Source organism: Nicotiana tabacum, chromosome 7, assembly GCF_000715075.1.
Source record: "Nicotiana tabacum cultivar K326 chromosome 7, ASM71507v2, whole genome shotgun sequence".
NCBI classification, from domain to species: Eukaryota; Viridiplantae; Streptophyta; class Magnoliopsida; order Solanales; family Solanaceae; genus Nicotiana; species Nicotiana tabacum.
Genome location: NC_134086.1, coordinates 43602902 through 43674990, shown reverse-complemented (window position 1 = coordinate 43674990; position 72089 = coordinate 43602902). Strand labels below are relative to the sequence as shown.

The window sequence follows — 72089 nt, the reverse complement described above, 5'->3', positions numbered from 1 at the left end:
GCAAGTAGGGGAAACAAATAGCAGTTTATGGGCTCAAACAGGCCTCCTCACTAAAAGGAGCAAATTATTTAGCATGACTTCAAATACTGGTTATAGCCTGAATTAATTTTAAAAGCGTTAGGACAGGCTAATTTATCACATATTTCTCAGATGAGGAGTCCGAACTAGCCTTGTCTGGTTGCAGTTATCAAAACTGACACAGTTAATTAATGGCCTAATAGTTTTCCTAAGTGAGACCTATAGGCATGATATCTAACGGAGCGTACTGATTTTAAAGACAGGGTTACTAGTTCTATAAACAAAAGATCTGCAGATTTTAAACGACCCTATGACTGATTTTAGACTCATAGACGAAATAGACGAAGCTGATTCAATTGATTACTCATATAGGCAAGTTATCTAAGCATTATTGGTTTTAAATGATTACATAGATGCAAGAGTCCTATAGGCATGGTATATAAGATGAGAATGCAGAAGTGCAGGAAAACATATAGGCATGGTTTCTAAGATGAGAATGCAGAAGTGCAGAAAAACTTATAGGCGTGGTTTCTAAGATGAGAATGCAGAAATCAGAAAATCTTATAGGCATGAATTCTAATATGAGAATGCAGAAATCAAAAAAATCCTATAGGCAAGTTTTCTACCCTTTGCATACATTCACCCCCATCCCTTTTCACTATCCAACTCCAATAGTTATTACAAATTATTACAGACCCGAATGAATCAGAAAAAAAAGTAAAATTACATCAGAAATTCCAGCTACAACCAAACAGCCTAATTCAGACTCAAAGTCCAACAATATGAGATAAACCAACTTCCAGGATTAGATTTCCAAAAGCTTTTCTCATGTTTGGGATGTGTCAAAGTTCCCAAGAGTCTCAAAGGGCCCCGGGCAGTGCTTACACCCCAAACACATTGCAGAATTGAGATCATAGTGCAGTGTGGAAGGGCCAACCCTCTAATGTCCAAAGTTCAGAGGGAACTCAAGGTCCCAAATCAAGGCTCACAAGAGGGGGTAGAACATATGAGTCTAAGAATAAGTGTAAGTGCATAGGGGAATGAGGGGGAAAACCATGGTAGGCTAGTGGTCATGCTCAGCAATTGGGAATGCTGGCACACCCCCGACCAGCCTGTTAGCCAAATCTTAAGAGTTAGGATCCATTGTGGATCAGGTTATGACCTGAGCAGCAATTTGAATACTACCAGGCCATGAGCCTTAACTCAAACACATAGAAGGGAATAGGGGGTAGGGATTCACAACAGAAACAGGTGTAGGGAAAGAACATACTTAGCAAAAATCATTGAACATGAGCAGTAAAGTAAACAGGATTGCAGAAAACTGTAAATAAGTACATAGGGGTGAGGCAGAAACGTTAAATCAGAACATACCAGTTTCAGGGGAAAACAAGTAAAAACAGTAGTATGAAAAAAAGCCAAGTTGCAAACCAAGCAATTCCAAAAGATCTCAAGCAAAAGCAGAGTGTTGAAAGAGTATTGAATTCAAAGCAATATTGCAAGTGTGCAAGTATTGAATTGGAGTTAAGGACTGGTAGTGCGTAGGTCGTGTGAGCTGAAGGTGTAAGGTGTCTTAAAAGTGCAGAAGGGCAGTCCCTTTTATAGTGCAGAAAGCAAGTAAGAAAGGCAAGGAAATATCATTAAAATCAACCTCCCTTTAGTTAAAGGATTCTGATTTCAACGGGTAAAAATTAGTTAAGGAAAGAAATTTAAATTAAAACCTTTTCAAAGTAGCACAAAAGGGGTAAGTACATAGAAGTTATTTAAAGAAAACAATCAACGACATACGGTTTGTGCGAAATATGGCAAGGGAATCAATCAAACAGCCATGAAACAAAAATTACAAGTTCAATTCGAATGAACCAAGTCAAGAAAGGTAAAAGAGGTTCAATCAAAGAAAAATCAGTGACAATTCATCAGCCTTATTAAAGGGATTTCAGAATCAGTCACTTAATTGATGAAAACTTTTGAAAGAGGAATTTCTCTTATATAAAGCACACAGATCAAGCAAAAGGAATCGTCGGGTTTCTTGGAAAAAGAGTCTAACATTGAAAGTCTTAGAGCCACAAGCAAAAGGGATTCAAGTTCAGCTACAGACTCATAGTGAGTCTGAAAGCCTAGGGTCCCTAATACCACTTGCCAAAGAAACCCCCAAATCCTAGGGTTTCAAATTGAGTCAGACAATGGAGATGAGAAGGCAGGTCACTTGAGAGGGGCTCAAAAGTCTTTTCCAAAGACTTATGAGAGACAAACACACACGATAGAAGAACACTGATTTAAAGTCATGAGAACATGCTCGAGAAAACTTGGAATTTAAACAAGTTCAGAAGAAAGAGATGATACGAGTTTTAAACAAAAGTAGATGAAATATGCTTAGCAGGAACACAAACAGAACTCAGTACAGTGAACAAAATCAAAGAACTCAACCATAAACACATATAGCAAAAAATAAGGATTAACAACACGGATTAACATGAGAGCATAAGAGTGACAGCAAAATAGAAGAGTCTCGCATAATAGAAAAGAAACAAGAGAGCAAACTCATGCATAGTAGAAAAGAAAACATACGAGCCTAACATAGATAAACACACATAAAGAAAGAACGGAAAGAATTAGAAAAATATTTGAAGAAACTTTTTCAGAAACCTTAAAATCGAAATTGAACGATTTTAAAAAGGAAATTTGGGGAAAACCTTTAAAATGTCAAATAAAGCCAAGACATATCAAAGATCTAAGAAAATAGGCGGGTATAGAACCTCAGATGGCTTAGAGTTGCATAGAAAACCCTAGCAATGAGAAAGGTCTTGAAGAAAGTCAGATCCTGAGTCGGAAAGACTCATATTGCTTGAACATGCCGGAATAATGGCCGGAGAAGCCATAGATCTACAGATCTGAGAAGGATTTGAAGAAGGACATTGAAGTCGGGCTTCAAACCTTGAATAGCTTAGGTCTGATGGTTAGAAAGGATGAGTACAGACCGTCCATAGACGGAGACGCCATGGATTCTGGTGGAAACATGGTGAGATAAGGTGGGAAACGATTAGGGTTTCGGAGAGGTTCAAGAGAGTTTGAGAGACGAAGAGGGTTCAAAGACGGCGTCTCGGTGAACTGAATTAGGTTAAGGGTGGTTTGGGAATAAAAAAAGGAAAGGGGAGTTTAGGGCCGTTAATCAAAATGATCAACGGCCTGGATCAAAAGGGAGCCGGGTGGGTTTTTAAATCGGGTCAGGGGTTGGGTAATTTGGGGGATTGGGCTGGTTTAATTTGGGGAGGAATTGGGTCAAATCGAAAGGTGAAAGGGCTGTAATTGAAATAGAAATGGGCTAAGTGTTAAATAGCCTATTTTCCCTTTTTATTTTATAAAAATAGTAATAATAATTTTAAAAGTAAATTAAAAACACTGAGCCAACAAATACTCTATAAATATTAATTTAAAAATACTGGAAATAATTTTATAATTATAAAATGCTACTAATCATGAAATAGGCTATAATTGCAATTACATGCAATTTAGCTTAAAAATACCAAATAGATTTGTAAAAAATATACAAAAATCAACTTAATTATATTTTGGTGTAAATATGAGAATAAAATAAGTTATTCACCAAGATGATAATCTTGGGAATAATTATTGGATTTTGTACTGCTAAAAATAGATAATAAATATATTTTAAAATCTTAAAAATTAGGAAAAAATACCAAAACTCTTGGGCATGCTTATATATGCATGTACATGCTATTTTAAAAGTATTTTGTATATAAAAATACATAGGAAAAAATTGGGTATCAACAGCTGCCCCTCTTTACCCGGGAAGGATTAAAGAGTTGTCGGGTAAAGATATGATGGCAAATTTTGACCGAATGAAACGATTTTGAAGAGTTTTGACTGAGCTCTAATTTCTGAGCTGCTTACATATCCCTGGTATTACAGGAATCAGGCCATATGTAGTTCGGGATCCATCGGCGGAGTATGCCGATGGAGATTTTCAAAAAGCGGACGCGATGTTCAGGTTGAGAAAGGATGGTCAGAGTCTGATAAGCTGCGGGAACTGGAGCGGGATCACTCCTGCTGAGACGACCGTTGCTAGCCGGTGTACCTGCGAATGAACAATACCATCATATATATATATATATACATACACACACACACACACACATACACACACACATATACACACACACACACACACATATATATATATATATATATATATATATATATATATATATATATATATATGTGTGCATAAATTTAAACGTGATGCAAGTTCCCGTTGGACCGTGAATGCTGTCTTTGGATGGTTAGGATAATGTCCTCGGACCCTGATGTTCTGGGCCATGAAGCGTATGATAAAGGATTCGTAGGCAATGAAATGATGTTCTCGGGCTATGAGGATGATGCCTCCGAACCATGATGCCTTTGAATAATGATATGCAAAAGATAAAATGGGGTCCTCAGGCCACGGCATGGCGTTCTCGGGCTATGAAAATGGTGCCTCCGAACAATGACACCTTTGGACAATTTGGCGATCTTTCAGCCCATGAAAATGCAGAAGGTGGCGATCTTTCAGCCGATGCAAGACCTAAATAAAGGGTGGCGGTATTTCAGCCATGCAAGAGAAATAAGATGGCGGTATTTCAGTCATGCAAGAGAAATAGAGTGGCGATATTTCAGCCATGCAAGAGAAATAAGGTGGCGGTATTTCAGCCATGCAGATGGAGGTAGAGCTTAACCCCGGAAGCCAGAAAGGTAGACTTATGCAATGCAGGAGATGCAGATGGAGGTAGAGCTTAACCTCAGAAGGCAGAAAGGTAGCCTTATGCAATGTAGAAAATGCAGATGGAGACAGAGCTTAGTCTCGGAAGGCAGAAAGGTAGCCTTATACAATGCAGAAGATGCAGATGGAGACAGAGCTTAGTCTCGGAAGGCAGAAAGGTAACCTTATGTAATTTAGAAAATGCAGATGGAGACAGAGCTTAGTCTCGAAAAGCAGAAAGGTAGCCTTATGCAATGTAGAAAATGCGGATGGAGATAGAGCTTAGTTTCGGAAGGCAGAAAGGTAGCCTTATGCAATGCGGAGAAATGCAGGTGGAGGTAGAGCTTAACCTCAGAAGGCAGAAAGGTAGCCTTATGCAATGCAGAGAAATGCAGATGGAGGTAGAGTTTAACCTCGGAAGGTAGAAGGGTAGCCTTATGCAATGCAGAAAATGCAGATGGAGACAGAGCTTAGTCTCGGAAGGCAGAAAGGCAGCCTTATGCAATGTAGAGAAATGCAGATGGAGACAGAGCTTAGTCTCGGAAGGCAGAAAGGTAGCCTTATGCAATGCAGAAAATGCAGATGGAGATAGAGCTTAGTCTCGGAAGGCAGAAAGGTAGCCTTATGCAATGCAAAGAAATGCAGATGGAGGCAGAGCTTAACCTCGAAAGGCAGAAGGGTAGCCTTATGCAATGCAGAAAATGCAGATGGAGACACAGCTTAGTCTCGGAAGACAAAAAGGTAGTCTTATGCAGAAAATAAAAGGCGAATAGTAATGAAATCTCTTAGCTGATGGATGATAACTGATTGCTATATTGTGGCTGCTGTGGATGTCATGTACGGATAGCAACTGTAAATAGGTGATGATTCCGAGAGTTGTATTCCCGGGAAGTATGAGTGTATAGATATATCTGATGATTTTACGACTTAAGTGCCTACATCCAAAGAAAAATCGTGAGTTTTGTAAAAAGGGGGAAGGTTAGTTCATTTCCCCATGAGCTTCGCTTGTCCTGCTTAGCGTTGTGTATCATTGAGGTACCGTTGTTAAACAAAGCAATTTTGATACCAGACATGCCTGATTTAGAAAAAATGTAACATAAATACATAATTTAAAATAGTTTTCTTTAGATGAACCGACGAATGCCACGCGGTTTAAGACATTGCAACCTCTCTCACTCCGAAATTTTGAGGGTCCTCCTTAAAATTCTGCCCCAGTTTACTGGGCTGGTGCTTTTGATGGCTGCGTGCGATAAATGGCTGAAATCAACTTTGGAATTTTGAGGGTCCTCCTCAAAATTTTGCCCCAGTTTCCAATAGCGGGGGAAAATAATTTTTTTTTTGAATTGTGACCAAACCCATAGGGCTGCCTACGTATCCCCTCTTAAACGGGAATCAGGTCAGGTGTAGTTCAAATACATTATACAGGAAATCGTAAGAGTTACACATAGTATCGCTTCACTGCATCTGAATTGACCGGCTTCGGCCAAACTTCACCATCCATTTCTGCAAATATGAGGGCTACTCCGGTTAAAACCCGGTGAACCATGTATGGACCCTGCCAGTTGGGAGAGAACTTCCCTTTGGCTTCATCTTGATGCGGGAAAATCTTCTTTAACACCAGCTGCCCCGGTGTAAACTATCTCGGCTTGACTCTTTTGTTGAAGGCTTTGGACATTCTGTTCTGATAAAATTGACCATGGCAAACTGCATTCATTCTTTTCCCATCTATAAGAGCTAACTGCTCGTAGCGACTCCTTACCCATTCTGCATCGTCAAGTTCTGCTTCCTGTATGATTCTCAAGGAGGGAATTTCTACCTCGACGGGAATGACTGCTTTTGTACTATAAACCAACATATAGGGAGTTGCCCCGGTTGATGTGCGAACTGTGGTGCGGTATCCCAGTAAAGCAAATGATAACTTCTCAATCAATTTTGTTATCCCACCATTTATCCTTGTCCACGGCGTTGACTCGCTCAATGTGATGGTAGGTTTCTCCGCCTATATTCCTTCTTCCTCCGATTGCTGGGATGGTCTGGCGACTATATATGGGATTGCTACCGTCGCCGTGAATAATTACCTCTTGGTGGTTCCACTCGAATTTCACTGCTTGATGTAGGGTTGATGCTACAGCCCCAGCAGCATGGATCCAGGGCCGTCCCAATAGCAAGTTGTAAGATGCTGGGACATCTATTACTTGAAAATCAACGTCGAACCAAGTCGGTCCCATTTGCAAACACAAACTGATTTCCCCAATAGTGGACCTCTAGGATCCATCGAAAGCTTTGACATTGATGGCTCCATCCTTGATCTCATGCAGGCTCTTTCCTAATGTTTTGAGAGTCAACAATGGACAATATTGAGGCTGGACCCTCCGTCAATCAGGATTCTGGTGATGAAATAATCTTCGCACTACACAGTGATGTGCAATGCCTTGTTGTGGCTTAGCCCTTTAGGTGGCAGCTCATCTTTGTGGAAAGTGATTTTGTGACTCTCCAATCCTTGCCCTACCATGTTTTCCATTTCTCCTATAGTTATGTTGCTGGGCACATATGCCTCGCTCAGCACCTTCAATAAGGCATTCTTATGTGCATCATATCTTTGTAGCAGAGCCAAGATAGAGATCTAGGCTGGTGTTTTGTTCAACTGATCAATGAACGAATACTCTTTGGCTTGTATCTTCCTCTAGAGATTGTCAGGCCCAGCTTCAGTGACGGTTGGTCATCCAGAAGCCTGTTTACTAGACTCAGCTAGATGTTCTGGAGTATAAACCCTGCCGGTTCTTGTCATACCCTGTGCTACAATTGCTTCTCCAGATTTGGTTTTCCCTTTCCTTCTCGCCTCGGCGATGTAATCTCACGGTATGGCCTTTGGGTGGAATGGTGTTATGGCTGTCATGGCCACCGGAATGGGCACCCTTGCTTTGGGAGGTAATACAATAACCTCAAATGGTACAGGTGCCTTTGGGGACCCAAACTCGACCTCAATATGCCCTGGCATCTTTGCAGAAGAATGTGCTTCGAACTCAAGTGGTATGGACATGTTCACTTCGGCGTCTCCAGAAAGTTACATCTGGACCATAATCGGGTTAAGGGTGACTGTTGGTTTTTTTGGCTCATCACCTTCAGCGATCAATCCAATCGACCTTTTGGGGTCCCAATCGTCTTTTATCTCAATCATGTGAACATCTCCACCCTTGTGGTCTGGTAGAGTGTTGTTACGGACATTTGGAGTAGGCTTCTTTGCCACAATGATCTTGTTGTCAATTAAAGCTTGGATCTTATCCTTCAGAGAGCGGCACTCATCAATGGTATGCCCCTTCATGCCGGAATGGTATGCACAGGTTTTGTTTGGGTTGACCCATTAGGAGGGGTTTTCGGGGTTTATGGAAGGGATAGGGGTGACGTAACCAGCAGTTTTGAGCCTTTCATACAGCTTGTCGATAGGTTCAGAAATGGTAGTAGACTGTTTGGGGGGTCTGCGGTCGAAGTTTGGTCAGGGTCAAAGGAAATTTTGGCGAGGGAGAGGTGATTGATAGTAGGCTTGTTGGGTGTTGTAGGCTTGGTAGACAAGTGCGGGTTGAGAGTATCTGGGTGAAGTAGGCTGATATGTGGGAGGTGGAGATGATTGGTAAGTAGGCGGTGGAGCTTGGTAAGAGGGCAAGGGTGTTTGGTAATTTGGGGTAGGCTGATATGTGAGTGGAGATAATGGGTAGGTTTGGTATTTGATTGGGGACTTTATTCTCTGTGCAACCATCACGGCACTCACATCCCTTTTCTTGGACGTGCCACTAGACTGTAAAGCCTTGTTGGTGGCCTGCAATACTTCAAAGTTTGTGACCATACCACTTTTAATACCTTCCTCGATCCTTTCCCCTAGCTTAATGATGTCGGAAAATTTCTGGCCTTCAATCAACATCAACCTATCATAATATTGTGGGTCTTGAGCTCGGACGAAAAAGCTATTCATTTGATCTTCTTCTAAAGCCGACCTGACCTTAGCAGCTTCTGATCTCCAACGAGTAGCATACTCACGGAATGTCTCCGTAGGTTTCTTTTTTTAAGTTCTGGATGTAGAATACATCTGGTGTGTTCTCCGTGTTGAATCTGAATCTGTCCATGAAATCGGACACCATACTTACCCAATTCGACCACTTCTTCGAGTCTTGGCTAATGTACCAAGATAGAGCGTCCCCTTACAGGCTTCTCATAAAGAGCTTCATGCGAATCTTTTCATCCTTCCCTACTCCGACCAGCTTGTCGCAGTAGGTCCTCAAATGGACTCTGGGTTCCCCTGTGCCATCAAACATCTCGAACTTGGGAGGTTTGTACCCCTCGGGCAGTTCGACATCTGGCTGAATGTAAAGGTTTTCGTAATTCAATCCCTCGATCCCCTTGCTTCCATCAATACCCTAAACTCTGCTAGTCAGCTTCTTGAGTTCCGCAGCCAGATTCTTGATAATAGAGTCTTTGTCATCAGACTCAGGTGTGCTTGAAATAGGTTGAGTATAGTGCGGTATAGTTTCCACATAGATGGGGGTGTTGTGGAGATGATTATATTTGGAGTTTAGTAGTTCAGGGATGTGTAGTGGGGTGTTGTTTAAAGTGTGGCATGTGTTGCAGTGGTGATGGGGAGCGGGTTGGTTTTGTGGTTTCAGGATGTTTTGTGGGGGTGTGGGGTTTTAAGTGTTGGGAAAGTTGACATCTGGGGTGGTGAGGGAAAACGACAAGCTTGCCAAGTTTCGAACTTGGTCCAGTTCTTCCTGAAATTTCAACAACTTTTGCTCGATCTGGGAGGCACTTTCCTTGGAAACCTGAATACCCTGAGGAACCTCTACCCTTTCAACTGAGTTCTCCTTTTTGATGTTGCTCGAATCTTCCATTTTTCCCTTGTTCTTGTTTCTTATAGGAGGAGGAAGAGGAGGATGCAGAGGGCCCTTAGATCTTGTGGAGTATGATGACGATGCCGGAGTACACGAACTAACCTTTGGGGAGGGGAATAAAACAAACAAAAAAAATAAAAACAAAGGTAGCAAGTTAGTGCGGGTTGTAACAAAAAGAATTTGCGATATTTAAATACATAGTGCGAGAATATAATTCGTGTCCTAATTTGGGAGCCTCGTTGTGCCTGAGGTAGGCCTAGCGACAAGTTGATTTGGAGAACTTATAATGCTAAATGCCTCATTTTATTGATAAAAATAAGACGAATCCCAAAACGACACTAAAAATAGCAGAAAATAAAATGTCACTAATGGCCATTGGCCTTATTACATTTAAATGAAAAAATCCTAACTACTTGGTCCCAGAAGGACCTTCTTCAGGTTGAATGTTTTTGTTGATCAGATCCTCCAGCTCGCGCAGATTTTCTAGTAAGAATGCCCTCGCCAGGCATTCTCCTTTGCCTTCCTCAGCGTTTTGACAGTCGGTGACTCCTTTCCTCACTTTCTCTTCCAACTCCAGCAGATTGTATTCCAGATATTCCAGCTTCTCACTAGCCCTGGTGACTCTCTCTTTCCATTCGCTCATTTGGTTACTTGATGGGAGGTTCCTCCACCAGGTCAGCAAGAGTGAGGGTATGTTGACCATACCAAAGTCGGGAACTTTGTCATTCATTTTTGCAAAACAAAAGGGTGAGGTCATACTTCTGCCAGATTCGGCTATCAATAATTAGCATGAGCAGTATTTAGTTCTCCAAATAAATGTACAGACGTGGTAGCATCCGTTTGGGTTTCAAGGGAACCCAGTGGACTTTGGACAAGGCTATCTTAAAGAGTCATTATGCGGACAACATAACTGACTCGACTCGGTTTGACAGTGATGCATGCACAATTGAACAGAGTAAGGTTTCTATGGGTATTAGACCGGTACCCTTGAGCGGACAACTCAAGAGGAAAAGGCACGGAACCGTCGACTGCACCGCTGATCGACTGGTTTTACCGTAAATACGCCTTTACCAAATTTAGGGGGTGATAATATTGGAAGGGCGCAACCACTCATTACCGTAAATTGCTATGGTATTTTGTTTGGCACAAGTGAAATATGATGTTGAGGATGCAATTACAAGAATGAAACAAGTTGTCATGTATTTGCATGTTCATAAAGTAATGATTACAATAATTACTCATAATTACAACAGTATTGAAGGAAAGCAGTAAAAGAAAGCATTAAAGAAAAGAAAAAAAGAGCAAAGTCAGTTTCATAGCAGAAAAGAGGTAAAGACATTAAATAAAGGTAATAAAGAAGCAATAAAGTCACAAGTAACATGAGATGGTAAAAGCCAAAAGAAGTCCCAAGCAGAGTCGTCATGCTATCGCACCCCCTTTTTCTAAAGGCGAAATCGGGTTCATGACATTTGGGAGGACAACTCGTTCCCTCTTGGGAATTGGGTTTTTTTGGGTTGAAGAGTCGTCACCTAATGATTAAAGTGCATTATGACACTAAAGAAGAGTTCGAGTTGGAAAACCAGAGTTCGGGTAAGGGCTAAAAATTATCTCGAGGGGAAGGTGTTAGGCACCCCCCAAGATCCAATAGTGTGGTTCCCAGCCATGTTACAATTGTGACTTTAACTAACAAGTATGCAAATAAAGGTCTCAAATAGAAGGGGGTTTACACATAATGTTGCTAGTGAATTGAAAGTTTGAAGAAAGATAAAGAAAACAGAAATCTTAAGCAAATAGTTTGGACAGTTAAAAAAAAGGGATAACAAGTAAAGGGGAAGGGGTCATAGGTTTACAAATAATATGGATCACATCAATGCAATACCCGGTAATCACTCCTTAGAAGAGGGGTTACACGTGGTATTAGCACATCGGTCATCATATCCATATCTACCATTTTCCACCCCGTTAAGGTATTAAGCGCGAAATAGTATTGTTACTTATTGCATGCTAGTACCCGCCCCAATCCTATCAGTCCTGGAGGCATTTGGGACTATTAGTCCTAAAGGGAAGGGAGATTTGGCTTTTCAGAGTTTTAAAAGGATAAAATTCTAATGCGACAAACAAAACACATAAGCAAGTAGGGGAAACAAATAGCAGTTTAAGGGCTCAAACAGGCCTCCTCACTTAAAGGAGCAAATTATTTAGCATGACTTCAAATACTGGTTATAGCCTGAATTAATTTTAAAAGCGTTAGGACAGGCTGATTTATCACATATTTCTCAGATGAGGAGTACGAACTAGCCTTGTCTAGTAGCAGTTATCGAAAGTGACACAGTTAATTAAGGACCTAATGGTTTGCCTAAGTGAGACCTATAGGCATGATATCTAACGAAGCGTACTGATTTTAAAGAGAGGGTTACTGGTTCTATAAACAAAAGATCTGCAGATTTTAAACGACCTTATGACTGATTTTAGACTCATAGACAAAATAGACGATGTTGATTCAATTGATTACTCCTATAGGCAAGTTATCTAAGCGTTATTGGTTTTAAACGATTACATAGATGCAAGAGTCCTATAGGCATGGTATCTAAGATGAGAATGCAGAAATGCAGGAAAACTTATAGGCATGGTTTCTAAGATGAGAATGCAGAAGTACAGAAAAACTTATAGGTATGGTTTCTAAGATGAGAATGCAGAAATCAGAAAATCTTATAGGCATGAGTTCTAAGATGAGAATGCAGAAATAAAAAAAATCCTATAGGCAAGTTTTCTACCCTTTGCATACATTCACCCCATCCCTTTTCACTAGACAACCCCAATAGTTGTTACAAATTATTGCAAACCCGAATGAATAAAAAAAAGTAAAATTACATCAGAAATTCCAGCTACAACCAAACAGTCTAATTCAGACTAAAAGTCCAACAATATGAGATAAACCAACTTCCAGGATCAGATTTCCAAAAGCCTTTCTCATGTTTGGGATGTGTCAAAGTTCCCAAGAGTCTCAAAGGGCCCCGGGCATTGCTTACACCCCAAACATATTGCAGAATTGAGATCATAGTGCAGTGTGGAAGGGCCAACCCTCTGATGTCCAAAGTTCAGAGGGAACTCAAGGTCCCAAATCAAGGCTCATAATAGGGGGTAGAACTTAAGAGTCTAAGAATTAGTGTAAGTGCATAGGGGAATAAGGGGGAAAGCCATAGTATGCTAGTGGTCATGCTCAGCAATTGGGAATGCTGGCACACCCCCGACCAACCTTTTAGCCAAATCTTAAGAGTTAGGATCCATTGTGGATCAGGTTATGACATGAGCAGCAATTTGAATACTGCCAGGCCATAAGCCTTAACTCAAACACATAGAAGGGAATAGGGGATAGGGATTCACAACAGAAACAGGTGCAGGGAAAGAACATACTTAGCAAAAATCATTGAACATGAGCAGTAAAGTAAACAGGATTGCAGAAAACTGTAAATAAGCACATAGGGGTGAGGCAGAAACGTTAAATCAGAACATACCAGTTTCAGAGGAAAACAAGTAAAAACAGTAGTATGAAAAAAAGCCAAGTTGCAAACCAAGCAATTCCAAAAGATCTCAAGCAAAAGCAGAGTGTTGAAAGAGTATTGAATTCAAAGCAATATTGCAAGTCTGCAAGTATTGAATTGGAGTTAAGGACTGGTAGTGCGTAGGTCGTGTGAGCTGAAGGTGTAAGGTGTCTTAAAAGTGCAGAAGGGCAGTCCCTTTTATAGTGCAGAAAGCAAGTAAGAAAGGCAAGGAAATATCATTGAAATCAAACTCCCTTTGGTTAAGGGATTCTGATTTCAACGGGTAAAAATTAGTTAAGGAAAGAAGTTTTAATTAAAACCTTTTCAAAGTAGCACAAAAGGGGTAAGTACATAGAAGTTATTTAAGGAAAACAATCAACGACATACGGTTTGTGCGAAATATGGCAAGAGAATCAATCAAACAGCCATGAAACAAAAATTACAAGTTCAATTCGAATGAACCAAGTCAAGAAAGGTAAAAGAGGTTCAATCGAAGAAAAATCAGTGACAATTCATCAGCCTTATTAAAGGGATTTCAAAATCAATCACTTAATTGGTGAAAACTTTTGAAAGAGGAATTTCTCATATATAAAGCACACAGATCAAGCAAAAGGAATCATCAGGTTTCTTAGAAAAAGAGTCTAACATTGAAAGTCTTAGAGCCACAAGCAAAAGGGATTCGAGTTCAGTTACAGACTCATAGTGAGTCTGAAAGCCTAGGGTCCCTAATACCACTTGTCAAAGAAACCCCCAAATCCTAGGGTTTCAAATTGAGTCAGACAATGGAGATGAGAAGGCAGGTCACTTGAGAGGGGCTCAGAAGTCTTTTCCAAAGACTTATGAGAGACAAACACACACGATAGAAAGAACACTGATTCAAAGTCATGAGAACATGCTCGAGAAAACTTGGAGTTTAAACAAGTTCAGAAGAAAGAGATGATACAAGTTTTAAACAAAAGTAGATGAAATAAGCTTAGCAGGAACACAAACAGAACTCAGTACAGTGAATAAAATCAAAGAACTCAACCATAAACACATATATCAAAGAATAAGGATTAACAACACGGATTAACATGAGAGCATAAGAGTGACAGCAAAATAGAAGAGTCTCGCATAATAGAAAAGAAACAAGAGAGCAAACTCATGCGTAGTAGAAAAGAATACATACGATCCTAACATAGATAAACACACATAAAGAAAGAACGGAAATAATCAGAAAGATATTTGAAGAAACTTTTTCAGAAACCTCAAAATCGAAATTGAACGATTTTAAAAAGGAAATTTGGGAAAAACCTTTAAAATGTCAAATAAAGCCAAGACATATCATAGATATGAGAAAATAGTCGGGTACAGAACCTCAGACGGCTTAGAGTTGCAGAGAAAACCCTAGCAATGAGAAAGGTCTTGAGGAAAGTCAGATCCTGAGTCGAAAAGACTCATATTGCTTGAACATGCCGGAATAATGGCCGGAGAAGCCATAGATCTACAGATCTGAGAAGGATCTGAAGAAGGCCATTGAAGTCGGGCTTCAAACCTTGAATAGCTTAGGTCTGATGGTGAGAAAGGATGAGTACAGACCGTCCATGGCCGGAGACACCATGGATTCCAGTGGAAACATGGTGAGATAAGGTGGGAAACGATTAGGGTTTCGAAGAGGTTCGAGAGAGTTTGAGAGATGAAGAGCGTTCAAAGGCGGCGTCTCGGTGAAATGAATTAGGTTAAGGGTGGTTTGGGAATTAAAAAAGGAAAGGGGAGTTTATGGCCGTTGATCATAACGATCAACGGCCTGGATCAAAAGGGAGCCGGGTGGGTTTTAAAATCGGGTCAGGGGTCAGGTAATTTGGGGGATTGTCTGGTTTAATATGGGGGCGGAAGTGGGTCAAATTGAGGGCCAAAGTTGAAAGGTGAACGGGCTGTAATTGAAATAGAAATGGGCTAAGTGTTAAATAGCCTATTTTCCCTTTTAATTTATAAAAATAGTAATAATAATTTTAAAAGTAAATTAAAATATTGAGCCAACGAATACTATATAAATATTAATTTGAAAATACTGAAAATAATTTTATAATTATAAAATGCTATTAATCATAAAATAGGCTATAATTGTAATTACATGCAATTTAGCTTTAAAATACCAAATAGATTTGTAAAAAAATATACAAAAATCACCTTAAGTATATTTTGGTGTAAATATGAGAATAAAATAAGTTATTCACCAAGATGATAATCTTGGGAATAATTATTGGATTTTGTACTGCTAAAAATAGATAATAAATATATTTTAAAATCTTAAAAATTAGGAAAAAATACCAAAACTCTTGGGCATGCTTATATATGTATGTACATGCTATTTTGAAAGTATGTATACAAAAATACATAGGAAAAAATTGGGTATCAACAACTACTCGGAATGACACCAAATTTTGCGTGCAAGTCTTAAATGATATTACGGAACTATTTCCGATCTCAGAAATTCATTTGGACCTCGATATCACCCAAAATCTACTCCAAACCAAATTAAAAGAACTTCAAAAACCTTCAAGAATCAACTTTCACTATTAGGCACCGAAACACTCTCAGATCACCCAAAACCCGATCTGAACATGCTCCCAAGTCCGAAATCATCATACAAACCTACTGGAACTGTCAAATCTTGATTCCGAGGTCGTTTACTCAAAATGTTGACCGAAGTCAAACTTGGTCTTTTAAGCCAACCTTAAGGAACCAAGTATTCCGATTTCAACCCAAACTCTTCCAAATCCCGAACCAACCATCCTTGCAAGTCATAAATTAGTAAAAGCAAGTACGGAAAGTCTTATTTAGGGGAATAGGGTTCTAGAAAGCAGAATGACCGATCGGTCGTTACATATGAAAACAGATTCCGCAATATAAGCTCCTTTTTTTATGGTCCAAAGTTACTATTTGGAAATTTCATTAATTAGATTTAATTTATCAATTCAATATCTTTATATAGATTCTCATTAAATTTTTCCCATTTTTTAATCCTAAACTTCCAAGTGGCTTTTTCTTAGTATGCCACTTGGCTTACTTCATAGTTATATATAGTCTTTTTAATTATTTATTCGAATTTAAATTTGTCAACTAAAAAATATAAATCTGGTTGTTCAAAACTAAAATAAGAGTTAAAATCTATTATAATATTGTCCAAAAAAATTATTAGGAGAGATCGATTATAAAACATTATTAATAATTTTGTATCTCAAAATGTTAGGAAAATAGAATCCAAATACGCTTAAATTCACTACTGAAAAATTGGTCCACGATAACAGCTGAAAAACCGTTTCCACAGACTGCCAAACCATTGCCATAGGGATATTGGAACGGTTTAAAGCCCGTCACATCAGCCGGCGTACCCATAGGTCTACTGGAACGGTTCTTGCAACGGTTTGCATCGCCGTGATAGTAGATACGTCTATCGCAACAGTTTTCCCTTTCTCTATCGAAACGGTTATATTCTTCAATTGGAACGGTTTTAAACCGTTACTATATTGTTTATACAACGGTTTTTAACCATTACCATATTATTTAAAGCAACACCTATGTAAGCTATTGCTACGGTTATGTTGGATATAGCCATGATTTTTTTTAGCCTATCGTAACGATTATATTTGTATTTGGAACGGTTTGTATATCATTTTGGAATAGTTTATGGGACCTATTGCAACGGTTTATATTGTCTACTGGAACGTCATTTGTGTCCTATTGCAACGGTTCTGGTAGGCTATTGTATTAGTTCAGTTAAAACCAAAATATAGCACCTGTTATAAATAAATATTTATACATAAAATAAATTATAATAACACTAAAATTTAAATACATCATAAAATAAAACTATTAATAATACAAAATTATCCATCAAACAAATAATATCCATAAAGCAAATGTTCTACCACATGAGTGCATAAGTTTAGTACATTTCAAGAGAGTAAATAAGTTCAAAAATGTTGGTAACAAAAGATTCCTAATCATCTATAACAATTCAAAATTCATTTCAAGTAAGGTCTAGTTCTTCATCGTCTTCATCATCCATTTCTTGATCTACTCCACCTACAAAAGAAGATAAATAAAGTTATTACCCTTCAAGAGAATCCGGTCTAAGAATACTCAAGCATTTAACTGTTTTCGTTCTTCTTTTATTAATCCAACTTATTCATCTCAACAAACTATACACAACATTATCATTCAGTTTCTCTGGCAAAGCCCTTCTCAACAAACTATACACAACTATTAATACATATTCATGTGTCACGCACTGCTAAGTGCTAAGAGCCTAAGCATTAAGCAAAAGGCAGCAGCACTAAATAATCAAATCTGCCAATTCCATGCCTAACAAACAAAGTCCTCTACAAAGGCATCCAATTCCCAACTGAAACTTAGCACTGAGGGTAAAGCTTTCAGGGCTTCAACATAAGGTTTACTGCTCTTTAGTAGATCTACAGGGATGAAACAAATGCAATCAGGCATATCCTCATCCGAATCCTCTGCCAAACAAAGTGAAGAGATACAACATACTGCTTCTTTTATTATAGCTATGACATAATCCCAGAAATTGTTGATGTCATCGTTGGACTCACGAATAGAGTTGTCTAGTATGAAGGAAACAAAACCTTAGAACCTAAGTCTTATTTTGCAGCAGTATTTGACAAAAGAAATGTAAGAACCTGTCAAACAACCAAGAGAATTGCTTTTGCAGTTATCTGCCAAAATAAATTTGGTAAGGAAAACAAATGCTATACAATAAATTACTAAGTAACAAAGTATTTGCTAAAGGTTAGAAAGGAAGAAGATGCAATTAAAAGTGAAAAGAAGATAATTTAACTAAAACGGTAACGTACTTGGCCTGTGAAGATAAAGAGAAAAACTACAAAAGATAGAAAACTTAGAACGTACTTAAATTCCATTTTTAGTATCTTGCAAGATCAAACATATAAACATACAATTAAAGGCCAAATTCAAGAATATGACCGATACGATTAATTGGTCTATGCGCCTCTCTAATTACTTTTTTGTATCCCCCTGTTTTTCGGATACAATTCGATCCTTCTACGGCCAAATCTCAATTTGTGGAAAGCCTTCGATGGCTTCCTTATGAAAACATAAATTTTTATTTGGGTATAGACGGTATCTCTTTATTCTTCGTGACATTGACCACATTTCTGATCCCTATTTGCATTTTAGTGGGTTGGTCTGGTATGAGAAGTATTAAATATTTTCCTGCAACCCCAACTCTATTATGATCTACCTGTAGGATTGAGGAGTGGTTTTTCAACCTATTCTTTCTTTCCAAGTCCCTTCTCCATTGTTGTTTAGTCAAAGTAATCAACTAACCACGAAGACTAATAAAAGAGCATGAAGGTTTTGTATATAAAGAAAGGAAAATTGATCTATTAGTAATCTATTCCAATTTTAAATTCTCAAAGTTCAACTATCATAGAACTGCCAATATTACTCAGGTATTATTACTATACATAGGAGACCACTTGGCACTTAAGAAATCATATGCTCCTACTAAATAGAAAAAAGGATATTACCATATCCACTCTGCTATTGAACCAAAGCAAAATTCCAAGCAAGGAAGCAGGAGAAAAAGAAATAGAAGAAGATGTATAACATTTGGTACGTACTGACCTTGATTGTTACTACCAGCAGATGATCGATTGTTTAGTTCAATAGCAGATTGTTGTGCAGAGGAAGCATCTATAGGTGAACGTGCACTGAACCTTAACATGTCAGGATCAAGTCGCAAATCTGGGTTCAGACGCTGAAGTCGTGCAATGACGTTCATTGTAATATTTTGTTCCATAGTATCCTTTTGTTCGTTCAACTTTTCATGCATTCTTTGTTGCATCCTCTCTTCCATTTCCTCTATTTTCGGGTGCATCCTCTCATCAGCATCTAAAGAAGATCCAAGATTCCCTTTTTGCCCTTTTAATAAAGTCTTGGTAACCCCTCATCCATACAATCTCACGCGACCTGGATGTTCAGGTCCCATGACTGAAGCAAAAGCATCAACTGAATGACTGCTATCTTCATTTTCCTGAGTTGATTGTATTCTCTCCATTTCAGCCTTGTCACGACCCCAACCCCGGTCGTGATGGCGCCCAACACATTGCTAGGCAAGCCTGACCAACAAACAACCCTTTCTGTTTTCTTATAAAAATCATTATCAGCTAACACAGTTAAATTGCTAAATTACTCCAATAAGAGTTTAAGACAACGAGTTAAATATGCGAAAATTCAGATGATAATACCACTACATAGCCCATACAGATCTGGTGTCACAAGTCTCGAGCCTCTAGTACAAGTTTAACAACCTAATACATGTCTATCTAGGGAATACTAATTAATAACAAGGATAAAAGGGAGAGATCAGGGCTGCGGACGCCATGCAGCTACCTCGATGCTCCCGGATATACGCTGCTCAACTGAAATAATCCTCACTCAGCCTCAGATGCACCTGGATCTGCACGCAAGGTGCAGGGAGTAATGTGAGTACTCTGACCCAGTGAGTAATAAGCATAAATAATGACTGAGAATAAGAAATCACGGAAAACACAGAGTAATCTATACTGTGGCAATTTAAAAATAAGTAATATGAGAGTAATAAACCAATGGAAGCGAAATGTAGAAATACTACAATAAATAAGCAGTTAAGTGATAGACATATAAAGAAAAATCAACACATAGAACGGTACCCTATAGTACCCACTGCGGCGTGCAGCCTGCTCCATTTATTTATCGTCGACGACGCTCACTGGGGGTGTGCAGGCTCCGGGAGGGGCCCCTTGCGGCCCAAGCACAATATCAAGCCATCTCGTGGCATCAAATCTAGGCCCTTAGCCTCATATCAATATCAGTATAACAATGCTGCGGCGCGCAGCCCGATCCCATAGTATCCTCACATCTGTCCCTTGGTCGTACCCAGTCCAGAAATCATATAAGCCCCTCGGGCAATAGTAAAATAGTAGTTCTCAGCCCCAAACATCATTTAATATATCTTTTCGTTTCAAAAATCGAGTAAAAGTGGCTGATTTGTAAGACAGTAGAAAACGGTACGACTGAGTTCAAGTAGTAAGTCAAACACTGAGGAAATAGTAAATAAACTCCCCGGAGGGTTCAAAGAAATGGCAAGAAGACCAAATATGACAATCAGTCCAAATAATGATGATAACAAATAAGCTTTAATCAAATACGCAGTAGAAGCATCACTCGGGACGGACCAAGTCACAATCCCCAATAGTAAACGACCCGCGCTCATCATCAAGTACGTGTCTCACCTCAATATAGAACTACGATGTGCAAATCCGGGGTTTCAAACCCTCAGGACATCATTTACATTCATTACTCACCTCAAACCGGCGAAATCTCTAGCTAGCGACGCCTTTGCCCCTCAAATCGGCTTCCACGTGCATCGAATCTATCCAAAATCAGAACGAATACGTCACAATATGCTAAGGAAACAAAGCTCAAGCGAAAACAATCAACAAAGGGCACTATTCCCGAAATTACCAAAACCCGAGCCCTGGGCCCACGTCTCGAAATTTGACCAAATTCACGAAACTAGAATCCTTATACTCTCACGAGTCTAACCATACCAAAATTATCCAATTCCGATATCATTTGGTCCCTCAAATCATCGTTTTACATTTTTGAAAGGTTTCACAATTTTCCTCTCAAATTCCATCTCAAATCACGAATTAAATGATGAATTCAGTGATAGATTCATGTACTCTAGCCAAATCTGAGTTAAAATCAATTACCCCGATGAATTTCTTGAAAAACCTTTGAAAAATCGCCAAAATCCGAGTTCTCTAGGTCAAAATATTAAATAAAACCCAAAACCTCGTATTTATAGGTACCCCCTCAGATTTCAGCTACCGCGGGCCGCGCAAGCAAGTGCGGTCCGCGCAAACACAACCGCGGCCGCACAGGCCTTCCTCTGCAGTGACAGGCTGTAGTATTTTGGCCATAACTTTTTCTATATATGTCCAAATTGCAATATCTTTACCTTTCTGGAAACTAGACACAAAGGGATATAACTTTCGTTTTTAAATCACCCCAAAATTTCTTGTATATCAAATGATATGAGCTTCCGAAGTAGGACCAGCAAAATGTTTCTTCACCGCGGCCGCGCCCACTTTTGTGCGGTCCGTGCTACGCCTACCGCGGTCGTGCCCGCTTTTGTGCGGTCCACACTGCACTCATCGCGGGCGCACTTATTTTTGTGCGGACCGCGTGGGTGAGTTCCGGGGCCTGCAACCCTCCTGGACCTGCTGCAACTATGATTTTTGGCCTAAAACATCCCGGAACCTACCCGAGACCCCCGAAACTTCAAACTAATTGTACCAACACATCCCATGACATCGTTCAAACTTGTTCAACATTTCAGAACGCTTCCAACAACATCAAATCACCAATTTAACATAGGATTCAAGCCTAAAAACTCCAAGAACTCTTAAAATATGCTTTCGATCAAAAGGTCTATCAAATCTTGTCCGAATGACCTGAAATTTTGCACACACATCCCAAATGACACAACGAATTTACTGCAACTCTCGGAATTCCATTCCGACCCCTATATCAAAATCTCGCCTATCAACCGGAATTTGCCAAAATATCAATTTCGCCAATTCAAGCCTAAATCTTCTCTACAACTCCAAAACCCATTCTGATCGCGCTCCTAAGTAACAAATCACCTCCCGAAGCTAACCGAACCATCAGAACTCACATCCGAGCCCTTTAACATATAAGTCAACATCCGGTTGACTTTTCCAACTTAAGCCTTCTTAAAAGAGACTAAGTGTCTCATTTCTTACCAAAATCCTCTCTGAACTCAAACTGATCAACCCGATTACATAAAACACGGATACGAAGAGTAAAGAAGCTGAAATAGGGGAAAATGGAGCGGTAACTCATGAGATGACTGGCCGGGTCGTCACATCCTCCCCAACTTAAACAAATGTTCGTCATCGAACGAGTCAAGAAACATACCTGAAGCCTCAAATAGATGAGGATATCTGCTCCGTATCTCCCGCTCAGTCTCCCAGGTAGCCTCCTCCACGGGCCGACCTCTCCACTGCACTTTCACTGAAGCTATATCTTTTGACCTCAACTTTCGAACCTGAGGACCCAAAATAGCCACTGGCTCCACATCATAGGTCAAATCATCGTCCAACTGAACCGTGCTGAAGTCCAAAACATGAGACAGATCCCCAATATACTTCCGGAGCATAGAAATATGAAATACCGAATGCACGCTAGACAAGCTGGGTGGCAAAGAAAGCTCATAAGCCACCTCACCAATCCTCCGAAGCACCTCAAATGGCCCAATAAATCGCGGACTCAACTTTCCTTTCTTCCCAAATCTCATAACACCCTTCATGGGCGAAACCTTCAGCAAGACCTTCTCACCAATCATGTAGGATACATCTCGAACCTTCCGGTCTGCATAGCTCTTCTGACGCGACTGTGCTGTATGAAGCCTCTCCTGAATCACCTTCACCTTCTCTAAGGCGTCCTGAACCAAATCTGTCCCCAATAGCCTAGCCTCGTCGGGCTCGAACCAACCAACGGGAGATCTACACCACCTCCCATACAAAGCCTCACACGGAGCCATCTGAATACTCGACTGGTAGTTGTTGTTGTAAGCAAACTTTGCAAGTGGCAAAAACTCATCCCATGAACCTCCAAAATCAATAACACAAGAACACAACATGTCCTCCAATATTTGAATAGTACGCTCGGACTGTCCGTCCGTCTGAGGATGAAATGTTTTTCTCAACTCCACCTGAGTACCCAACTCCCTCTGCACGGCTCTGCAAAACTGCGAAGTAAACTGAGTACCTCTATCTGAGATGATGGAAACCGGAATACCATGCAACCGAACAATCTCCCGGATATAAATCCCTGCCAACCGCTCTGAAGAATAGGTAGTACATATAGGAATGAAGTGCGCAGACTTGGTCAGCCGATCCACAATCACCCAAATAGCATCAAACCTCTTCAAACTCCGTGGAAGTCCAACAACAAAGTCCATAGTAATCTTCTCCCACTTCCACTCGGGAATAACCATCTGTTGAAGCAAGCCACCCGGTCTCTGATGCTCATATTTCACCTGCTGACAATTGAGACACCGAGATACAAATCCCACGATATCTTTCTTCGTTCTTCTCCACCAATAGTGCTGCCTCAAATCCTGATACATCTTCGCGGTACCTGGATGAATGGAATATCGCGATCTAGGGGCCTCCTCCAGAATCAACTCTCTAAGCCCATCCACATTGGGCACACAAATCCGGCCCTGCATCCTCAACACACCATCATCACTGATGGTCACATCTTTGGCATCATCATGCTGAACTCTGTCCTTAAGGACAAGCAAATGTGGATCATCATACTGGCGCTCTCTGATGCGATCATATAAGGAAGACCGAGAAATCACACAAGCCAACACCCGACTAGGCTCCGAAATATCTAGTCTCACAAACCAATTGGCCAAGGCCTGAACATCAACTACAAGGGGTCTCTCCCCAACTGGAATATATGCCAAACTCCCCATACTCACTGCCTTTCGGCTCAAAGCATCGGCCACTACATTGGCCTTCTCCGGGTGATACAATATGGTAATATCATAATCCTTAAGCAACTCTAACCATATTCACTGCCTCAAATTAAGATCCTTTTGCTTGAACAAATGCTGAAGACTACGGTGATCAGTGAATACCTCACAAGATACTCCATACAAGTAATGCCTCCAAATCTTCAATGCATGAACTATGGCAGCCAACTCCAAATCATGAACGGGGTACTTCTTCTCATGGGGCTTCAACTGACGAGAAGCATAAGCAATAACTCTACCCTCCTGCATCAACACACAACCAATCCCAACTCTCGAAGCATCACAATACACAGTATATGAACCTGAAGCTGATGGAAAAACCAACACTAGAGCTGTGGTCTGTCTTGAGCTTCTGAAAGCTCTCCTCACACTCTTCTGACCATACAAATGGAGCACCCTTCTAAGTTAACTTGGTCAAGGGCGATGCAATGGATGAAAATCCTTGAACAAACTGGCGATAATAGCCTGCTAACCCAAGAAAGCTACGAATCTCTGTGGCTGAGGATGGTCTAGGCCAACTCTGAACTGCCTCTATCTTCTTTAGATCAACCTGAATACCCTCGCTGGACACCACGTTCCCCAAGAAAGCCACTAAATTGAGCCAAAACTTACACTTAGAGAATTTTGCATAAAGCTTCTCCTCTCTCAATCTCTGTAACACAACTCTCAAATGCTCTGCGTGCTCCTCCTGACTACGTGAATACACCAGAATATCGTCAATGAAGACTATGACGAATGAATCGAGATAAGGCCGGAACACGCTGTTCATCAAATGCATGAATGTTGCTGGGGCATTGATTAGCTCGAAAGACATAACAAGATACTCATAATGACCATATCTGGTCCTAAAAGCAGTCTTAAGAATATCCGAATCCCTGATCTTCAACTGGTGATAGCCCGAACAGAGATCAATCTTGGAGAACACTCTCGCTCCCTGAAGCTGATCAAATAAATCATCAATGCGAGGCAAAGGATACTTGTTCTTAATTGTTACTTTGTTCAATTGCCTATAATCGGTGCACATTCTCATTGTGCCATCCTTCTTCTTCACAAATAAAACCGGTGCACCCCAAAGGGACACACTAGGCCGAATGAACCCCTTATCTAGGAGTTTCTGAAGCTGTTCTTTCAATTCCTTCAACTCTACTAGTGCCATACAATACGGCGGAATAGAAATGGGCTGAGTGCCCGGCACCAGGTCAATACCAAAATCAATATCCCTGTCCGGTGGCATTCCCGGCAGGTCTGCAGGAAAAACATCGGGAAAATCCCTCACAACTGGAACAGAATCAATACTAGGAGTCTCAGCTCCAACATCCCTCACAAAAGCTAGATATGAAAGGCAACCCTTCCCAACCATACGTTGGGCTTTCAAGAAGGATATCACTCTACTAGGAACATAATCAGTCACACCACGCCACTCGATCTGCGGTACACCCGGCATAGCCAAAGTGACTGTCTTAGCATGACAGTCTAGAATAGCACGACACGGGGATAGCCAATCCATGCCAAAAATGACATCAAAATCCACCATGCTCAATAATAATAGATCTACTCGGGTCTCCAGACCCCCAATAGTCACCACACATGACCGGTACACACGGTCTACAACAACAGTATCGCCCACCGGGGTAGATACATGAATAGGTAAAGCAAAAAACTCATGGGGCGTACCCAAATAATGAGCAAAGTATGATGACACATAAGAAAAGGTGGAACTGGGATCAAATAATGCAAAGGCATCTCTGTGGTAGACTGAAACAATACCTGTAATGATAGCATCCAAAGCAATGGCGTCGGGTCTGCCTGGGAGTACATAGAAACGGGCCTGACCGCCCCCTGATCGGCCTCCCCCTCTAGGGCGACCCTTGGCTTCCTGACCTCCACCCCTAGCTGGCTGGGCGGGTGGTGAAATAACTGGAGCAGAAGTCGAGAGTTGACCCCTTTGCTGATACTGACCACCGCAAAGTCGAGGACAATGCCTCCTCATATGCCCAAACCCTCCGCACTCGTAACAACTACCCGGTGCTGGAGATGGGTATTGAAGGGAACCCTTGGCAACAGAATGGCCAGAAGAAGGACCTGCCACGGAAGAACCCTGGATTAATAGGGCACGAGATGAACTCTGAGCTGGAAGGGCGTTGAGTGATGACTGGCCCTGCTGCGACCCATGATAACCATGACTTGAGGATGCCCCACGATACTCTGGACGGGCCGAATGAGCAGGCCTGAAAGAATGACCTCTACCATGCTAGAACTGGCCTCTCGAAGGATCACCAGTATAACTTCCCGATCCTCGAGGCCTCTTGGCCTCCCTCTCCTCTCGCTCCCGACGGCAAACCGTCTCAATCTCACGAGCGATATCAACCACCTCCTCGAACGTAGCACCCAATACTCTCTCTCTCTAGTCATCAAAATACGGAGATGGTAGTTAAGGCCATCCATAAATCTCCTAATCCTCTCATGATCTGTCGGAATCATCCAAATGGCATGACGAGCCAACTCCGAAAACCTCATCTCATCCTGGGTCACGGTCATACCCCCCTGTGTCAACCACTCAAACTGCCTACGCAGCTCCTCTCTGGAGGACTACGGTATACTTCTCTAAGAAGAGAGCGGAGAACTGCTGCCATGAAAGGGGTGCTGCACCAACCGGCCTACGCCTCTCAAAATCCTCCCACCAAGTAAAGATAGCCCCCGAGAACTGAAAGGTGGTAAATGCCACACCACTAGACTCAAGAATCCCTGCTATACGGAGCATCCGCTGGCATTTGTCAAGAAAACCCTAGGCATCCTCGCCCTCAGCACCACTAAATGATGGACGCTGGAGCCTACCAAACCTCTCAAGATGACGCTGCTCATCGTCCGGCATAGCTGGTACTACGAACTCCTGAACTGGTACAACCGGCTGAGCTGGAGGTGCCCCCGGCATCTGTAGTCCCTGTACTACCTGCTCAGGTATGCGAGTAACAGGGGTCTGATTGCCTCCCCCGTCCTGTGAAGTAGCTGCTGCTTAGTGGCTGAAACTGCTTGAGCCAGGCCAGTGCAAACTGATAAGATCTGTGCCAAGGCCTCCTGAAGACCTAGAACCACAATAGGCATAGCTGGTGCCTGAACTGGTGCTGCTGGAGCATCCATAGCTGGAGCCTGATCCGGAGTCGGGGCAGCTGGTGGGTCAACAGGTGCTGCCCTCGCTGCTCTGCCTCTACCATGTCCACAACCACGTCCACGGCCTATGGTGGCCTCAGTGGGTGGCACTGGTGGTCGTCCACCTCGTTCGGTAGCGCGAGTCCTTGCCATCTACGAGAGAATCGAATAACAAAAGTTTAGCATTCGGATCAACAAGTTTGCACGACAGGAGTTTCAAGAATATGAAGTTTTTCCTAAAGGTTCTGCAGCCTCTCGAGGATAAATACAGACGTCTCTGTACCGATCCACGAGACTCTGCTAAACCGGCTCATGACTCGCGAGACCAAGTAACCTAGGCTCTAATACCAACTTGTCACGACCCCAACCCCGGTCGTGATGGCGCCCAACACACTGCTAGGCAAGCCTGACCAACTAGCAACCCTTCCTGTTTTCTTATAAAAATAATTATCAGCTAACAAAGTTAAATTGCTAAATTACTCCAATAAGAGTTTAAGACAACGAGTTAAATATGTGAAAATTCAGATGATAATACCACTACATAACCCATACAGATCTGGTGTCACAAGTCTCGAGCCTCTAGTACAAGTTTAACAACCTAATACATGTTCATCTAGGGAATACTAATTAATAACAAGGATAAAAGGGAGAGATCAGGGCTGCAGACACCATGCAGCTACCTCGATGCTCCCGGATATGCGCTGCTCAACTGATATAATCCTCACTCAGCCTCTGGAACACCTAGATCTGCACGCAAGGTGCAGGGAGTAATGTGAGTACTCCAACCCAGTGAGTAATAAGCATAAATAATGACTGAGAATAAGAAATCACGGAAACATAGAGTAATCTATATTGCGGCAGTTTAAAAACAAGTAATATGAGAGTAATAAACCAATGGAAGCGAAATGTAGAAATACTACAACAAATAAGCACTTAAGTGACAAACATATAAAGAGAAATCAACACATAGAACGGTACCCTATAGTACCCGCTGCGGCGTGCAGCCCGCTCCATTTATTTATCGTCGACGGCACTCACTGGGGGTGTGCAGACTCCGGGAGGGGCCCCTTGCGGCCCAAGCTCAATATCAAGCCATCTCGTGGCATCAAATCTAGGCCCTCAGCCTCATATCAATATTGGTATAATACTGCTGCGGCGCGCAGCCCGATCCCATAGTATCCTCACATCTGGCCCTTGGCCGTACTCAGTCCAGAAATCATATAAGCCCCTCGGGCAATAGTAAAATAGTAGTTCTCAGCCCCAAACATCATTTAATATATCTTTTAATTTCAAAAATCGAGTAAAAGTGGCTGAGTTGTAAGACAGTAGAAAACGGTACAACTGAGTTCAAGTAGTAAGTCAAACAGTGAGGAAATAGTAAATAAACTCCCCGGAGGGTTCAAAGAAATGGCAAGAAGCCCAAATATGAAAATCAGTCCAAATAATGATGATAACAAATAAGCTTTAATCAAATACGCAGTAGAAGCATCACTCGGGACGGACCAAGTCACAATCCCCAATTGTAAACAACCCGCGCTCATCATCAAGTGCGTGTCTCACCTCAATATAGCACTACGATGTGCAAATTCGGGGTTTCAAACCCCCAGGACATCATTTACAATCATTACTCACCTCGAACCGGCGAAATCTCTAGCTAGCGACGCCTTTGCCCCTCAAATCGGCCTCTACGTGTGTCGAATCTATTCAAAATTAGAACGAATACGTCACAATATGCTAAGGGAACAAGGCCCAAGCGAAAACAATCAACAAAGGGCACTATTCCCGAAATTACCATCTCAAAATTTGACCAAATTCACGAAACTAGAATCCTTATACTCTCACGGGTCTAACCATACCAAAATTATCCAATTCCGATACCATTTGGTCCCTCAAATCATTGTTTTACATTTTTGAAAGGTTTCACAATTTTCCTCCCAAATTCCATCCCAAATCACGAATTAAATGATGAATTCAGTGATAGATTCATGTACTCTAGCCAAATCTGAGTTAAAATCACTTACCCCGATGAATTTTTTGAAAACCCTTCGAAAAATCGCCAAAATCCAAGCTCTCTAGGTCAAAATATTAAATAAAACCCAAAATCTCGTATTTATAAGTACCCCCTCAGATTTCAGCTACCGCGGGCCGCACAAAAATGACCGCGGTCCGTGCAAACACAACCGCGGCAGCACATGCCTTCCTTTGCAGTGACAGACTTTAGTATTTTGGCCATAACTTTTGCTACAGATGTCCAAATAGCAATATCTTTATCTTTCTGGAAACTGGACACAAAGGGCTACAATTTTTGTTTTTAAATCATCTCAAAATTCCTTGTATATCAAAAGATATGAGCTTCCGCAGTAGGACCAGTGGAACGTTTCTTCACCGCGGCCGCGCCCACCTTTGTGCGGTCCGCACTGCACTCACCACAGGCGCACTTATTTTTATGCGGACTGCGTGGGTGAGTTTTGGGGCCTGCAACCCTCCTGGACCTGCTGCAACTATGATTTTTGGCCTAAAACATCCCGGAACCTACCCGGGACCCCCGAAACTTTAAACTAATTGTACCAACACATCCCATGACATCGTTCAAACTTGTTCAACATTTCGGAACGCTTCCAACAACATCAAATCACCAATTTAACATAGGATTCAAGCCTAAAAACTCCAAGAACTCTTAAATTATGCTTTCGATCAAAAGGACTATCAAATCTTGTCTGAATGACCTGAAATTTTGCACACACATCCCAAATGACACAACGAAGCTACTGCAACTCTCGAAATTCCATTCCGACCCCTATATCAAAATCTCGCCTATCAACCAGAATTTGCCAAAATATCAATTTCGCCAATTCAAGCCTAAATCTTCTCTACAACTCCAAAACCCATTCTGATCGCGCTCCTAAGTCACAAATCACCTCCTGAAGCTAACCGAACCATCGGAACTCACATCTGAGCCCTCTAACACATAAGTCAACATCCGGTTGACTTTTTCAACTTAAGCCTTCTTAAAAGAGACTAAGTGTCTCACTTCTTACCAAAATCCTCTCCGAACTCAAACTAATCAACCCGATCACATAAAATACGGATACGAAGCATAAAGAAGCTGAAATGGGGGAAAACGGAGCGGTAACTCATGAGACGACTTGCCGGGTCGTCACAAGCCTACAAACCAAATACGAGAGAAAAGAGTTTTAAGTAACTAAAATTGAATCAATAATTAAGAACAAATAAATAATCATGACAAACTTTAAATTAGAAATTTCGTACAATTTTACTAATCCCATTGTTATATGAGCTTTTGTATACTCAGCCAAGTTTTCTTTTTCTTTTAGCCACAAAGATGTCATTAATTGATAGAGTATCTGAAGTATCAGAGATTTCCTTTGTTTTTTTCTAGTTACTTAAAAACAGGTATAAGAATTTTTTCATATAAAGTTAGCAAGTTCATAATTTAAAAAAAAAGAAAGATAAAACATCAAACCTCGCGAATTAGAGCAAAAGGTGTTCTACCAGCAGTGTGCGGACACTTCAACTTATTTCGATTCTCTATATTGGTTTTGGATATTTTCTGCAAATAAATGAGTTAACCAATAGCAACCAACAGTTATGCCTATTACCCACATCAAGACCCAAGACTACACTCATACTATTAAAGCTTGCTTGATTAAGTACTATCACAACAACTATCAGATTTCAAACCAAAGAACTGGATAGTTTTCTTCAGGTTCTAAAAGAAACACCACCTTAAATCCCTTTAAGCAGATGCTACCTTTAGTCTATACTTAATTGACAATCTTTAAGGGAATTATATTTCTTAACGGGTGTGCTAAAATCTATAGTCCATAAGCAGCATAATTGACTCATCGTTTTTTCAAATGCGTTGGCCATTTCTGAAGAACTATTCCAGCTTTAGCACCCCAACAACCCTTTCTAATAGAAAATGTTAATTGCATCTTTGAATGTACCAAAATTTAACTAGGAAAATGGAAACAAACTGTCATATTCATGCAGTTTTCTGTTTCTTTTTAAAACTGAAACGGAGGGTGGTGGAATGGAAAGTCCATAAAAAATAAGAATAAATAAGTTTGAGTGATGTCAAGCTCCATTTAGGAACAAGTCTTCTGTGATATGAGATCATGTCATGGATCATCTTTTATTCTTGACTTTGAGCTTGTATACAACTAGTTGGATTTTATATTTCAAAATACTTTAGGGTTTACACAAGCTGATTAGTAGTAGTACTAATTTACTATAGAAACATTTCAAACATAACATGGCAGGGCAGAAGATTGGGGAAAAGCAAATGGTCAGAATTGCTACAATAAAACAGAACCAATTTCATGTACTCCCTGTGATGCAGGAGTGATGGAATCCATATTTCCTTGTTGCACTTGTTCATGTACTCCTTGTGTTGCTGAAGAGGTACAATTCCGTGGCACTTGCTGTACTTGTTCTTGCAACTGAGATCCACCTTCGGATTATCGTCCTTCATTTGCATTTGACCTTAGAGCTTTCAAGGTTGTTTTTGTTGTCAACGACGAAACCTTTTGGTTTTGCAAATATGAAGGTAATCCACCTTCTGATTGTCATTCTTCATTTGCATTTGACCTTGTAGCTTGGAAGGTTCATTTTGTTGTCAACGACAAAACCCTTTGATTTCGCAAAGATGCAAGTGATCTAGCTGGAATGCGGTTGGATATTTTCTTATTTTTGCTTGAGCACCCTTCTTGATTCATGACTATTCAAATATTTTTTAGATTCTGAAAAGCAAACACAATATAGGTTAGCAAAAACAGCAAACATAGTATATCATTTCTAAAATATACTGGTCCATTAGAACATGTAACTTGGAGCACTTGAACTAAAAAAGAAAAACTTCTAATTTTGTAGGTTTCACTATCAATTCAAGAAACATTATTCTCAAGAATTTCAGGAGAGCAAAGTTGCAAGTACAGTTCTCATTGGATAGCTTGAATGAATAACTCCATATGAATTATCTTGAGATTTAAGCAAAATATTCTAATATAATGACAAGATTTAAAAACTTAAAAGGGGATCACACCTATACAAGTCTAGTTCTTGACCATGTTTACTGATTTTCTTGCTCAACTAAACTATTTCTCAAGACATTTATCAAGAGAGTTGTTGTTCCAAAAAGTTCTTCACAACCCCTTGCAAGCTGTCCCATCCAACTAAAATCTGCCCGAAGAATGTATATTTCAGGTGAATCAAACAGATAGATCTAATCATACGACCTTAACTTCAAGCACAAAGATTTAACAGTACTGTAAGCCTCAATTACAACTTTCCATTCAAGAATTGCCCAGAAATTTGAGCTGCCAAAAGATGAGGCTAAAATTTCGTATGTATTTCTAACAGTTAAACTTGCAAAGCAGAAGTTTACTGTCCAATCTTGGGGTTTGGCTGACACATCTTTGGAGGATGTCTTCATTAAGGCGACAACTGAGGCACAATAATTTTCTACTTATATTGCTTTGTACAAGAAAATTGTGATACTATAGGTCATAGTGTCCTACATTTTGCTGATGTTACATGTAATTTTCAAGTATTCCTGTGAAGTCATCAAAATAGAAAAACCTCAGTTTAATGTATTAAGATTATCGGGCTTATTTTGTTTAGAAACCAAAGGTAGTGTGTTTTCTGATACCAATTACTCTATTTTATTTTCGAGTTTAGGCAACATATTATTTGATTTTGTAAAACATAACTAAATCCAGAATATGGGGCTTTTCTTTAGATAAATGGCAATGTTGCTCTCCCTTCATCCATTTTGTTTAAATCTGCCCTAATATTTATTCATCATCATTTTTTATAAACCAAATTTTCCAAAACTAAATCCGAGTACTTGGTTTTAAAAAAATAAAAGAACCAAAAACTAGTAGTTAATCATCTCAAAATTAGTCCTAAATCAACACTGAATTTCAATCCAAAGATAAAGGTTGTCAATAGTATTACATATAAGGTTTTCTTTGTTAAAGCAACCTAGTCATTGGTGTGCCTTCTGTATCTATAACAAGAAGATATAGACATTTAAATACTTCCTACAATCATTATCAGTAACCGCCATCACTAAGTGTCTGACTAATAAACCCTTCCATTTGTTGCCTAACAGATTCTTTAAATATCAATCTGTTGCCTAACAGATTTGCTATATAGAGCCAAAATGCAATTCTTTTTGTCATCCATTTTTCAGGTATTTTCCTACTCTAACCCTGATCCCCGCAAAACACCTCCAACAAGAGATAAGAAAAGTGCTTAATTCAACATATTGTATAGGCATCTGATGCTATATATCAAGTGAAAACGACAAAATAAATAATTCAACAAAAATTAAGTTTGAGCGTAAACAAACAACCCAAACAAGGTAAAATTACATAGATTGCCTTGAACAAAATCCTAATTTAATCCAACTCTGTGGATCTCAAATCAGCATACCCATATGTGGCAAGTGGCAGGTAGCAAGGATAAACAAAAGGAAGGCATCAATAATCCTAATTCTAACCATTTAGTATTCCGGACTGCATTATATAAGTTGGAGCACTATAAGGTTGTCAATAGTATTACATATAAGGTTTTCTTTGTCTATGCATGTTAACTCCTTCTCTCAGGTTTACAAACACAAGCAGATATACAAACAGTACATGGACAAGGAAAGCAAATTCCCATGTGAGTTACGTTGAAGAAGACAAAGTAAGGAACAACAGAAACAGAGTACAACTCAGATATCTCGGGCTGTTCTTCAGCTTCAACCTGAAATACAAAGACAATCAATCAGAGATGAGTTGACACTTCAGAAGAATAATGACCCTATTCCAGTAGTACTGGAACATAATCCATTAAGTAGTTAGGGTTCCAATGACATCAACTACTATAGACGAAAAGTCCAGCTCCAAGTTCACTATGCCAGAATAAAACAGCTATTTCAGTATATGCAGGGTCTCCAATTTCTATTTGAAAAGAATTTGAAGCACCAAATCAAGGAAAGACTGCAGTAAACCAAGAGAGCAATAACCCCCAAATGGATCATAAAATGGAATATCTAAGTATGAAGATTAAAACAAACCTTGTGGCCAGAGGATGTAAGCTCTAAGAAGACATACAACTTCTGAAGATCTGGAGAATTCCAACTTCTCACCAAATCAGTGACTTACTACAGATTGAAATCTAAATGATAGGGAGCAGATAAATGGATGCCAGTTGAATGAATAATGTGAATGAACTAAGCCATTCCGCGTGAGAGTGACGACCAAATATCATATTAGGCTATAATATTGCTATAATTTCATGGAGGATAGAAATTACCAACTAAACCAAAGAGGACGTGGGAGAAGGGACGGGCCTCAACAACCGAACAAAAGTATCCGAAATCTCTCTCAAATCCTGCAAAAATTGAAGCATGTCAGAATAATTTTTATAAAGGAAATAAACAAAAATAATCATAAAATTTCATATAATACCAATAGTGATTCATGCACTTTTTGCAAGGGCATAATATTTCATTTCCTTGGGCGGCTCGTTCAAATGCCTTATCAAGAAAATCATTCACTCCACGGATATACACATCCGTCTATCTCAGAAGATTCATCCAACTTTTATCACCATTATCCATAGATATCCTATACGATAAAAGTAAATCAACAATAAACCAAATAGCATGAATGGTTATCAATTGAAAATGAACAGTGAATAAACCATTTAAAGTTGTTAAATAAGATATGTGGAATCTCCTCTCATACTAAGTTAAAGCTGGAAATATTAATGAACTTGACAAATGGAATTGTTTTAATATACTGGATTATTTTCCTTTGAACAGTGAAATTCTAAAAAAGAATTGGTGTGACTTCAACTATTTTGTTTTGGGAGAGATCAAGAGATATAGATATTTGAGTATTAGATTCCAAGGGGAGATATTTCCATATAATATTAACCATTTGCACTTTCTTATCAACATGTATGACATAGGTTTGGCACACTTTAATGGCTAAAATTTCCCCCATCTTTGACAGTATTGAATCTTATTTACTGTCAAATGGATGGTTTCTTACACGAGGACCACAAGAAACTTACTAACTCTGTTTTTTTTTTTTTTATAATTAGTGATATCTCAAAAGGTATTGTTCATCTTGGTTTGAAAAATATTTTCTCTTTGAAATGTTATTTACATTTACTTATTAGTTAGTAAATTATTTTACATTATAGAGTCAAACTAGCCGTTATCTAGCTGTTGGAGCAACGCCTATATAAACGTGGTCTTTGGAGAGCTAAAGATACACTTTCTAATATGTATGTTGGGTTTCTTTTTTGAGTTTTCTGCTAGTTCTGTTCCGAGTTTAATAACTAAAAGAACTTGTCAAATCTATAAGAACAAGAGAGACACTAGTAGCTGATATCTTTATTGAATCAAAGCCCTTTAAATACAAGAGTGACAAACCAATTCCATAAACTAACTCCTCTGGAAGAGGAGGACTAAACTACTTGCTAAACAAACTCCTTGAATAAGGAGATTTATTTGAGAAGATAAAGGAATAACAAAATCCTAACTACTAGCTAAAGACTTGGTCAAAGCAGTAAAGTAGTTGATGGTTAACTTATGCTCTAATACGCCCCCCTCAAGTTAGGCAGTGTGTAACTACGCCTAGCTTGAATAAGTGTCTGTCAAAGGCTGGCTTTGGTAGCGCTTTGGTGAAGGTATCCACGAGCTGATCTACAGTATGAATATGAACAATGCGAACTTGATTCTGTTGGACTTGCTTGCGAACAAAGTGAAAGTCCACCGCAATATGTTTCATGCGGCTATGGAAGACTGGATTTTCGCATAAATAAGTTGCACCAGCATTGTCACAGTAAATGGTTGGTGCTTGTGGAACTGAAACATGTAGTTCATTTAGCAGATTCATCACCCAATTTATTTCAGCAAGTGCACTTGCAACTGCTCGATACTCTGCTTCGGTTGATGAGCGAGCAACTGTTCTTTGTTTCCTGGATGAGCAGCTCACAGGATTTTGGCCAAAAAACAGTATGTAACTAGTAGGAGGCTTGATTACTTGCATCTCCAACCCAATCCGCATCCGAATACATGCGTAGCTTGAAATCGTTATCTCTTTGAATGCGAAGACCAAACAGAATTGTTACTTGAAGATACCTGAGTACTCGTTTGAGTGCTTTCTAGTGTAGTTTAGATGGGGAGTGCATAAATTGAGACAATTTGTTCACTGAGAAACTTATGCCCGGACGAGTGAAAGACAAGTACTATAGTTTTCCAAGAACTCACCTGTAGCGAGTGGCATCAGTTGGTTCCACTCCATCATTTTGTTGAAGCACTTCACTGGAACTCATTGGACTTTTTGCGGAATTGCAGTCTTTCATATTTTCTTCATAGAGGATTTCACTGATGTAATTGGATTGTGATAGAGTAATTCCATCTGCAACACAAAGCACCTCAACTCCGAGAAAAAAGTTAAGGTTTCCGAGATCTTTAATGGAAAAACTGTGACAACCCAAAGGGGCATCACCGTAGTTCTTCCTTGTTGTGCGCTTTCGAGGCCTTTAAAATCTTGCTTTTAGTTGCCTCGATTGGCGTGCACAGTTCGGGCGCGTAGCTGGAAAGTTTTTATGTTAGAATATGTGAATTATGTGAAATATTTGATGAATTTCGATATTAATATGCATAATATTGACTTCGGTCAATATTTTGGGTAAACGGACCCGGACCTGTGATTCTATGGTCTCGGAGGGTCCGTAGAAAAATATGGGACTTGGGCGTGTGCCCGGAATCAAATTCTGAGGTCCCAAGCCCGAGAAATGAATTTTTGAAAGAAATTGTTTTTCTGAAATTTGATATGAAAATTTGAAATGAAAAGGAGTTAGAAAATATAGGTATCGGGCTCGTATTTTGGTTCCGACGCCCGGTACAAGTCTTAAATATGTGTTAAGCACTATCTGTAAAGTTTGGCTAAAAACGGACGTCATATGACATGTTTCGGACTAAAAATGGAGAATTTGAGTTATGAAAGTTGAAGAAAAGAAAATCATGTGTTTGAGGCTTGATCCTATGTATATGATGTTATTTTGGCAATTTGATCGCACGAGTAAGTCCGTAAGATATTTTTAAGGTTGTGTGCATGTTTGGTTTGGAGCCCCGAGGGCTTGGGTGAGTTTTGAATGGGGCCCGGGAGGTCTTGGACTTAAGAAAATGCAGGTTCAGGTGTTGCAGACACCAGCGCGGCCACGGTCATTTCCGCGCGGTCTGCGCTGGAGCCGCGCGGCCGCGATGCCTTTCTGTGCGGTCCGTGTGGCTGAGTCTGAGGGCTAGGGTTTCAGGTTAACCAGCGCGGCCGCGCACCAAAACAGTGCGGTCCGCGCTGGAAGGGTTCAGAGAAACCCCAATTTTTCTCCCACTCGGCGCGGCCGCAACACATTTTTGTGCGGTCCGCGCCAGGTCCTCAGAAAGGTATACAAGTTCGGAAAATCTCAGTCATTTTTCACTTTTCAAAAACCCAAAACCTAAGAGGCGATTTTCCAAACAACTTTTCTTCTCCAAAACGATTGGTAAGTGATTTCTAACTTAATTTCTTTATTTCTTAACATCTTGTAACATGATTTCAACTTCAAAACAAAGATTTTCATGGAGGAAATTGGGTGTTTTGGGTAGAACCTAGGTTTTCTACAAATTGAGGAGTTGGACCTCAATTTAGGGTCCGATTTAAAAACAAATCATATATTTGGATTTATGAGGGAATGGGTAACTGGGTTTGGTCCGAACCTCGAGTTTCGACCACGTGGGTCCGGGGCGTTTTTGACCATTTTGGGAAAAACCTTGTAAAATTTATTTTTCATGCATGGGGAGTGATTCATTTAGTAATTATTAATGTGATTAAGTAACTTATGACTAGATTCGAGCGGATTGGTGGTGGAATCAAGAGGTAAAGCTATACTAGAAGCTGAGTTGAGTTTGGAGCATTCGAGGTAAGTGTTTGTTCTAACTTTGGCTTGAGGGAATAGGATTAGGATGATAATTGCTACTTGCTAATGTGGAGTACGGTGTATAGGCATGGTGACGGTTATCTATGCACCGGAGTCTAGCATGACCGTAAGTCTTGATTGCTTTCAATTCGAATAATGTGACACAAGCTCCTTGTTTATTTGATAAGTTTCATATAATGTGAACGGTTGAGGAAGAATGATTTAAAAGGAGAATGTGTTGTGAATACTATATTGCCGGGATGCTGGGATGTGTAGACTTATATATATATAGGAGAATGTCTTATGAATACTCCCTCGCCAGGATGTGTAGACTGATATATATATATTCTCCCTTGTCGGGATATTTTGGGCTGTTAGTTGTACCCTTGTCGGGTTAAAGGTATTGAGTTGTTATTCTCCCATGAAGGGGTCTACTATATGAAGTTAGATATTATGAACTATATTATGGGATCGTGTGGCATGCCGTCCACTTATATATGATATTATGGGATTGTGTGGCACGCCGTCCACTTATATATGATATGAATTGGGATCGTGTGGCACGCCGTCCACTTGGTTATTGGCCTCCGTTGCCGGTGACATATTGTGCACTGTGATAAAGATGAAATGGGAACGGGTGGTACGCCTACCACGTGGTATATGGAAATAGGGATCGTGTGGCACGCCGTCCACCTATATATTGTTAAAAGGGATCGTGTGGCACGCCGTCCACCTATATATTATTAAAAGGGATCGTGTGGCACGCCGTCCACTTATATATGATATGAATTGGGATCGTGTGGCATGCCGTCCACTTGCACTTATATACTATATTATGGGATTGTGTGGCACGCCGTCCACTTATATACTATATTATGGGATCGTGTGGCACGCCGTCCACTTATATATGATATTATGGGATCGTGTGGCACGCCGTCCACATATATATATATACATATATATCATGGAAACCGGAGTTTCTTTTATATATATAAATATATATATTATGGAAACCGGAGTTCCTTCTGTTTATTTCCGATATTTCATTTTTATCTGTTACTCCCCGATAGCATGTCCCCTCCCAGTTTTATTTTGTATTATCTTGTTATTGTTTTCTTGCACTTGTTGTACATATATCTGTACAGGTTAATTGTGGTAGGTACTGTCTAGCCTCGTCACTACTTCGCCGGGGTTAGGCCAGGCACTTACCAGCACATGGGGTCGGTTGTGCTGATGCTACGCTCTGTGCATTTTTGTGCACATATCAGGGAGTAGCTTACGGACCGCAGCAGTAGGACTTCTGGGAGCTATCTTCAGTCCAGGTACTCTCGAGGTAGCCTAGCTGGCGTTCGCAGGCCGAAGTCCCTTTCCATGTTTTTCGTTTGTTTATCTTGTATCAGACAAACATGATGTATTTTCCTTTTAGACATTGATTGTAGTATTCTGTAGTAGTCCGTGAGCTAGTGACACCAGACTCTGGGTAGCATTTTGGTTCAAACTTCCGCACTTTTGGTTCTCAGTTGCTTTGGATTTAAAGTCTTCCGTTTAAATTTTGTCTCATTTATTATATTGTTTGGAAGAAAGCAGGATAAAAATGTTTTATATATTTGGCTTGCCTAGCTCCGATAGTAGGCGCCATCACGACACCCGATGGTGGGAAATCCGGGTCGTGACAATTTGGTATCAGAGCATTAGGTTACTTAGGTCTCACAACTCACGGACAAGCTCAGTAGAGTCTGAGGGATCGGTACGGAGACGTCTGTATTTATCCCGCAGAGGCTGCTGAGTTAGGAAACTTCACCTTGTTCATTCTTGTCATGCGATTCTGTTTCTCAAGTACTGATTGTCTTTCCACTTTGTTCTTTCGCAGATGGTGAGAACACGTGCTTCCTCTTCTACCGCGTAGCAGCCCGAGCCCCCAGCTCCTATCAGGGGCAGAGGGCGAGGCTGTGCCAGAGGCTGAGGCCGAGGCAGAGCTCAGCCCCCAGTAGCAGTCCCAGAGGTGGAGCCTCGTACTGACTATGACGAGGAGGTTCCAGCTCCAGTAGCTCTAGTGGGCCCAGCTCAGGTCCCAGAAGGTTTCATAGCCATTCCAGTGCTTCAGGACGCTTTGGTCCGACTGGTAGGCTTTATGGAGGGCATTTCTAGAGTGGGTTTGCTTCCCGTAGCTCCAGCCACATCTCAAGCTGGGGGAGGAGTTTAGACTCCCGATACTTGTACTCTAGAGCCGGTAGCTCCTCAGGCTCAGGTTCTCGCAATTCAGCCGATCCGTGTTCAGATGGCCATGGGTGCCGGTAGCGAGATTTCATTTCAGGAGGCGGCAGATGGTGCCCGCCGGATAGAGATGGCACTTGCTCAGGGAGGTGGTCATAGGTCTGATAAGAGGCCCCGTCATTCTGGTAGATTCAGTGGTACCTCGTCTGGAGGTAGGGATTCTTATGGTAGAGGCCATCCTTCGAGGCCCTTTCAATCAGCTCTCCAGGCTTCTCATGCTACACCAGGTGGTCGTGGTTCTCAACCACAGTATTCTGACCAGCGGCTCTTCAGTTCACCATCAGCACCTATTAGTGCACCACCACTTCGTTATTCTCAGCAGCCGAGGGCTTGTTATACTTGCGGCGATGTGAGTCACATTGCCAGATATTGCCCTCGAGCTTCCAGCAGCTCGCAGCAGCAGGGTCTTCGCCCGATAATCTAGGCACCAGTTGCTCCACAGCCTGCCCAGCCAGCTAGAGGCGGGGGTAAAGGACATAGAGGTGGAGGTAAAGGTCTTAGAGGTGGATCTCAGACCGCTAAAGGTAGGGGTCAGCCAGCAGCAGATCATCCTAGGGATATGATTCATGGAGGTGGGGCCCAGCCCCGTTGTTATGCCTTGCCAGCCAGGCCAGAGGCTGAGTCATCAGATGATGTGATTACAGGTACTATTCTGGTCTGTGATAGGGATGCTTCTGTGCTATTTGATCTCGGATCTACGTATTCATATGTGTCATCCTATTTTGCACCCTATTTGGTTATGCCTAGTGACTCGTTGAGTATTCCTGTTTATGTGTCAACACCGGTGGGTGATTCTCTTGTGGTCGACCAAGTTCATCGTTCTTGTATCATAGTGTTTGGGGGTCTTGAGACCCGTGTTGATTTGTTGCTTTTGGACATGGTCGACTTCGATATTATATTGGGGATGGATTGGTTATCCCCGTACCATGCTATCTTGGATTGCTATGCCAAAACCGTGACCTTAGCCTTACCGGAATTACCCCGTTTAGAGTGGAGAGGGACTTCTGGTCATTGTACCCGCAGTGTTATCTCGTATGTGAAAGCTCGGCATATGGTCGAGAAGGGATATTTGGACTACTTGGCGTATGTTCGCGATTCTAGAGTGGAGGCCCCTTCTATTGATTCTGTGCCCGTTGTTCGGGAGTTTCCTGAGGTTTTCCCTTCAGACTTGCCGGGTATGCCGCCCGACAGGGATATCGACTTTTGTATTGATTTGGCTCCGGGAACTCAACCCATTTCTATCCCGCCATATCGTATGGCCCTGCTGGAGTTGAAAGAGTTAAAGGAACAGCTGCAGGATTTGCTTGAGAAAGGTTTTATTAGACCTAGTGTTTCGCCTTGGGGTACGCCGGTGTTGTTTGTTAAGAAAAAGGATGGTTCGATGAGAATGTGCATCGATTACCGGCAATTGAACAAGGTTACAATTAAGAATAAGTATCCACTACCGAGGATTGATGATTTATTCGACCAGCTTCAGGGTACGAGGGTGTTCTCGAAGATAGATTTGAGATCTGGTTATCATCAGCTGAAGATTAGGGCGTCTGATGTCCCTAAGACAGCATTTCGTACTCGGTATGGGCATTATGAGTTTTTGGTCATGTCATTTGGGTTGACCAATGCCCCAGTAGCATTTATGGAATTGATGAACCGAGTGTTCAGGCCCTATCTGGATTGGTTCGTGATTGTTTTCATTGACGATATTCTGATATACTCCCGCAGTCAGGAAGAGCATGAACAGCACCTCAGAGTGGTTTTTCAGACCTTGAAGGGTAGTCAATTGTATGCTAAGTTCTCAAAGTGCGAGTTTTGGTTGAGCTCGGTCGCATTCCTGGGTCATGTCGTATCAGCAGCAGGTATTCAGGTAGACCTGAAGAAGATAGAGGCAGTCAAGAACTGGCCTCGACCAGCTTCAGCTGCGGAGATTCGGAGTTTCCTAGGGTTAGCAGGCTACTATCGTCGGTTCGTGGAGGAGTTTTCATCCATTGTAGCCCCTATGACCAGATTGACCCAGAAGGGTGCCCAGTTCAGGTGGTCGGACGAGTGTGAGGTGAGCTTTCAGAAGCTCAAGACGGCTCTGACTACGGCACTGGTATTGGTTTTGCCCACAGGTTCAGGGCCATATACGGTCTATTGTGATGCGTCTCGTATTGGGCTTGGTGCAGTGTTGATGCAGGAAGGCAAAGTCATTGCTTATGCTTCGAGGCAATTGAAGATCCACGAGAAGAATTATCCGGTTCATGATCTTGAGTTGGCAGCCATTGTTCATGCCCTGAAGATCTGGAGGCATTACTTATATGGCGTGACGTGTGAGGTTTACACTGATCACAAGAGTCTTCAGTATCTGTTCAAGCAGAAAGAGTTGAATTTGAGGCAGAGGAGGTGGTTAGAGTTGCTAAAGGATTATGATGTTACTATCTTATACCACCCAGGGAAAGCCAATGTGGTGGCCGATGCATTGAGCAGGAAGTCCGCCAGCATGGGTAGTCTTGCTTATATTCCAGTCAGCCAGAGATCGCTTGCCTTGGATGTTCAGGCCTTGGCCAATCGTCTTGTGAGGTTGGATATTTCTGAGCCTAGCAGAGTGTTAGCTTGCACGGTTGCTCGTTTCTCACTATTAGAGCATATCCGCGAGCGGCAGTTTGAGGATCCCCATTTGTGTGTCTTGAGAGACACGGTGCAGCGTGGAGGTGCCAAGAAAGTAACCTTAGATGATGATGGTGTATTGAGATTGCATGGGCGAGTTTGTGTGCCCAATGTTGATGGGATTCGAGAGTTGATCTTAGTGGAGGCCCACAGTTCTCGGTATTGTATTCACCCGGGCGCCGCGAAGATGTATCAGGATCTGAGGAAGCACTATTGGTAGCGTAAGATGAAGAAAGACATCGTTGTGCATGTGGTTCGGTGTTTGAATTGTTAGCAGGTTAAGTACGAGCATCAAAGACCTGGTGGTCTATTTCAGAGGATTGCACTTCCCGAGTGGAAGTGGGAGAGGATTACGATGGATTTCATTACTAGACTTCCGATGACTCGGAAAAAGTTTGATGCAGTTTGGGTCATTGTTGATAGGCTGACCAAGTCAGCGCATTTTGTTCTTGTTGCAGCCACCTATTCGTCCGAAAGGTTAGCCGAGATTTATATCAGGGAGATTGTTCGCCTTCATGGGGTGCCGCTATCTATCATTTCGGATCAGGGTACGCAGTTTACCTCGCATTTCTGGAGAGCGGTTCAGCAAGAGTTGGACACCCAGGTTGAGTTGAGTACAACATTTCATCCCCAGACGGATGGTCAGTCCGAGAGGACTATTCAGATTCTTGAGGACATGCTCTGAGCCTGTGTCATTGATTTTGGAGGCTCGTAGGACCAGTTTTTGCCGTTAGCAGAGTTTGCCTACAACAACAGCTACCAGTCCAGCATTCAGATGGTTCCGTATGAGGTATTGTATGGTAGGCAATATCGGTCTCCAGTTGGATGGTTTGAGCCGGGAGAGGCTCGATTATTGGGTACGGATCTGGTTCAGGAGGCCTTGGACAAGGTCAGGATTATTCAGGATAGACTTCGTACAGCTCAGTCCAGACAAAAGAGTTATGCAGACCGCAAGGTCAGAGATGTTGCTTTCATGGTTGGGGAACGGGTATTGCTCCATGTATCGCCTATGAAGGGCGTGATGAGATTTGGGAAAAAGGGAAAGCTCAGCCCTAGGTTCATCGGTCCATTTGAGATTCTTGATCGTGTGGGAGAGGTGACTTATAGACTTGCCTTGCCACCTAGCTTGTCAGCTATGCATCCCGTGTTTCATGTATCTATGCTCCGGAAGTATCGCGGAGATCCATCGCACGTGTTAGATTTCAGCACTGTCCAATTAGACAAGGATCTGTCATATGAGGAGGAGCCGGTGGCTATTCTAGACCGGCAGGTTCGACAGTTGAGGTCGAAGAGTTTTCCTTCGGTGCGTGTTCAGTGGAGAGGTCAGCCTCCTGAGGCATCGACCTGGGAGTTCGAGTCCGATATGCGGAGCCGTTATCCTCATTTATTTCCCGACTCAGGTACTTCTTTCTTTTGTTCGTTCGAGGATGAACGGTTGTTTTAGAGGTGGAGAATGTGACAACCCAAAGGGGCATCACCGTAGTTCTTCCTTGTTCCGCGCTTTAGAGGCCTTGAAAACCTCGCTTTTAGTTGCCTCGATTGGCGTGCATAGTTCGGGCGCGTAGCCGGAAAGTTTTTATGTTAGAATATGTGAATTATGTTAAAAATTTGATGAATTTTGATATTAATATGCATAATATTGACTTCGGTCAACATTTTGGGTAAACGGACCTGGACCTGTGATTCGACGGTCACGGAGGGTCCGTAGAAAAATATGGGACTTGGGCATGTGCCCGGAATCAAATTCTGAGGTCCCAAGCTCGAGAAATGAATTTTTGAAAGAAATTGTTTTTCTGAAATTTGATATGAAAATTTGAAATGTAAAGGAGATAGAAAATATAGGTATCGGGCTCGTATTTTGGTTCCGACGCCTGGTACAAGTCTTAAATATGTGTTAAGCACTATCTGTAAAGTTTGGCTAAAAACGGACGTCATATGACGTGTTTCGGACTAAAAATGGAGAATTTGAGTATGAAAGTTGAAGAAAGAAAATCATGTGTTTGAGGCTTGATCCTATGTATATGATGTTATTTTGGCGATTTGATCGCACGAGGAAGTCCGTAAGATGTTTTTAAGGTTGTGTGCATGTTTGGTTTGGAGCCCCGAGGGCTCGGGTGAGTTTTGAATGGGGCCCGGGAGGTCTTGGACTTAAGAAAATGCAGGTTCAGGTGTTGCAAACACCAACGCGGCCGCGGTCATTTCCGCGCGGTCCGCGCTGGAGCAGCGCGGCCGCGGTCATTTCCGCGCGATCCGCGCTGGAGCAGCGCGGCCGCGGTCATTTCCGCGCGGTCCGCACTGGAGCCGTGCGGCCGCGATGCCTTTCTGTGCGGTCCGCGTGGCTGAGTCTGAGGGCTAGGGTTTCAGGTTAACCAGCGCGGCCGCGCACCAAAACAGTGTGGTCCGCGCTGGAAGGGTTCAGAGAAGCCCCAATTTTTCTCCCACTCGGTGCGGCCGCAACACATTTTTGTGCAGTCCGCGCCAGGTCCTCAGAAAGGTATACAAGTTCGGAAAATCTCAGTCATTTTTTACTTTTCAAAAACCCAAAACCTAAGAGGCGATTTTCCAAACAACTTTTCTTCTCCAAAACGATTGGTAAGTGATTTCTAACTTAATTTCTTTATTTCTTAACATCTTTTAACATGATTTCAACTTCAAAACAAAGATTTTCATGGGGGAAATTGGGTGTTTTGGGTAGAACCTAGGTTTTCTACAAATTGAGGAGTTGGACCTCAATTTAGGGTCGGATTTAAAAACAAATCATATATTTGGATTTATGAGGGAATGGGTAACCGGGTTTGGTCCGAACCTCGAGTTTCGACCACATGGGTCCGGGGGTGTTTTTGACCATTTTGGGAAAAACCTTGTAAAATTTATTTTTCATGCATGGGGAGTAATTCATTTAGTAATTATTAATGTGATTAAGTAACTTATGACTAGATTCGAGCGGATTGGTGGTGGAATCAAGAGGTAAAGCTATACTAGAAGCGTGAGTTGAGTTTGGAGCATTCGAGGTCAGTGTTTGTTCTAACTTTGGCTTGAGGGAATAGGATTAGGATGATAATTGCTACTTGCTAATGTGGAGTAAGGTGTATAGGCATGATGACGGTTATCTATGCACCGAAGTCTAGCATGACCATGAGTCTTGATTGCTTTCAATTCGAATAATGTGACACAAGCTCCTTGTTTATTTGATAAGTTTCATATAATGTGAACGGTTGAGGAAGAATGATTTAAAAGGAGAATGTATTGTGAATACTCCCTTGTCGGGATGTGTAGACTGATATATATATATTCTCCCTCGTCGGGATATTTTGGGCTGTTAGCTGTACCCTTACCGGGTTAAGGGTATTGAGTCGTTATTCTCCCCTCAAGGGGTCTACTATATGAAGTCAGATATTATGAACTATATTATGGGATCGTGTGGCACGCTGTCCACTTATATATGATATTATGGGATCGTGTGGCACGTCGTCCACTTATATATGATATGAATTGGGATCGTTGGCACGCCGTCCACTTGGTTATTGGCCTCCGTTGCCGGTGACATTTTGTGCACTGTGATAAAGATGAAATGGGAACGGGTGGTACGCCTACCACGTGGTATATGGAAATAGGGATTTTGTGGCACGCCGTCCACCTATATATTGTTAAAAGGGATCGTGTGGCACTCCGTCCACCTATATATTGTTAAAAGGGATCGTGTGGTACGCCGTCCACTTATATACTATATTATGGGATCATGTGACACGCCGTCCACTTATATACTATATTATGGGATCGTGTGGCACGTCGTCCACTTATATATGATATTATGGGATCGTGTGACACGCCGTCCACTTATATATGATATTATGGGATCGTGTGGCACGCCGTCCACTATATATATATATATATATCATGGAAACCGGAGTTCCTTCTGTTTATTTCCGATGTTTCATTTTTATCTGTTACTCCCCGATAGCATGTCCCCTCCCAGTTTTATTTTGTATTATCTTGTTATTGTTTTCTTGCACTTGTTGTACATATATCTGTACAGGTTAATTGTGGTAGGTACTGTCTAGCCTCGTCACTACTTCGCCGGGGTTAGGCCAGGCACTTACCAGCACATGGGGTCAGTTGTGCTGATGCTACACTCTGTGCATTTTTGTGCACGGATCGGGGAGCTGCTTACGGACCGCAGCAGTAGGACTTCTAGGAGCTATCTTCAGTCCAGAGACTCTCGAGGTAGCCTAGCTGGCGTTCGCAGGCCGAAGTCCGTTTCCATGTTTTTCGTTTGTTTATCTTGTACCAGACAAACATGATGTATTTTCCTTTCAGACATTGATTGTAGTATTCTATAGTAGTCCGTGAGCTAGTGACACCAGACTCTGGCTAGCATTTTGGTTCAAACTTCCGCACTTTTGGTTCTCAGTTGCTTTGGATTTAAAGTCTTCCGTTTAAATTTTGTCTCATTTATTATATTGTTTGGAAGAAAGCAAGAAAAAATGTTTTATATATTTGGCTTGTCTAGCTTCGATAGTAGGCGCCATCACGACACCCGATGGTGGAAAATCCGGGTCGTGACAAAAACGGCCAGCAATGCAATAGATAGCCTGATTTACATATGAGCTATGGCTCCCTGTGATGCTGATATCATCGACGTAGACCAGCACATACAACACGTTGTTCGACACTTTGCGAATGAAAAGTGATGCATCAGATTTGGACTTGACAAATCCCAAATAAAGAAGGAACGTCTTAAGTTCATTGTACCAGGCCCGATGAGCTTGTTTGAGTCCGTATATAGCTTTCTTTAGGTAACATATATGTGAGGGAAATTGCTCGTCTTCAAAACCCGGAGGTTGGACCATGTAGACTTCTTCTTCTAGGTGACCCTGTAAGAATGCGTTGTTAACATCAAGCTGACGTATGAGCCAATTCTGCTGGTCAGCAATTGAAAGCACCAATCGCATAGTAGTCGGTTTGACAACCGGACTAAATGTAGCGTGAAAGTCAATTCTAGTGCATTGTGTAAACCCCTTTGCAATAAGACGAGCCTTGTAGCGATCGATTATCCCATCAGCTTTTCTCTTTAACCTGTATAGCCACTTGCAAGAAATAATATTTTTTGTGGGGTCATGTGGGACCAATTCCCATGTCTAACTATTCAATAATGCATCAAATTCACTTTTCATTGCTCTCTGCCACTTTGGGTGTTTGATAGATTGTTTAAAACTGCTAGGGATGATGGTAGGGGATAAATGAGCCATGAAGTTAAAGATTGTTTTCGGTTTATGAATGTTGTTTTGTGAACTAGTCACAACACGATTTGGAGGAAGGAGAGAAGGCTGTTGTGGTTCTGTGACTGGAAGTGGTTCGAGGGAAGGTTGTGAGGGTTGCAGAATTGAGGCAGTGGTACGAGCAATAGTGGTTTGGCAGTAGATATCATTTTGGTCATTCTGCAACTGTATACAATTGTTAAAGATGGTGATTGAGGCTACGGGACTGAGGTGAATGGTTGTTGAGAATATATATATGTTGAGTAAGGGGGTAGTGATAATGTACGTAGTGATTGTGGAGGAGAGGAGACATTTTAATTTCTTGGGATAACTGTTGGGGATGGCAATGGGGGATAAGATTGGTATCATTAAGATCAGGAAGAACAACAGAATTTGTAGGAGGAGAAGTACAAGACGTACCTGTAGTTGCAGACTCTGTTGGAGCACAGGCAGAGGATACTGTGTTCTTTTAAGCGCTGGTTTCTGTATTTGGGATAAGTATAGGATTGGGTAATTCACTTATTATGGGAGGAGAAAAAATAGGAGATTTTGTTGGGTTAGTTTCAGTTAGGTTTTCTCACGCAAGAGTTTTAAAATTTAAAAAAATATTTGAAAAGATATTCTGAAAAGGAAAATTATGTTAAAATTTTTTTACATCTCTAGATAAAAATATTTTGGAAGATTTTGGATCAAAACATTGGTGACAATGATAATAAAAATAACCTAAATAAACACAAGGTGTTGACCGTGGCTCTAATTTATTTTTTGAATAGGGTTTGAGTCAGGGATAACAGAGACACCCGAAAATTTTTAAAGAATTATAATCTGGATCGTTACCAAACAATATTTGAAAAGGTGATTTATTTTGTAAAAGTGATATTGGCAAGCGATTTATGAGATAAACCGTATGTTGACAAGCAAATGACCAAAGATTTGGTGGAAGCGAAGCTTCATGAAGTAAAGTTCTTGTCATTTCAATAATATGTTTGTGACGTCGTTCGGCAAGAGCGACTCTTTGGGGGGTGTATGGAGAAGATAAAAGATGTTCAATACCCTGAGAATTTAGGTATGGATCAAGACTTTTATATTCTCCACCACCATCAGCATAGATAGAAAGAATTTTTGTATTGAAACGACGTTCCATTAATGCTTGATAATTTTTGAAAAGGTCTTTAACTTCACTTTTATTTTTTAATGTATATAGCCAAGTATATTTGATGTATTGATCAACAAAAATGCAATAATATAATTTTTTGTCAATCGATAAAACCGGAGAAGGACCCCATAAATCAGTAAATATTGTTTGAAACAGTTTGGTACTTGATAAAGTAAGATTCTGAAAAGAATGGCGATGAGCCCTATTCGATGAACAAGAATTACAAACTAAAAATTTGTCTGGCGAGCAAGGTAGCGAGAATTTATTCAAAACAAAATTTAAAACTTTTGCATACGGATGAGCCAATCAACGATGCCAGGTGAAGATGGATGTGTTGGTGGAGGCTAAATGCGCTTTAGGGGAAGATATGGAATGTGAGGTTGGTCACTCATAGAGACCGTCTCTACTCCGACCGTGCACCAACAGATTCCGCGTTTCCAGGTCCTTCACAGAAAAATCAAACGGAAAGAATTCAATAGAGGTTAGGTTATCTTGACAAAATTTAGAGACAGAGAGTAAGTTGCATTTAATGCTAGGAGCACAGAGAGTATTAGAGAGTTTAAAAGTATTAATTGATGCATGTAATTGAGTTAAACCAGTGTGAGTTATTGGTACTTTGTTACCATCACCCATAGAGACCTGCTCCATGCCATTGTATTCCTGTAAGTTGTGAGGATTATCAATTATGTGGTGAGATGCTCCAGAGTCGAGAATCCAGGGATTTGCTGATGCGTGCATTCCCGAAACATAGTTGTCCTTAGCCTCAAAATGATTGTGAGATATGGATCTGCATACACTTGCAACATGACCTAGTTTGTTGCACAACTGGCAGCGAACACCATCATAAGAGTTGTTGGTGTTCGAAGATCGCCCCTGATTTTGTGAATTAAAACGATTGTTGTATCGCCATTGTTGGTTGTTGCCATTGTTATTGTTGGAGCGACGATTGTTGCGATTGTTGGAGTTTCCAGATTTGTTAAATGGAGCAGCAGCAGCAGCAGCAGTAATTTGGCTAGGAGCTTTCTTTGACTCTTCATGTCTAAGGAAAAGCTCATGATCAAGAAGTTTCTCATAGAGTTCTTTATACGTAATAGTGGAGTCACAAGCACGAATTGCAGCAGAAATCTCACGAAACTCTGATAGAATATTTTGCAAATATTCAGTAACTGGTTGGGAGTCTTTTGTGAGTCGCACAAGTCGATTGGAAAGGCTGAAATTTCTGGTTTGGGACTTGTTAGCATATGCAGTGTGCAATGCATCCCAGGCTTTTTTTGCTGAGTCAGCAGCTGCAATAGTAGTGGCAATTGTTGGATCAACAGATTCCATAAATGCATTTTGAATGAGTTGGTCTTGACGAAACCAAAGAGAAAATGCAGGATTGGCACTAAGGACTGTGCCATTTGTGATAGTGCGAGATGGGACAGGAGTAGACCCATCTAGATGACCATAAAGATCATGACCATGCATAAAGTGGAAAATTGCGCCTTCTAAGTTGCAAAGTTGTGGCTGCCTTGTAATTTTATTAGCAATTGTGACGCAGGATTATATTAGACGACTATCACACCACTATTGTTATCAGCATTAACAACTCCAGTAGTGTTGGCCATTTGTGGAGGGTGGGTGGGAGAGAAAAAAGATAAGATCTTACTCGTTAGAGTTTGTTGAGGCTCTTGATACCGTATAAGAACAAGAGAGACACTAGAAGCTGATATGTTTATTGAATCAAACCAATCTTTAAATACAAGAGTGACAAACCAATTCCCTAAACTAACTCCTTTGGAAGAGGAGGACTAAACTACTTGCTAAACAAACTCCTTGAATAAGGAGATTTATTTGAGAAGATAAAGGAATAACAAAATCCTAACTACTAGCTAAAGACTTGGTCAAAGCAGTAAAGTAGTTGATGGTTAACTTATGCTCTAATACGCCCCCCTCAAGTTACGCCTAATTTTACTTATCACTGTGTGAGCGAAATATCCTTAAGGACAGTATATTTGATACACCTCAAGCTAATTCTTATTCTCCATAACTAATTTTTTACAACAATTTTCTCAGTATGTAACAATTTAACTGGTCCGCTTCTTGATCCTGCGGCTGTGTTCCCACCATTGATAGAACTGTATCTTAATGAATAATGGCAATCAATTAAATTGGAAAATAACCAAAAACATTAGGTGCTTTCCAAAGCATTATATTTTCCATCTTAGCTTGAAGCTAATGCAGAGGAAAAATAAATCAAAATCAGCTCATCTCAACTACAAACAGTTACTTCTTTTGTTTCAATTTATGTGAACCTATTTGACTGAGCACGGAGTTTAAGAAAAAATGAAGATTTTTAGAATTTATGGTCCTAAACAAGTCAAAAAGGGGTCCAAAGTATTTGTGTGGTTATAAAAGCTTCTCATTAAGGATAGAATTGTAAGTTTAAGCTAAATTGTTGCCAAATTTAGAAAGGGGTCATTCTTTTTGGAACAGACCAAAAAGGAAATAGGTTCTCATAAATTGAAACAGAGCAAGTACCAATTTAGCTCCAAAGCATATTAGTAGTAAATGATTGGTTAGCATGTGATGTTAGTTACTACTTTTTTAAAAGCCAAAAACATTAAGGTTCCCAGTTGCATGACCCTGATGGAAATATCATAGAATGCAGCAAAATACAAGGAGAAGGACATATTAGTATTTCACATAAAACTATGGGTGTCCAACGGAACCGGGAGGCCCGGCCTAGTCCCTGCCCGGTCCGTCAGAAATAAGTGGGATGGTTTTTGGGGAAGGAACGTGGGATGAAACGGGATTGCCGTTTCCTCCCGGTTAAAGCCCGGTCCCTGCCCGCCAGCTTGCCATTATTTTCTTTTTTTGTAAAAAAAGTTAGTCGTTGACTGGTTTTAAAAACTAGTTGTTACAAACTTTAAAAAAATAGACGTTGCTAACTTTAAAAAATAGCCGTTGTCAACTTAAATTAATAAAAGGGGAAAAACATAATTATGTAATATTTAAAGAAAATTTGCAAAACTATAGCAACATTAGTTAATTATCATCCACGACACCTAAATATTAACATATCATGATAGCTTTCAAATAAATTTTCCTAAAATTCAGCCAGACAAGAATCATTCCAATGGGTCAATTGGTTTTTGGCTCTTTACAAACTTATTTTTAATTTTATGACCCTATCTTTTTTTTACACATGAGAGATTTACTTTTACACATGAGAGATCTTTTTTACGCATAAGAGATATGAAAAGCTCATTTTCTTAATTTTAAAATTGTAAAGGGACATGATGTACAAATAGCACAATTTTTCCAATAGGAAACTGTTCCTACTATTTTGCTCAGATTTATCTAACATAACTTATACAATCCTTCTATTCTTTTTGTCTTCCCTTTTCTATGCCTTTCTTCTATTTTCTTTTTGTATATGCAAAATTCTTCTTTTCGTTTCCTTCTTTGGAGTTAAAATTTGGAAAATAAAATATTATTTTAACATGTTACAACTTCGACCGACGATTCATCTATATTTTCTATTTCAATGGTATATGTGATAAATTATATAATAGTGGTATATATAAAGTATAATGCACAACTAAAGAATATGTGGTATATTTTGTTTATTTACATGTATTATGATGTATATCTGTAATTTATATAAACTTGTATCCTATATCGAATAGTAAATAATTTAAAATATCACACAAATATTAGTATAAAAATAAATATTTGAGTTACAAAATAAGAATTTAAAAAAATATAAAGGAAGAAACCTTCCTCCACAAAAGTGCATATGTTTTATTGCTTGAACTTTCATTAAGGATAAATTTAGATTATTGATGATATGCTATAATTACGTATTTTAGTCGCTTATTACACTCTAAATTATTGCACTTTAATTGAGTTTGACCTTTAATCGCTAGTGATTTGCACTAATTGTGTATTTTATGCCTTGTAGGAGTGATTCTGAGCTATGTAGATATTATGGAATGAATTCAAGTGATTTGGAGCTTTGAAGTATGAGTAAAAGCCCAAAGAGTTAAGCCGGGATCGTGTTCGGAGATCAACGGATGATAGTTAAGAACGAATCGAAGAATCGAGCGGGCATACGGTGCATTATCTACTAAAATTTACATAACTTTTCGGTCAGAACTCCGTTTGAGCTCCACAATATATAGTTTGAAAGCTATTTAAAAGAGCTATAACTTTCATGTTTTACGTTTTCCAGAATTCCCAATACCGCAGCGCATGGAGCGGCACGGAGGCGTCGCGCCTGTGGAAATTTCCTACAGCCTGTTAGATTCAGCTCTCTGAAGTTCCCCCCAAGCACACAGCGTGGCACGTCGCCCCATGCGGCGCACCTGTGCAAATTTTACAGAGCCAGAGTCCTATTTCGCGCAGGAAAAGGTGTTTCATCTAGGCCCGATCCTATTTGATATAAATACATGTAAAAATGTTATTTTGAGGACTGGGACAGACTTTTGACACACTTTGGCCCTAGGGAGAGCACGGAGCCGCCATGGATACTGGAGATTGGACCTAAGGAAGCAAGAACAAATTAGGAGCAAGGCGGAGAATTCTTCTACGAGTTTTTTACTTCCTTCTTCCTATTTCCATTATTGATTATGAATTCTAGTATTGTAGTTATGCATACTATCATGAATAGCTAATTTGTTATCTAGGGTTTTGATGGAACCTATTAGAGGATGATTTTCCTATTACGTTAATATAGATTTGGCGTAGTATTTTCTCTATTTGTTCAACTACGTTATTATTGTGGTTTGTTGAAGAGCTCTCAATCGACTGTGCCTATTTAGTGTGTATTACTCGGGAGAGAGTGCATATTTAGGTAGTTGTTGAATAACATCACTCCTACTGTATATGAGGGATCAATACAGAGGGTTTAAAGGTGGGATTAGGGATAACGAAACTTTGGTGCGATTCGAGTGAGCCGCACTTAATGCCAACTAGCGTAATTCGGGAGAATATATCTAGTAAATTGTGGTAGTTACTCAGGAGAGAATTACGACACTCAGAGCACTCATGATCGATAGAGAAGACTTAGGCAAATTTATAGAAAACATAGCAAAAAGGATTTTGACAATAAGGGAAATCATAACGCTAGACCTTCTTAATCTTGACTCCAATCCTTATCCTTGTTAATTGATAGTTTTACTGCTTTTTAGTATTTATTAGTTAATTAGATAAAAATAAATATTATAATCTTTATAAGTAGGAAATTGTTAGGACTTGTGTTTCTTAGCGATATTGAACAACTGTAGATAAGCCTTAGTTCTCTGTAGGATTCGACTCCGGACTTGTAAATTAGATTATATTTGCAATGACCGCTTAGTCCTTTTTATAAGGCATAGTTGGGCGGGATCAAATTTTGGCGCCGTTGCCAGGGAACTAACGATGTAGCTTTAGTTGTACATATTGCTAGGTTTCAAGTTTGAACTTTTATTTTATTTTTTTAAGTATTTGATTATTTTTTTAATTTTTTTTATTTTTGACTTGAGAGACGTGGCATCTTGGAATTATGAGAGTTTTGATGTTGCTAATTCTACTTTTGATCCTCCTTATGCATATAGTGGAGGAAATCACCCATGGCAAAATTATCAAAATATTTTCGAGACCGAGTTATGTGCACCAACTCAATCTTATTTGTGAAATGTGTGTGATATGTGTGGTGGTCAAGATGGTCACTTTCATGGTTGTGCTTATATTTCTTATCTTCCCCCAACCCCTTACTATGATGGTTTTACTATTTTTGGTGAAGTTAATAGGAACAAAGAACCCAGGGAAGCTGACCTAAAGGAGATCAAAGCTATGTTAAAGCTGACCAAGGATATGTTAAAGTGCCTTGTGGAACAAAATAGTAAAAGACAGTTGCAGATAGAAAGGCAATAGGAAACTATTCACAACTTGAAAGTTCAAGCAAGTCAACTGGTTGAAGATTTTAATGCTCAACAAGCCAATATTATGAATAGTATCCAAGAAGAGCGTGAATTAGATGCAGAAATTGAGGTACCAATAGAGGGGTCCATAGTAGAACACCAACAATCAATCAAACTAAAATTTGAGGATGCCGATGTTGTAGAAGAGATACTAGGGTCAACCAAGGATATCGAGGATATATATTTAGTTGGCTCTAGTATCATTAGTGTTGAGGATGTTGACAGTCCCAATATTCATGCAGTTGAGCGCATTGGTCCACACTCCAACCATTTTTCCCCATTGTGTTTGGATGATGATATAGAAATAGAGTCATCCGAGACACTTGAGGAGTCAAGGAATGAGGAACAAGGTGCCTACATTCTGAAATTCTTCTTGCCAGAAAGTCAGGATTACACACCTCATCCAAAGGCCAAGAAGTGCAGAATACTACATTATTTTATTGGGGTCAGTCAAATTCGTTCCACCACCCCAGGAGTATAATCATAAGCTTGAATTACAACTTGGGGTTCAATTCATAAGTTCGAATTGGAGGTAGAAAGTGATTCACGTCGTACCGCGACGTTAAATCAAATGTTTGTTGGGAGGCAACCCAGCTTTACTACTTTTTTTATTTTTTTTATTTTTTTAACTATATTTTGTTTGTAGTGTCCATTTTTGATTTTCTAGGAGCATGGAAAGCAAAGATATTGGAAGGATGCAACAGCAAACCAGATGGTTGGAACTAAGTGTGAGGTATCCGTACGAAGGATCAGGCCTGGGAAAAGTCTGAGTAGCCCATGAGCTGCTAGTGCTTCAGCCTTTAGCCTACCATAGAGTTTCTTTTACCCTCTTATTAGTTATGATGTACATTGGGGACAATGTACAATTTTAAGTGTAGGGTGAGGAGATTGTCTGGGTGACTTTCTATGCTACTTTAGCTATGTTAGTTTAATTGAATAATATTTTTTTTTAAAAGAATGGACTCTTCCTGACGATGGATCTATTAGACAATTTTCTTGAGGGATTTAAGTCTAAAGAAAAATGACAAAAAGATTTTCTTTATCGGTAGTGTAGCAACCCCCGTTGGTTTTTCTTTATGTCGCGGTTCTTTTCCAAGGGTTTTGTTTGAATCAGGTGTAGCTAGTTTTAATTTTTTAGGAATAGGAGCCATTGTGCTGTGTTTTGAATTGAAGCAATATCTCTTGACTTTATTATGCCTTGAGAATAGTGAGTACTTTGGCTGTGACGCTTAGGCTCAGTTTTTGACTCTTGTAGAAGTACCTTAAATTGTATGATCTTAACTTTGCTTAACTGTTTTGACTAGAGTGTCTTGATGAATCCAATCTTGAGTGAGTTATGTGCCATGTGTGTGTAAATTTTGTGTTATTCTGTGTGTTGCATTTGATGTCTAGAACTTGCCTCTTATGTTTGCAAAACGAAATAGTTGTTTTGTTCAGTCTTGAAGGTGATATAGGTGTTTCTTTGTTGAGCCATATATATATTTTACCCGCCTAATTGTTATGTATCGTAGTTAACTCCTTTGATCTTGTAATCCTGTTTCTTTGCAACCACATTACAAGCCTTACTCATTTGTTTGAAATTTGAACCTTTTCACCTCTCATGAGCACTTGAATTGTTATAAACTTTGTAAAAGTTAAAGTGTGGGGTAGTTGGTTCGGCTTTTGAGTGGAACTAATGAAATAAAGAGAAAGGTGCACTAATTTGAAAGAGCAAGCCACTTGAATTAAAAAAGAAAAGAAAAGAAAAAATAGTTGTATTGTGTGCAGATATTCATTGACAAGTGGTAACTCTTGATGTAATTGTGCTTAAATAATTTGGGAGTTGATGTATATTGATGTGAAGGTGGAGTCATGGTTTGACATAAGCATAGGCTTGCATGTTAAAGTATATGTATTAAAGTGCTTAGGGAGGTGTAGTCACTCTTATATACAAATATATCCTACCCGTCCCGCAGCCTACATTACAACCAAATAAAGTCGTACTTGATCTTAGACTGAATGAGCTCGATTAGTAGAGCAGTACACTACGGGCAAGCCTATGGTGTATCTTTTGTGGCATATGAATGTTATTTATGAGAGTGAGGGAATTCTTTCTATCTTGAGTTCCTAATTGTTCTTAACTTTTATGGTGTGTGGAACTAGTCTCTTGTTGTGTGAGGGTACTTGATTCATGAAGGAAAGACAATATTGTGGACCTCTATGCTAGAGTAAGTGAGTAAGTTGTGAATAATGCGTGGTACTTGTGAGTCAATTCTTGAGGTAAAGATGTTACACTTTTGTAATGACCCGACTGGTTGTTTTGCTTTTTAGAACCACGTCCCCCTAAATAAAACTTCCCGTGCTTGCTTTAACTAATTTACGATCTACGGGGATGGTTGGTTCGGGATTTGGAAAGGTTTGGGTTGAAATAGGCTCAATTGATTCCTTAAGATTTTCTTAAAAGTCTAAGTTTGACTTTGGTCAATATTTTTAGCAAACGGGCCCGGATTTATATTTTGACGGTCCCGAAGGGTCCGTAACAAAATATGGGACCTGGGCGTATGCTCGGAATCGAATTCCAAGGTCCCTAGCCCGGGTAATGAATTTTTATTAAAAATTATTAAACTGAAATTCTAAGGATTTAAAGAAAATAACTAATGATTGATCATGTTGGTATCGGACCCGTATGTTGGTTTTGGAGCCCGTTAGAGGTCCAATATAACATTTAAGACTTGCCCGCAAAATTTGGTGTCAATCTGAGTAGTTTAAGTGCGTTTCGGCTCCTTAGAGGAGAATTAAGAACTTGAAGTTCATAAGTTTGATTCAATTGGTTTTAGGGGGTCATTCTTATATTTAGCGTTGTTTCGGGCGTCAAGGTTCGAGGGGTCCGTTTCATAATTTCATACTTGTCGATATGTTTGGGCGGGGCTCGGGGGCCCCGAGCGTCAATCGGGCGAGGCTCGAGTGAAGTTGGAAATTTTGGGAAGGAGCTGAAGCTCCAGCTATCTGTCATAACCGCACCAGCGGTTGGTCAGCCGCAGATGCGAGATCGCAGAAGCGGTCAACCTCACGCAGATGCGGCCCAGTAGCCCAGTTGAGATTCCGCAAAAGCGGGCTCCTTTCCGCAGATGCGATGGGCGCAGGTGCGGCCCAGGACCGCAGATGCGGAAATCACTGAAGCAGTGAGCTTCATTTAATACGGGCTCCGACCATTTTTGCACACGTGTATTGGGCGATTTTAGAGCTCTTGAGAGAAGATTTCCTCCTAGCATCTTGAGGTAAGTTCATCCCTCTTATTTCTAAGTTTAATACTTGAGTTTTGAGTGGATTAACACATAAAGATTAGGAAAAATCAAGGGATTAGAGCAAAACCTAGGGTTTTGATAAGAGTTGAATTTAACCACGAAATTTGTTATGAAATGAATAACAAATCATATATTATTGACCCTTAGGTTACAAAGAACAACTTTCTTCGAAAAATTTCGGAATCCGGGCATGTAGGCCGAGGGTCGGATTTTAGGAAACTTGTGTTTAAGGTTGGAAAATTGCTTTAATAGTTAGAATGCGATCTTGTGAGCTTGTATTGACTAGTTCCTACCCCATTTAACTAGTTTTGGATCGTTCGACTCCAAATTGAGAGTTCGGGCTCATTCTTGGTATTGGAAGTACACTTTGGAGCGAGGTAAGTCTCCTTTCTAACCTTGTAAGAGGGAATTGTCCCCATAAGTGTAATAATTGAATAAATTGCCACTAAATGTGGGGGATACATATGCACTAGATGATGAGAGTCCATGCGTAGCTACTATTATATTAATTGTCCGGGTTGTTTAGGACCCGTATCATGCTATATTTGCGAATGTTTATATATTTTCTTGCTAATGTGATCACTTAGGATATGCTAGAGAATTGGCTATGAACATAAGTGAACGTATGTAGTTGTTGAACAATTGTATGAATTTTATTTGAATATAAATGCACATTCATGTGGTTTCCTGATGACAATTGATATTTGTGGATCGGGCCGATCGCCTTGGTAGAAATAGATGCATCTATGGTTCGTGCCATTCGACCCTCTGGCAGTGCACAGTTTCTTTTCTGTTGGATCGGGCTGTCGACCTCAGCATAATGTGCGCATGGTATCTATGTGAAATCTTATTCATGACTTGCTTTGTTCAGTGTTTTGAAATGTAAATGGCTACCTTGATATTGTTAAGGACATGACTTATTACTTCTTGCTACAAATTGTAAATTAATTGTGACTTCCATGCTTAATATCACACTTTATTGTATTATTTGACCCTAGTAAGTATCAAGTCGACCTCTCGTCTCTACTTCTTCGAGATTAGATGGTATACTTACTGGGTACATATTGTTTATGTACTCATACTACGCTTTTGTACTTAATTGTACAGGATCTGAGGCAGGTACATCTAGATATCAGTCTAGTGCGCATCCCTGATCAAAGTCCGAGACTTCCACGGTGAGCTGCTCCCTTCCTATGCCGTTCAACAGCTTGATAGAGTCTCTCTTTATTTTTGTTGTCTATTATATTTCAGACAGTAGGATAGATTTATTCTTTTGTATATTCTACTAGTTGCCCACAACTTGTGATACCAGGTCTTGGCACACACATTAGTAGACAATTTTTCTGGGAATTGTATACCTATTTTGGGATGCATTACAGATTATCACTGGTTTTAACTTTTTTATTAGAAATCTTAGTAATTGTTTGGTATAGTAAAGTGAAAACTTAATTATACTTCCGCGTTGGCTTGCCTGATAATGGTGTTAAACGTCATCATGACATGTAATGGAAATGGGTTGTTACAACATGGTATCAGAGCACTAGGTTCACGTAGGTCTCACAAGTCATGGGCAAACCTAATAGAGTCTTGCGGATCGGTACAGAGACGTTTCTATTTATCTTCGAGAGGCTATAGGGTGTTAAGAAAACTACTCTTTATTCATTTCCTATCGTGCAGTGGTTGGTATACTAAGTTTCCATCTTCTATTCTCTCACAGATGGTGAGGACACGCACAGCTGATGTTCCAGACCCAGGAGGAGCTGCTCCCCCCATTGTTAGAGGCCGAGGCAGAGGCCGGGGGAGGGCACTGGCCCGAGGTAGGGGACGAGGGCATCCCAGAGCTATCCCAGTAGCGCCACCAGCAGATCCTTCGGGAGATCCTATCATTGAGGAGCAGGGCGAGGTGCCCGTAGCTGAGCCTACCCCAACGGACTTTATGATAGCATCGGGTTTCCAGGAGGTCATGGGTCGTGTACTACAGTTCATGGACACCATGACTCAAGCTTGTTTATTTCCAGCAGATCCAGCTACCTCACAGGTAGGAGGGGGAGCACATACCCCTACTGCTCAGGCTCCTAGTCATGCAGCTGTAGTGTATCAGACTCCGAGTGCACTACCCGCAGATGGGGCTCATCCAGTTGCTGCAGTGGTGCCCGCGCCCAGACCAGCTGCGGATGGTAACCCACAAAAATTACTGGATAGATAGACTAGACTTCACCCTCCTGTCTTCGCGGGTGAACGTCATGAGGATGCCCAGGAATTCATCGGTAGGTGCAGGGACAGACTGCACAACATGAGGATATTGGAGTCGCATGGAGTTGACTTCACTACTTTTCAGCTAGAGGGCAGGGCCTGTAGATGGTGGTATTCCTATGTTCTTGATAGGCCAGCAGGTTCTCCTCCCATCACTTGGGGTCAGTTCACACAGTTATTCTTGGACAGGTATATCCCATCCTCTGAGAGGGAAGAGCTGCGATATCAGTTTGAGCAGTTTCAGCAAGGTCAGATGTCTGTGACCGACTTTTAGGTGAGGTTTTATGCGTTATCTCGCCATGCATTGATGATACTTCCTACTGACGCAGAGAGGGTGCGGAGGTTCAATGTAGGGTTGAATTCTGGCATCAGGGCCAACATGGCCCGAGAGGTGGAGATGGGGACTCCTTATCAGCTAGTAGTGGAGATTGCTCGAAGGATTGAGGGCTACCGTCTGAGGGGTAGAGAGCAGATGCAGCAGGATAAGAGGGCTAGATTCTTCGGAGAGTTCAGAGGTGCCCTGGCTAGGGGTAGAGGTCAGTTTGAGAGGGGTCAGCCCAGCAAACCCCCATATTCAGCACCACCACCTACTCGGGGTGCTCCAGCGTGCCCCTATTTCAGTGCCATGCCAGAGAGTTCTTATCGCCCGCTAGCTATTAAGGGTTCCTCCAGTGGGTATTCCGGGTCCCCATGGTTCTTTTGGTTCCTATTTCAGTGCTATGCCGGAAAGTTCATACCGTCCACCGGCTATCCAGGCTTCTTCCAGTGGGTCTACGGGCCATCAGGGCAACAGGTCACTGCATCCCGGGGTTGTTTTGAGTGCGGAGACCTTGGTCATATGAGGAGATACTGCCCCAGGCTTCGGGGCAAGGCATTACAGTAGGGTCAGCAGCCTATGATTTCAGCACCGGTTGCCCAGCCATCTAGAGGTGGGGGGCAGACTGGTAGAGGTCGTCCTAGAGGTGGACGCTAGACAGGGAGAGGTCAGCCAGCTACTGCTCAGTCAGGTAGGGGCCAGCCAGCTAGTGCTCCAGCTAGATTCTATGCCCTTCCGGCTAGGCTAGATGCATTGGCCTCAGATGCCGTCATCACATGTATTATTTCCGTCTGCAGTAGAGGTGCTTCGATATTATTTGATCTAGGGTCTACCTATTCATATGTATCATCTCTGTTTTCTCGTTTCCTGGTTACTTCTCCTAAGCCTTTGGGCACTCTTGTTCATGTGTCCACTCTTGTGGGTGATTCTGTGGTTGTGGATCGGATCTACCATTCCTGTATGGTCACATTCTGTGGTTTTGAGACTAGAACGGATCTCCTGTTGCTTGATATGATCAACTTTGAGATCATCCTGGGCATGGATTGGTTATCTCCATATCACGCCGTCCTAGATTGCCATGCCAAGATTATTACATTAGCGATGCCAGGGTTGCCAAGGTTGGAGTGGAAGGGTTCCACAATTGATACATCTAGTCGGGTTATCTCTTTCCTGAAGGCTCGGTATATGTTCAAGAAGGGGTGTTTGGATTATCTACCTTATGTTCGGGACACCACCACATAGTCTCCGATGATTGATTCAGTTCCAGTAGTCCGGGAGTTCGCCGATGTGTTTCCTTCTGATCTTCATGGCATGCCACCGTATTGTGATATTGATTTCTGTATTGATTTGGCTCTAGGCACCCAGCCTATATCTATCCCACCATACCGTATGGCTCCGAAAGAGTTGAAAGAGTTGAAGGAGCAGCTTGAGGAGTTGTTAGCAAAGGGGTTTGTTAGACCCAGTATATCACCTTGGGGTGCGCCAGTGTTATTCATGAAGAAAAAGGATGGGCCTGTGCGTATGTGCATTGATTACCGCCAATTGAACAAAGTCATCATCAAGAACAAGTATATGTTGCCTCATATCGATGATTTGTTTGACTAGTTGCAGGGTGTTCTCTAAGATCGACTTGAGGTCAGGGTATCATCAGCTAAAGATTCGGGACTCGGATGTACCGAAGACTGCATTCCGGACTAGGTATGGCCATTTTGAGTTTTTGGTAATGTCCTTTGGCTTGACTAATACCCCAGCAGCATTCATGGACTTGATGAATAGGGTGTTCAGGCCTTATATCGATTCCTTTGTCATCGTCTTCATTGATGACATCTTGATATACTCACGTAGCCTGGGGGAGAACGATCAGCATTTGAGAGTAGTGCTTCTGACCTTGAGAGAGCAAAAGCTATATGCTAAGTTCTCCAAGTGTGAGTTTTGGCTAGAGTCAGTGGCATTCTTGGGGCATGTTGTGTCAGTAGAGGGTATTAAGGTGGGTCCCAAGAAGATTGAGGCAGTTCAGAGTTGGCCACGTCCTACTTCAGTGACTGAGATCAAGAGTTTCCTGGGGTTAGCAGGCTATTACAGGCGATTTGTGCAAGGTTTTTCATCTGTTGCATCACCCCTGACTAGATTGACCCAGAAGGGTGCTCCTTTCCGTTGGTCCAATGATTGTGAGGCGAGCTTTCAGAAGCTCAAGACAGCCTTGACTACAGCAGTAGTTCTTGTGTTGCCTTCTGGTTTAGGGATATATATGGTATATTGCGACGCTTCGCGCATTGGATTGGGATGTGTATTGATGCATGATGGGTGAGTTATTGCATATGCGTCGTGTCAGTTGAAGATTCATGAGAAGAATTATCGTGTGCACGATTTGGAGTTGGCCGCGATTGTTCATGCTCTTAAGATATGGAGGCATTATCTGTATGGGGTGTCATGTGAGGTTTATACTGATCATCGTAGCTTACAACATTTGTTCAAGCAGAGGGATCTCAATTTGAGGCAGTGTAGATGGCTTGAGTTACTGAAGGATTATGACATCACCATTCTTTATCATCCGGGAAAGGCAAATGTGGTCGTGGATACCTTAAGCAAGAAAGCAGAGAGTGTGGGTAGCTTAGCATTCATTACAACAGAGGAGAGACCACTAGCTTTGGACATTCAGTCCTTGGCTAACATACTTATGAGGTTGGATATTTTAGAGCCCAGCCGAGTTCTTATGTGTGTTGTTGTTCAGTTTTCATTAGTGAGGCAGATCAAGGCCCGACAGTTCGATGATCTACATTTGGCAGTTCTTAAAGAGACATTGCTTCAGGGTAGTGCCAAGGAGGTTTCCATTGGCGAGGATGGTGTTTTACGACTCCAAGGTTGCCTATGTGTTCCTAATGTTGATGGACTAAGGGAGAGGATACTAGAGGAGGCACACAGTTCGTGGTATTCCATTTATCCGGGTGCGACGAAGATGTATCGTGACTTGAGACAGCATTATTGGTGGCGGAGGATGAAGAAGGACATAGTGGAGTATCTGGCTAGGTGTTTGAATTTCCAGCAGGTTAAGTATGAGCACCAGAGGCCGGGTGGCCTACTTCAGCAGATGCCTATTCCAGAGTGGAAGTGGGAGCAGATTACTATGGACTTCGTAGTTGGGTTGCCCCGGACTTTGCAGAAGTTTGATGCAGTATGGGTCATAGTTGACAGGTTGACCAAGTCGGCACACTTTATTCCGGTTGTGACTACTTACACTTCAGAGAGATTGGCTCTGATTTACATTCGGGAGATAGTCCAGTTGCACGGTGTGCCTGTGTCCATCATATCAGATAGAGGCCCTCAGTTCACTTACCATTTCTGGAGAGTCGTTTAGAGTGAGTTGGGGACCCGGGTAGAGCTTAGCACAACATTCCATTCGCAGACCGACGGGCAGTTAGAGCGGACAGTTCAGATTTCGGAGGACATGCTTAGAGCGTGTGTGCTTGACTTTGGAGAATAGTGGGATCATTTCTTGCCCTTGGCAGAGTTTGCTTACAACAACAGCTATCAGTCCAGCATAGAGATGGCTCCATTCGAGGCTTTGTATGGTCGGCAGTGTCGTTCTCCTATCGGGTAGTTTGAGCCTGGTAAGGCTAAGTTATACGGTACAGACTTGGTGCAAGATGCCTTGGACAAGGTAAAGTTGATTCAGGAGAGGCTTCGCACAGCTCAGTCCAGACAGAAGAGTTACGTGGATCAAAAGGAGCGTGATGTATCATTCATAATTGGCGAGAAGGTCCTCTTGAAAGTATCGCCAATGAAGGGTGTTATGAGGTTCGGGAAGAAGGGCAAGCTGAGCCCAAGGTTTATTGGCCCATTTGAGGTGTTGAGGCGAGTTGGGGAGGTTGCTTACGAGCTTGCCTTACCCCCCAGTTTATCGGGAGTTCATCCAGTTTTTCATGTGTCTATGCTTCGGAGGTATCATGCCGACTTGTCCAATGTGTTGGACTTCAGTACTATTTAGCTGGATGAGAGTTTAGGTTATGAAGAGGATCCAGTTGCCATTGTTGATAGATAGGATTGCCAGTTAAGATCCAAGAGGATTTCAGTGATGAAGGTCTAGTTGAGGGGCCAACCAGTCGATGAGGCGACCTGGGAGTCTAGTTGAGGGGCCAACGAACGTTTGTTTAAGAGGTGGAGAATGTAACGACCCAACTGGTCGTTTTACTTTTTAGAACCCTGTCCCCCTAAATAAGACTTCCCATGCTTGCTTTAACTAATTTACGACCTGCGGGGATGGTTGGTTCGGGATTTGGAAGGGTTTGGGTTGAAATAGGCTCATTTGATTCCTTAAGATTTTCTTAAAAGTCTAAGTTTGACTTTGGTCAAAGTTTTTAGAAAACGGACCCGGAGGGTCCGTAGGAAAATGTGGGACCTAGGCGTATGTCCGGAATCGAATTCCGAGGTCCCTAGCCCGAGTAATAAATTTTTATTAGAAATTGTTAAACTGAAATTTTAAGGATTTAAAGAAAATAACTAATGATTTATCATGTTGGTATCGGGCCCGTATATTGGTTCCGAAGCCCGATACAGGTCCAATATAACATTTTAGACTTGCCCACAAAATTTGGCGTCAATCCGAGTAGTTTAAGTACGTTTCGACAAGTTAGAAGTGAATTGAAGAACTTGAAGTTCATAAGTTTGATCCAATTGGTTTTAAGGGGTGATTCTTAGATTTAGCGTTGTTTCGGGCGTTCCGAAGGGTCGAGCGGGGGTCCGTTTCATGATTTTAGACTTGTTGGTATGTTCGGACGGGGCCCGGGGGCCCCGAGCATCAATCGGGCGAGGCTCGAGTGAATTTGGAAATTTTGGGAAGGAGCTGAAGCTCTAGCTATCTGTCATTACCACACCTGTGGTTGGTCAGCCGCAGGTGCGAGACCGCAGAAGCGGTCAACCTCTCACAGATGCGGCCTAGCAGCCCAGTTGAGATTCCGCAAATGAGGACTCCTTTCTGCAGATGCGGTGGGCGCAGGTGCAGCCCAGGACCGCAGATGCGGAAATCACTGAAGCAGTGAGCTTCATTTAATACGGGCTCCAGCCATTTTTGCCCATTTTGCACTCGTGTATTGGGCGATTTTGGAGCTCTTGAGAGAAGATTTCCTCCTAGCATCTTGAGGTAAGTTCATCCCCCTTATTTTTAAGTTTAATACTTGAATTTTGAGTGGATTAATACATAAAGATTAGGAAAAATTAATAGATAAGAGAAAAACCTAGGGTTTTGATAAGAGTTAGATTTAACCACGAAATTTGTTATGAAATGAATAACAAATCATATATTATTGACCCTTAGGTTACAAAGAACAACTTTCTTCGAAAAATTTCGGAATCCGGGCACGTGGGCCCAGGGTCGGATTTTAGGAAACTTGTGTTTAAGGTTGGAAAATTGCTTTAATAGTTAGAATGCGATCTTGTGAGCTTGTATTGACTAGTTCCTACCCCATTTAACTAGTTTTGGATCGTTCGGCTCCAAAATGAGAGTTCGGGCTCATTCTTGGTATTGGAAGTACACTTTGGAGTGAGGTAAGTCTCCTTTCTAACCTTGTAAGAGGGAATTGTCCTCATAGGTGTAATAATTGAATAAATTACCACTAAATGCAGGGGCTACGTACGCACTAGGTGACGAGACTTCGTACGTAGCTACTATTATGTTAATTGTCCGAATAGTTTAGTACCCGTATTATGATATATTTGCGAATGTTTATATATTTTCTTGCTAATGTGATCACTTAGGATATGCTAGAGAATTGGCTATGAACATAAGTGAACATATGTACTTGTTTAACACTTGTATGAATTTTATTTGAATATAAATGCGCCTTCATGTGCTTTCTTGATGACAATTGATATTTGTGGATTGGGCCGATCGCCTCGGTAGAAATAGATGCATCTATGGTTCGTGCCATTCGACCCTCTGGCAGTGCACAATTTATTTTCTGTTGGATCGGGCCGTCGACCTCGGCATAATGTGCGCATGATATCTATGTGAAATCTTATTCATGACTTGCTTTGTTCAGTGTTTTGAAATGTAAATGGCTACCTTGATATTGTTAAGGACATGACTTATTACTTCTTGCTACAAACTATAAATTAATTGTGACTTCCATGCTTAATATCACACTTTATTATATTATTTGACCTAGTAAGTATCAAGTTGACCTCTCGTTTCTACTTCTTCGAGATTTGATGGGATACTTACTGGGTACATATTGTTTATGTACTCATACTACACTTCTGTACTTAATTGTATAGGATCTGAGGCAGATACATCTGGATATCAGTTTGGTGCACATCCCTGATCAGAGTCCGAGACTTCCACGGTGAGCTGCTCCCTTCCTGTGCCGTTCAGCAGCTTGATGGAGTCTCTCTTTATTTTTGCTGTCTATTCTATTTTAGACAGTAGGATAGATTTATTCTTTTGTATATTCTTCTAGTTGCCCACAACTTGTGACATCAGGTCTTGGCACACACATTAGTAGACTATTTCTTTTGGGAATTGTATAACTATTTTGGGATACATTTCTGATTATCACTAGTTTTAACTTCTTTATTAGAAATCATAGTACTTGTTTGGTATAGTAAAGTGAACACTTAATTATACTTCCGCGTTGTCTTGCCTGACAATGGTGTTGGGGGCCATCATGACCTGTAATGGAAATGGGTCGTGACAACTTTTGTGCTTAGTCTATTTTAAATATTCTTGGTATAATGAGTTAGGAGAGTTGTTTAAAAAGGTCGTGTCTTTATGAAGTGTAATTTGATTGCTCAAGGACGAGCAATGGTTTAAGTGTGGGTGTTGATAATAGCCTATAATGGCGTATTTTAGTCGCTTATTACACTCTAAATTACTGCACTTTAATTGAGTTTGAGCTTTAATCGTTAGTGTTTTGCACTAATTGTTTATTTTATGCCTTGTAGGAGTGATTCCGAGCTATGTAAATATTTTAGAATAAATTCAAGTAATTTGGAGCTTTTAAGTCTGAGTAAAAGCCTAAAGAATTAAGCCGAGATCGTGTTCGAGGATCAATAGATGATAGTTAAGAACGAATCAAAGAATCGAGCGGGCATACAGCGTATTGTCTAGTAAAATGCACATAATATTTCGCTCAGAACTCCGTTTAGGCTCCAAAATATATCGTTAGAGAGCTATTTAAAAGAGCTACAACTTTAATGTTTTACATTTTCCCGAATTCCCACTACCGGGCGCATAGAGCAGCGCGGAGTGCACTGCGCCTGTGGAAATTTTCTATAGCCTGTCAAAATCAGCTCTCTAAAGTTCCCCACAAGTGCACCGCATGGCGCGTCTCCCCATGCGGCGCGCTTGTGCAAATTTTATAAAGCTAGAGTCCTATTTTGCGCAGGAAAAGATATTTCGTTTGGGCCCGACCCTATTTGGTATAAATATATGTAAAAACGCTATTTTGATGACTGGGACAGACTTTGACACACTTTAGGCCTAGGGAGAGCACGGAGCCGCCGTGGAGACCAGAGATTGGACCTAAGGAGGCAAGAACACACTAGGAGCAAGGCGGAGAATTCTTCTACGAGTTTTTCACTTTCTTCTTCCTATTTTCATTATTGGTTATGAATTCTAGTATTGTTGTTATGCATACTATTATGAATAGCTAATTTGTTATCTAGGGTTTTGATGGAACCTATTGGAGGATGATTTTCATGTTACGTTAATATAGATTTGCCATAGTATTTTCTCTATTTGTTCAACTGCGTTATTATTATGGTTGGTTGAAGAGCTCTCAATCGAGTGTACCTATTTAGTGCGTATTACTTGGGAGAGAATGCATATTTAGGTAGTTGTTGAACAACATCACTCTAACGTATATGAGGGATCAATACGAAGGGTTTAAAGGTGAGATTAGGGATAACGAAACCTTGGTACGATCCGAGTGAGCCATACTTAATGCCAGCTAGCATAATTCGGGAGAATATATCTAGTAAATTGTGGTAATTACTCGGGAGAAAATTACGACACTCAGAGCGCTCATGATCGGTAGAGAAGACTTAGGTAAATTTATAGAAAACGTAGCGGAAAGGATTCCCACAATGGGGTAAACATAACTCTAAACCTTCTTAATCTTGACTCCAATCCTTATCCTTGTTAATTGATAGTTTTATTGCTTTCTAGTATTTGTTAGCTAATTAGATAAAAGTAAATATTATAATCTTTATAATTAGAAAATTGTTTGGACTTGTGTTTCTTAGCGATATTGAACAATTGTAGTTAAGCCTTAATTGTCTATGGAATTCGATTCCGGACTTTTAAACTGGATTATATTTTCAACGACCGCTTAGTCCTTTTTATAAGGCATAGTTGGGCGTGATCAATTATTATGCTGACGTTTCATTTAGCTATTTTAGACAGATCTAACCAACCTCGTTTTTGCATGCAGAAAAATTAAAGCAGACTTTCATTTATTATATATGAGGCGAAACTACTACTTGAATTGTGCAATTAGTAAAAACAAAAGGAAACAATAATAATATAAATTTATTATAGTCATGGCAAAATGACTAAAAATAAACCATAGCTACTCGGCGTCCTGATCATGTGCAAAGTAAAGTTATTTTATATCAGAAGAAAAATCTATATCTTAACTGAGTTAGCTAATCTTTAGGTGCAAGATTTCACCTTTAAATGATGTTAGAACTTAGGTCTCAGAATCCATATGTAAATCTCTTGAAATTATAGGTAGAATCATAATCTCATGTATAAGTTGGACATATTCTTCTAAGATAAGAAAACAATTTTGTCATTTAAAAAGGAAAAAAATCTACTATGAGATCAAACCAATAGTCATCTCAAGATGACTAAAAAGTAGCAAATATAGAGTGAGTTCAAACCTCTAAAAAAAAAAAAGACTCCAAAGCAGCTAAAACAAACTGCATATAGAAGACCTAAAAGAAAAAAAGAATATCTTAATTACATATTTACATATATAATCACATTCTCAATCAAAGTGAATACATGTCGATCCAATAACCATCATATTAGCAATACTTTTAGTATTATATCCGCATACCTCATTATTAAGTGAAAATAGGTCTAAAATCTTAATGACCATTACGGTTGCTTGTGGCCAAGACAAGTGATTTTTGTACGAGAAGATAGCAGTTTGTTCCTTTAGCATATGACATGGCAAAAGCTGGCGAACAAAAGAAAATAAAACTTGCTATATTTTTTCTTCCAAGCTTGACAATTAATTCAATTAGTAGTAACTAAAACTTTAAAACTGATGCAAGTGCGGAGTAGACAATAAAGGAATGAGAGAAGAGACACGTCAAAATGGTTAAAACAAATTTTGAAGTCGGTGAAATGTTTCGACTCATGCAATCTATACCAAAGTTTTAATAGAATTTAAGTATCACCAAATTTGAGTTGGTCCTAATACGATGTATCTACTTTATTGTTTTCAAAAGGGTAATTTTCTATTTTGTATTCTATTTTAATTGAAATTATTCACTTGTATAGGAACTCTTAGGAAATAGATTGAGTTTAAAGAATAAAATGGTCGCTTATTTTTTATGGGTATTTTGGTAATTCAATTCTCAACGTTAGACTTCACACTTTCATAGTATTATGATATGATGATATGATACATAAAGCAAAGACCTAGACAAGGTGATGTAGCACTCTCTATGGGCATCAAATGTATTTTTCCTTTTTCTCAATTTTTTTTGGCCTTTCTCCCATTTTCCTTTCTGTGTCTATCTCAAAAAATTCAATGGTCACTTCTTAAAATTGTAACGGTTAGCACATTAATTAAAACTGAAATGTCACACCTTTAATTCTATTAACTACACAATTCCTCTCTTCCCTAACCGTTTCTACAAGAAATGCTTGCACATTTCATTATCTATCTACTTTATTATTTTTAAAGGGGTAATTTACTATTTTGTATTGTTTTAGTTGAAACTATTCACTTGTATAGGAATTCTTGCAACCTCATTAAAGAAGGAATTATTTTTGAGATATTCTTCTTTCAGAATCTTTAAAATATTTGGGTAAGTATTATTTATGAAAGAGAAAAAATATTATGGAAGAGAGAGGGAAAAGGAAATGTATTAAAAGTGTATTGATGTTGAGGGATCCCTTAGTTAATGGACTTTACAACATGAAAGTGCTAAAAATATAAAAAAAATGTCATTTTTGGAATAAACAAAGATTACTATCATTTATGAGAATAATTTTTAAAAAAGGAGCAACCATGTAAAAATCTCTTAATATAAAATTTTAAAAAAAAAACCCACTTAGGCCCATGCCCCGTTCCGTTAGTTAGTGGGACGGGATGGGCCAATGGATTGTCCCGTTATCCCAACCCGGATAAGGCTCGATCCCTTTTAGAGAAAATTATCCTCTATAGTCCCTCAAAATTTTAATAGCCTATGTTTTTTTTTACTTACACAAAATGGCCCTTCGGCCCAAACATATTACATCTAATAGCCCGTATTGGCTATTTTGTATATTTTTTGTATAGTGACAATCTATTTTATATATTTTTTATATAATGACAGTCTATTTTGTATATTTGTTGTATAGTGACAGTCTATTTTGTATAGTGACAGTCTATTTTGTCTAATGACAGTCTATTTTGTATAGTAACATCTATTTAGTATATATTTTATATAGTGACAGTCTATTTTGTATATATTTTGTATAGCGATAGTCTATTGTATATAAATTGTATAGAGATAGTCTATTTAGTATATTTTTGTATAGTGACAGTCTATTTTGTATATATTTTATATAGTGACATTATATTTTGTATATTTTTTTGTATAGTAACAGTCTATTTTTATATATATTTTGTATAATAACAGTCTATTATATGTAAATTGTATAATGATAGTCTATTTCGTATAATTCCCTTACACTTCCATGTTTTCCCATTAGGGACCCATTAAATCTCATAAACACAAACTCCAGACAAACACGGCAGAATTCTAAACTCATGCGGCCCA

At 40.6% G+C, this 72089-nt stretch overlaps 1 protein-coding gene and 1 long non-coding RNA gene across 4 annotated transcripts; both read right to left on the bottom strand.

Annotated features, from left to right (window-relative positions):
- Positions 1-33322: 33322 nt before the first annotated feature.
- On the bottom strand, positions 33323-34931 carry LOC107824695 (uncharacterized). Of its 3 annotated transcripts, none has more exons than XR_001656920.2 (3): positions 34461-34931; positions 34067-34383; positions 33323-33753 (listed from the first exon to the last, which is right to left on the bottom strand). It is a non-coding gene; the product is annotated as an uncharacterized LOC107824695 (long non-coding RNA). The 3 variants fall into 3 exon arrangements; XR_001656921.2 differs by having other exon boundaries at positions 33323-34383; positions 34461-34619; positions 34696-34931; XR_001656919.2 differs by having other exon boundaries at positions 33323-34383.
- A 681-nt stretch (positions 34932-35612) lies between these two features.
- On the bottom strand, positions 35613-50763 carry LOC142162071 (uncharacterized). Its single transcript, XM_075218376.1, has 4 exons — positions 49721-50763; positions 47453-47958; positions 36275-36425; positions 35613-35982 (listed from the first exon to the last, which is right to left on the bottom strand). Exons 1-4 carry the CDS (start codon positions 50761-50763, stop codon positions 35613-35615), a joined length of 2070 nt encoding a protein of 689 aa, XP_075074477.1.
- Between the last annotated feature and the right edge of the window lie 21326 nt (positions 50764-72089).

What these genes read in the sequence shown, in the direction of transcription:
- LOC142162071 (XM_075218376.1), bottom strand. Translation starts at nt 50,763, where the DNA reads ATGCATGGTCATGATCTTTATGGTCATCTAGATGGGTCTACTCCTGTC. An exon ending in GACCTGGAAACGCGGAATCT is followed by an intron (nt 47,959 to 49,720) that starts GTTGGTGCACGG and finishes GTGGCTATACAG; the next exon opens with GTTAAAGAGAAAAGCTGATG. An exon ending in TATCTATTGCATTGCTGGCC is followed by an intron (nt 36,426 to 47,452) that starts GTTTTTGTCACG and finishes TTTGTGTTGCAG; the next exon opens with ATGGAATTACTCTATCACAA.